The 57,782-nt window shown below is 38.7% G+C and overlaps 3 protein-coding genes and 3 pseudogenes across 3 annotated transcripts; 4 read left to right on the forward strand and 2 right to left on the reverse strand.

The window, feature by feature from the left end:
* Positions 1–15,055: 15,055 nt before the first annotated feature.
* Positions 15,056–15,561, reverse strand: Gm29706 (annotated as a pseudogene).
* Positions 15,579–16,162, forward strand: Gm18411 (predicted gene, 18411; annotated as a pseudogene).
* Olfr657 (olfactory receptor 657) lies at positions 16,619–17,578 on the forward strand. Its single transcript, NM_146312.2, has one exon. The coding sequence runs from the start codon at positions 16,619–16,621 to the stop codon at positions 17,576–17,578; it is 960 nt and encodes a 319-aa protein (NP_666424.2).
* Positions 17,579–23,822: 6,244 nt separating this feature from the next.
* Positions 23,823–28,248, reverse strand: Olfr658 (olfactory receptor 658). The gene is made up of 2 exons (NM_147049.4): positions 27,872–28,248; positions 23,823–26,357 (listed from the first exon to the last, which is right to left on the reverse strand). Exon 2 carries the CDS (start codon positions 26,311–26,313, stop codon positions 25,342–25,344), a length of 972 nt encoding a protein of 323 aa, NP_667260.1. The 5' UTR covers positions 26,314–26,357; positions 27,872–28,248; the 3' UTR covers positions 23,823–25,341.
* Usp17le-ps (ubiquitin specific peptidase 17-like E, pseudogene) lies at positions 28,192–34,097 on the forward strand (annotated as a pseudogene).
* Olfr659 (olfactory receptor 659) lies at positions 51,647–52,615 on the forward strand. The gene has a single exon (NM_147050.1). It carries the CDS (start codon positions 51,647–51,649, stop codon positions 52,613–52,615), a length of 969 nt encoding a protein of 322 aa, NP_667261.1.
* The last annotated feature ends 5,167 nt before the right edge of the window (positions 52,616–57,782 follow it).

Here is a 57,782-nt window from a genome sequence, read left to right on the forward strand (position 1 = left end):
CAAGGAAATTCTTAAGTTTTTTTTTTTCCACAAATCCTGTCATTGCTGGTTAGTTCCTCAAGAGTGTAAGGGAGATGTGAATTGCCAATAAATACAATATGAGTGAGCAGCTGTACAGAACTCAAAATGAGAATACTTTAACATAAAACCTTTAGAACCTGTACCGACAGGGGTACTGGAGAGGCCAGGATGGAACTTCATTTCTTTTTTTTTTAATATTTTTTATTGGGTATTTATTTCATTTACATTTCCAATGCTATCCAAAAAGTCCCCCACATGCTCCCCCACCCACTCCCCTACCCACCCACTCCTACTTCTTGGCCCTGGCGTTCCCCTGTACTGAGGCATATAAAGTATGCCAATGGGCCTCTCTTTCCACTGATGGCCGACTAGGCCATCTTCTGATTCATATGCAGCTAGAGACACGAGCTTCGGGGCGCGGGGGCGGGGGTATTGGTTAGTTCATATTGTTGTTCCACCTATAGGATTGCAGATCCCTTCAGCTCCTTGGGTACTTTCTCTAGCTCCTCCATTGGGAGCCCTGTGATCCATCCAATAACTGACTGTGAGCATCCACTTCTGTGTTTGCCAGGCCCCGGCATAGTCTCACAAGAGACATTCATATCTGGGTCCTTTTAGCAAAATCTTGCTAGTATATGCAATGGTGTCAGCGTTTGGAAGCTGATTATGGGATGGATCCCCGGATATGGCAGTTTCTAGGTGGTCCATTCTTTCGTCTCAGCTCCAAACTTTGTCTCTGTAACTCCTTCCATGGGTGTTTTGTTCCCAATTCTAAGAAGGGGCAAAGAACTTCATTTCTAATGTCATTACCTATCTCACACATAGCTCCCTCTCGCCAGCTTCTAGGGAACCAATAAAAAACCAAATGCCCTTAGAGATTACTCATGATAATATGTACTTATATTTCAGATTATTTACATATTATCACTAGGAGTAATTTTGCAAAGTGATTGACTCTATCTTCTGAACTTGGAAAAAATTAGCCACATACCCAAACAAACCAAACCCAGTTTGCTATTTTTTTATTAATCAATTTCTCTTTTATAAGGAAACATGGACAAGTTCAATCTTAGCTAACTGTATGTAGTAAGAGGTTCTTTTAAAAAAAGTTTCTTTTGTGTTATTTTTATGTGTATGGGAGTTGAATCTGCATGTATTTTCGTGCATCCCCTATGTGCATTGTTTGTGGATGCTAGAATTGGGCATCAGATTCCCTGCAAATGGAGTTAGAGATGATTATAAGCACACTATATGGGTGTTAGGGACTGAGCCCAGGTTCTGTGCAAGAGCATAAAGCTCTTAAAAGCCAAGCCACCTCGCCAGACCCTGGTAAAAGGTTCTTAAGTGCATCAGTGGAACTAGGATTAGAAACAGGTCACTAGATACACAAAGACTTTGGGTCTCCAAGAAGAGTAAATTCAAGTGGTTGGTGTGTTACATGCCACTAAGAATAATCACCTTTAAACTGAGTCCTTTTGATGGGAGATATTTTCTGCCTGTCATCCTGTTGTCCTATGTAGATGGCACACAAGACTCCTTGACGTTTATAGATTCCCATGTCCTCAGAAACCATCAGTCATGAGAGATAGACAAAAAGGTCTATTTATTGAAAAATCACATGTTTGAGAAAATAAATATTGATATTTTGGTTCTTCAGGCCAGCAGAGAAAATTGTTTGCACATATTTTAATTTAATAGCCATTTTAAGGGAAAGAGAAACATTATACTAGTCAATGGTAGGGCCAGGCAATACATGGACTGTCATAGATTTTTGTTTTGCATTTAGTCCTCAAATTGAGATAACCTTAATATATTTTTTAGGAATTGGGTCCTGTTCCAGCTTGGTATGATGGTATAGGCCTCTAATCCCATCACTTGAGAAATGGAGGCAGTAAAATCATAAGTTCAAGACCAGCTTGTGCTATATAGCAATACTCTGTCTCAATCCCTGCAAATAGACAATTCAAAATGTGGTACTTCTTCAACTGAGTAAGCTTTTTATTCTCCAAATTGGCATTTTTCTGGTGCTGAAGTCCCCAACCCCACTTCTCTAACCCTGAGGCTACCCTGTGTTCTGTGTCTCAGGTTCTGGACCTAGGGGCTTGCAACATTTCTGAATAAACTCCCGAAAGTGCACAAATCAGCAGTCCCACTTGCTCATGACTTCTCATTATAACAGGATTCTCAGCACTCTGTGTTTATGGTTTTACTACTGGTATGTTTTATAATGATGCTTTTTTTTTTTTATCACACTCATCTACCTTCTACATACCCTTCTCCATTCTTAAGATCCATACCAATTTCTGTCCCAAGAGTTAAGTAAAATGATTCCAAAACTCCAGCTATATATGTTGCAGAGGATTGCCTGATTTGCATCAGTAGGAGGGCAGGCTCTTGGTTCTGTGGAGGCTTGATGCCCCAGTGTAGGAAGATGCTAGAGGAATAAGGCAGGAGTAGGTGGGTGGGGGAGCACTCTCTTAGAGGCAAAGGGGAGGAGGGATGGGATGGGGGGTTTGTGGAGTGGGATTTGGGAAGGGGGACATTTGAAATGTCAATAAATAAAATAAATAATAAAAAGTTCCAATTTTTATACAAACTCTTGACATCTATAGCCTTTACTCCTTCCCCTTTTTCTGTATTCACATCTTATGTCCTTTTATGTTCAAGAAAGCCTAGAAAACACTGGTGGAAGCACATCCTGTCATCTACTGCTATTCCTTTGGTTAATAATTTGAGGTCACTAGTACTTTTTCTTTATAACTCATTCTTCAAACTTGCCTTTGCTTTAGTCTCTCTGTCTCTGTCTCTGTCTCTGTCTCTCTCTGTTGATAGAGATCAAGCTTAGTATTCAACTTTTCCCTAACCAAGCAAGAATTTTGCCACTGAGTTATCACCAGTCTTCTTAAAATTGAACATAGACTCTTCTCTCATAATTCCAATTACAGTTTCCCTTGCCTTCACTCCTCACAGTTGCCCTCATTCCACCCCTCTCCATTTCCTCTTTAGAAAAGAACAGACTCCCCACCTCTCCTTTTCTGAGGAGGTAGTTAGGGAAGATGGAGAAAGGGATGCTGAGAGGGAGGGTCTGAGTGAAAAGAAGGGAAGGAAAGCTGCAATAAAGCTGTAATGTAAATTAATAAATAAATAAATAAAAAATCCAATTATTACTCAAAACAAGAATAAAAGAGATAACTGAACAAAACAGGTCTCCAGGAGACAACAGTCAAACAGGACAAAGTAACATACAGTATGACAGGGCAAAAGCTCCCCAAATCAAAGCTGAACAAGGTAATCTAAAGGAAGAGAAAAAAATCTCAAGAGTAGGCAAAAGAGTGACCCATCCATTTCCACTGCTAGAAGTTCTACAAAAGCACGAAGCTAATAGTCCCACAAAACCAAGCCAACAGCCATAACATATATGCAGAGGCCTGGTGCATACTCATGGAGGACCCATGCTTGCCACTTCAGTATGTGATCCTATGTGAATTTGGTTTGTTGATTTGGTGGGCCATGTTCTCCTGGTATCCTACATCTCCTCTGACCCCTACAATCTTTCCTTCCCTTTCTCCCAGGGGTTCTCTGATCTCCAAAAGGAAGGATCTGATGGAGATCCTCTCTCTCTCTCTCTCTCTCTCTCTCTCTCTCTCTCTCTCTCTCTCTCTCTCTCTCTCTCTGCAATGTCTGACTGTGAGTCTCTGCACCTGCTCCCATTTATTGTTGAGGAAGCCTCTCTGATGACAGCTGGACAAAGCGCCCACCCATACACTCAAGGAAGAGTGGGGCCCCTTGAGCTTTTCCCCACTCTATGAAGGAAGGTTGACAGGCCCAATCTTGTACAGTTTATCATAGTCAATAGGAGCTCCAGGTACAAGGGCATGTCCTGAACAGAAGACAACATTCTACAATATTTCACCTTTTCTCCATCTGTTAAACTGTTTTGGGCCCCTTCTTCTGAGATTCTTGTATGAAATGTCATAGATATCACGTTCATGGCTGAACACTCAATAGTCATTTATTCTCAGCACCTTATCTAGATAATGAACTTCCCTAGTAACCACTGTCCACCTCAAAAAGAAGCCTCTCTAGCCAGAACCTACATAGGCACTAATCCATGAGCATAAACATAAATATTTAGAAGACAATTTGACAGCCCTAACATGTCAATGTAGCAATACAATTGCAGTAGCTTCTCTACCAAGGGTATGTCCTCTTTAGTCACAGGCCTTTGACTAGTCTTTAGTACCAGATATAAGTTTGCTCCTGTGGAGACAGCCTTGAAGTCAATCAAAAAATGGCTGGTTTGCCCCCAAACAGCCATGCCACTATTGCATTTGTGAGTTCATGCTGCTTGACAGGTTTGTAAAAGAGCATTCAGAGTGCACAGTTAAACAAGATAGTTGGTGACAACTATCTCTCAGCAGCCTTTGCAACACCTTTTGTCATTGTGAATACCAACCTTCAGGGAGGAAGCTTCTAGTTCATTTCAGCTTTGTTTTGCTATGTCCTGCAGCCAATGCATTATTACCATTCATTTTTACCTGAGTATACTAAAATATTTTTGATGCTAATTACCTTTAAATTCTTGACTCTTGCTTCTTCTGTTACAAACTAGTTTCAACCAGAAGTGGACATTTGTAGTAAAACTACTGTCACCAGTAACCATTTCTACCTACGTCCTTGCAGTGTAATATAGGTCTCAGTTTTTAATTGTTGGCCTCATTTCCTGAGCAGCTGGAATATTATGGAGAAAGTTCTTGCCTATGTTTATACCTTGAAGTGTTTTTGTCCGTTTTCTTCTAGAAATTTCAGAGGCTTAGGTCTTTCAACCAAGTCTTTAATCCATTTTGAATTTTTTAAATAAGGTAAGAAGTATGGATTTGTGTAATTCCTCTGCAAGTAGATCTTTAATTTTCTCAGAACCATTTATTGAAGAGGCTGTATTTTGTCCAATATATATTCATGACACAAGTGGCTGTAGCTATGTGGAGCTTAGTTTTGGATTTTTCTTCTATTGTTCTTGTCTATGTGTCTATTTTGTGTTTCATTGAGTAATTTTACATTAAGACATTTATACAAGTTGACATTTCTGTATTTTATTTCTTTTACATTTAATGTTATGTTCCCTTGCCCTCACTAGAAAACAATTTTTAGGAGAATGGAATTCATGTATTTAGTGATCACTTTATGCATGTCACATTTTGCAAACACATTAGAAACTTTGTTTTTGAATAAATTCTTTCTTTTAAAAACTATTTATTTATCATTTATTTATTATTATTTATTTATTATTTATTATTATTTATTTATTTTTATTTATTGAGCTAAATACCTAATAAAAAATGGAAAAAAAACTATTTAAAGAAGCTTTCTAATCACATATTTTATAGTCCGTTAAATCTTTATGTTTAATGTAAATGAAGAAAATATCTAATAAAAATTGGAAAAAAAGAATGATTAAGAAGTTCCTACCTACTGTAGGATTATTTCAGTTCCCTGAAGAAAAATGTTATTCCTATTTATATAAGGTTTCAAGTTACATTAATAGAAAACACATTGCTGAATTAATCTCCTTTTACACTTTAGGGATTTAACACCATAGGAATTCAGCTTTCCCTACTGGCCATTCTTCTTCATGCCTCTAATGGGGACCTATTATCTTTAGGTTATTGAGGTGGTAATATTTCCCATAAATTCTACAAGTCTGTGATTCCATGATTTCCATCCCACACTCAGATGAGAATTCATCCTTCTCTCATGTAAAAAAAAAAATCAAAATGCTTTGTTTCTCAATGGGAAACTATTTCCATTGCTAATACTCCAGGCTGTGGCTGTGAAGTTCTGCTCATAACAACAGTAAGTTATCACACCACGTTGTTCAGTCTTATTGGTTAATTCTTCCAGCATATGGTTTTTGTTCCAAATTTAATGTTGTTCTGCAACTTCTGGCAAAAAGCAAGCAATATTTTTGCTACTCTAGTAGGAGACAGAGGTTTGTAAAGCTTTTGAGAAAAGGTCTAAGTGCAAATTTAGAAAATACCAGGCTGGTATGGAACAGCAGAAGTTATTTTCAGAAAAAAAAAAAAAAACAACCTCCATGTTATTTTCAATATTTACATTATCAAACATTTTTGATGGAAGAAACATATTTTATGTTATTTAGAATTTCATTGTTAAAAAGTTAAGAAATGTTTTTTTTCCTTATAAGTTCAAACTCACTTCTAGTCTTAATTGAATAACAGAAATACCAACTAGGAGAGCATTTTAAATGAAAATGGTGAAAATAGTATTATTCAGTTTGTGACAACACAATTCGAATCAGAGACAATTATGTTAAATGAAATAACTCCTACATAGGAAGCTGATACCAAATGATATCTCTCAGGTGTAGTACAAAATAATCTTTTACAGAGAAGAGGATGGCAGTTGCCATAGTCTGCACTGGAAGGAGGAAGGATGGTGGACAAGGAAGGAAGCTCTCAGGTTGGCAGTAGGAAGATTCTTGTCTTTTTAGATCAATTGCATAGAATCCTGACTAGAGCTGGACATGAAGATCTGTACATTTCAATATTGCTAACAAAATAATCTCTATAAAATATATGCATAGATACATATGCATATATAAAAATATGCAGAAAATATTTTGGAAGAAGGAAACATTAATCAGTTTGATTTAATAATTCCATATAATATTAAAAATTAAAATATCACAAATAAAAATAAGTAAGTAAATAAAATGTATATCTTTAAAAATAAATAAATGAGAATCTATCAAATGAGAGGCTGTGTGATTTGAGGTGGAAAGAATGAACGAGGGTCTTAGAGAAATGCCAGCTTTAGTGCAAACACGTCTTACAGTTTCAAACTCTCAAGATGTGTGGATACTATGCTGAGCATAAATACCTAATTAAAAAAAAAAGAAAAAAGAAGAAAAACAAAAGAAATACTCATCTAAGATCTCATTAAAACTAGCCTATCTCTAAGCTTCTTTGCGATTTTCATTCATTAAATTATGGTGTGGTTACACTGAGATTATCCAACTGGTCATGTTGGATTTATCATAAAGAGTCACTGGTAACTATATGCTTATTGAAACACAGGAGCTTTGAGAAATATGTGAAGAAAAACTATCTTGTTGTTAATAATTGTTTCTTAGAGCTAATGAGATGGATCTATAGGTAAAGGTGTTGGCAAGTAGTCTGATGACCCCAAGTTGATTTCCAGAAACCAAAAATGAAGGATTGACTCCTGAAGGCTGTATTCTAACCTCCATACATGAACAGTGTCAGTTGTGTGCCCCAACCACACATACATATACACACACATAAGTGCAAAAATATTCACAACAAATAATTGTTTCTTGTTGGTAATACTATAGGAAAACTATTTTCTTCAATCTCTTTATTCTGTCTTTAAAATTACTGTATCAAGAATGAATCTATACTTAGTATAACTAAATTGCTAACATCCCACTTTAAAGTACCAAAGTTTTAAAACTTTAGTACAATGTGTGTGTGTGTGTGTGTGTGTGTGTGTGTGTGTGTGTGTCTGGTTTTTCCACTCGTGTGATGGGCCAAGAAAATAAAGGCTATGACAAACAATAGAATTTGAAGGTGCATGAGTCTAATTTTACCAGGATTCTGAACATATTCCATAGATTCTTCAGAATGATAGATGTGATCATGATGTAGGGTATGATTTTTGTTCCACAGTTATGAAGATTCCATTTTATAGGGAAAGCCTCTGAAATCAACAATGTATATAATATGCACTGTGCACTTGAAGATCTGAGGATATATTTCATATTAAGTGTGCCTGATACGATAAAAAACATCATTATGTGTGCCTAAATTCTGTCTTTATAGATCCACTAAGACTCAAGTAACTAAAATTTATAAGATCACTAGATGGCTAGTTAAGATAAAAATGTAGCCATGGTCATTGAGCATTGCTTAATTCTTTTGCAGTCCCTTCAAGTGTGCTTGTATACTATATATAATATATGTGTATATATTATAATAATATAGTAATATATTAATATAATATGGTATAATATATTACTATATAAAGTATATACTAAATACAATGTTTAGTATTTAAAGTATACTATAAAATAAAATATATTCATTCCCTAAATTTCAGCATAGTTTATTTCTTGAACTTTTATATGTTTTTTTTTATTACGTATTTTCCTCAATTACATTTCCAATGCTATCCCAAAAGTCCCCCACCCCCCCACTCCCCTACCCACCCATTCCCATTTTTTGGCCCTGGCGTTCCCCTGTACTGGGGCATATAAAGTTTGCCTGACCAATAGGCCTCTCTTTCCAGTGATGGCCGACTAGGCCATCTTTTGATATATGTGCAGCTAGAGTCAAGAACTCTGGGGTACTGGTTAGTTCATAATGTTGTTCCACCGATAGGGTTGCAGATCTCTTTAGATCCTTGGATACTTTCTCTAGCTCCTCCATTGGGGGCCCTGTGATCCATCCAATAGTTGACTGTGAGCATCCACTTGTGTGTTTGCTAGGCCCCGGCCTAGTCTCACAAGGGACAGCTATATCATGGTCCTTGCAACATAAGGCTTGCTAGTGTATGCAATGGTGTCATCATTTGGAGGCTAATTATGGGATGGATCCTGGATATGGCAGTCTCTAGATGGTCCATCCTTTTGTCTCAGCTCCAAACTTTGTCTCTGTAACTCCTTCCATGGGTGATTATTTCCAATCCTAAGAAGGAGCAAAGTGTCCACACTTTGGTCTTTGTTCTTCTTCAGTTTCATGTGTTTTGCATCTTGTACCTTATATCTCGCTATACTAAGTTTCTGGGCTAATATCCACTTATCAGTGAGCACATTTCATTTGAGTTCTTTTGTGATTGGGTTACCTCACTCAGGATGATGCCCTCCAGGTCCAACCATTTGCCTAGGAATTTCATAAATTCATTCATTTTAATAGCTGAGCAGTACTCCATTGTATAAATGTACCACATTTTTTGTATCCATTCCTCTGTTGAGGGGCATCTGGGTTCTTTCCAGCTTCTGGCTATTATAAATAAGGCTGCTATGAACATAGTGGAGCATGTGTCCTTCTTACCGGTTGGGACATCTTCTGGATATATGCCCAGGAGAGGTATTGCTGGATCCTCCGGTAGCACTATGTCCAATTTTCTGAGGAACCGCCAGACTGATTTCCAGAATGGTTGTACAAGCTTCCAATCCCACAAACAATGGAGGAATGTTCTTCTTTCTCCACATCCTCGCCAGCATCTGCTGTCACCTGAATTTTTGATCTTAGCCATTCTGACTGGTGTGAGATGGAATCTCAGGGTTGTTTTGATTTACATTTCTCTGATGATTAAGGATGTTGAACATTTTTTCAGGTGTTTCTCAGCCTTTCAGTATTCCTCGGGTGAGAATTCTTTGTTCAGCTCTGAGCCCCATCTTTTAAGGGGGTTATTTGATTTTTTGGAGTGCACCCTCTTGAGTCTTTATATATATTGGATATTAGTCCCCTATCTGATTTAAGATAGGTAAAGATCCTTTCCCAATCTGTTGGTGGTCTTTTTATCTTATTGATGGTGTCTTTTGCCTTGCAGAAGCTTTGCAGTTTCATGAGGTCCCATTTGTCAATCCTTGATCTTACAGCACAAGCCATTGCTGTTCTATTCAGGAATTTTTTCCCTGTGCCCATATCTTCCAGACTTTTCCCCACTTTCTCCTCTATAAGTTTCAGTGTCTCTGGTTTTATGTGAAGTTCCTTGATCCACTTAGATTTGACCTTAGTACAAGGAGATAGGAATGGGTCAATTCACATTCTTCTACATGATAACGACCAGTTGAGCCAGGACCATTTGTTGAAAATGCTGTCTTTCTTCCACTGGATGGTTTTAGCTTCCTTGTCAAAGATCAAGGGACCATAGGTGTTTGGGTTCATTTCTGGGTCTTCAATTCTATTACATTGGTCTACTTGTCTGTCAGTATACCAGTACCATGCAGTTTTTATAACAATTGCTCTGTAGTAAAGCTTTAGGTCAGGCATGGTGATTCCACCAAATGTACTTTTATCCTTGAGAAGAGCTTTTGCTATCCTAGGTTTTTTGTTATTCCAGATGATTTGCAGATTGCTCTTTCTAATATGTTGAAGAATTGAGTTGGAATTTTGATGGGGATTGCATTGAATCTGTAGATTGCTTTTGGCAAGATAGCCATTTTTACAATGTTGATCCTGCCAGTCCATGAGCATGGGGGATCTTTCCATCTTCTGAGATCTTCTTTAATTTCTTTCTTCAGAGACTTAAAGTTTTTATCATAAAGATCTTTCACTTCCTTAGTTAGAGTCACGCCAAGATATTTTATATTATTTGTGACTATTGAGAAGGGTGTTGTTTCCCTAATTTCTTTCTCAGCCTGTTTATTCTTTGTGTAGAGAAAGGCCATTGACTTGTTTGAGTTAATTTTATATCCAGCTACTTCACCGAACCTGTTTATCAGGTTTAGGAGTTCTCTGGTGGAATTTTTAGGGTCACTTATATATACTATCATATCATCTGCAAAAAGTGATATTTTGACTTCATCTTTTCCAATTTGTATCCCCTTGATCTCCTTTTGTTGTCGAATTGCTCTGGCTAATACTTCAAGTACTATGTTGAAGAGGTAGGGAGAAAGTGGGCAGCCTTGTCTAGTCCCTGATTTTAGTGGGATTGCTTCAAGCTTCTCACCATTTACTTTGATGTTGGCTACTGGTTTGCTGTAGATTGCTTTTACCATGTTTAGGTATGGGCCTTGAATTCCTCATCTTTCCAAGACTTTTGCAGGAATGGGTGTTGGATCTTGTCAAATGCTTTTTCTGCATCTAAGGAGATGATCATGTGGTTTTTGTCTTTGAGTTTGTTTATATAATGGATTACATTGATGGATTTTCGTATATTAAACCATCCCTGCATCCCTGGAATAAAACCTACTTGGTCAGGATGGATGATTGCTTTAATGTGTTCTTGGATTCGGTTAGCGAGAATTTTATTAAGGATTTTTGCATCTATATTCATAAGGGAAATTGGTCTGAAGTTCTCTATCTTTGTTGGATCTTTCTGTGGTTTAGGTATCAGAGTTATTGTGGCTTCATAGAATGAGTTGGGTAGAGTTCCCTCTACTTCTATTTTGTGGAATAGTTTGTGCAGAACTGGAATTAGATCTTCTTTGAAGGTCTGGTAGAACTCTGCACTAAACCCATCTGGTCCTGGGCGTTTTTTTTTTTTTTTTTTTTTTTTTGGCTGGGAGACTATTAATGACTGCTTCTATTTCTTTAGGGGATATGGGACTGTTTAGATCATTAACTTGATCCTGATTTAAATTTGGTACCTGGTATCTGTCTAGAAATTTGTCCATTTTGTCCAGGTTTTCCAGTTTTGTTGAGTATAGCCTTTTGTAGAAGGATCTGATGTTGTTTTGGATTTCTTCAGGATCTGTTGTTCTGTCTCCCTTTTCATTTCTGATTTTGTTAATTAGGATGTTGTCCCTTTGCCCTCGACTGAGTCTAGCTAAGGGTTTATCTATCTTGTTGATTTTCTCAAAGAACCAACTCCTTGTTTGGTTAATTCTTTGAATAGTTCTTCTTGTTTCCACTTGGTTGATTTCACCCCTGAGTTTGATTATTTCCTGCCGTCTACTCTTCTTGGGTGAATTTGCTTCCTTTTTTTCTAGAGCTTTTAGATGTGTTGTTAAGCTGCTAGTATGTGCTCTCTCCCGTTTCTTCTTGGAGGCACTCAGAGCTATGAGTTTCCGTCTTAGAAATGCTTTCATTGTGTCCCATAGGTTTGGGTATGTTGTGGCTTCATTTTCATTAAACTCTAAAAAGTCTTAAATTTCTTTCTTTATTCCTTCCTTGACCAAGGTATCATTGAGAAGAGTGTTGTTCACTTTCCACGTGAATGTTGGCCTTCCATTATTTATGTTGTTATTGAAGATCAGTCTTAGGCCATGGTGGTCTGATAGGATACATGGGACAATTTCAATATTTTTGTATCTGTTGAGGCCTGTTTTGTGATCAATTATGTGGTCCATTTTTGAGAAGGTACCATGAGGTGCTGAGAAGAAGGTATATCCTTTTGTTTTAGGATAAAATGTTCTGTAGATATCTGTCAGATCCATTTGTTTCATAACTTCTGTTAGTTTCACTGTGTCCCTGTTTAGTTTCTGTTTCCATGTTCTGTCCATTGATGAAAGTGGTGTGTTGAAGTCTCCCACTATTATTGTGTGAGGTGCAATGTGTGCTTTGAGCTTTACTAAAGTGTCTTTAATGAATGTGGCTGCCCTTGTATTTGAAGGATAGATATTTAGAATTGAGAGTTCCTCTTGGAAGATTTTACCTTTGATGAGTATGAAGTGTCCCTCCTTGTCTTTTTGATAACTTTGGGTTGGAAGTCGATTTTATCTGATATTAGAATGGCTACTCCAGCTTGTTTCTTCAGACCATTTGCTTGGAAAATTGTTTTCCAGCCTTTCACTCTGAGGTAGTGTCTGTCTTTTTCCCTGAGATGGGTTTCTTGTAAGCAGCAGAATGTTGGGTCCTGTTTGTGTAGCCAGTCTGTTAGTCTATGTCTTTTTATTGGGGAATTGAGTCCATCGATATTAAGAGATATTAAGGAAAAGTAATTTTTGCTTCCTTTTATTTTTTCTTGTTACAGTTGGCATTCTGTTCTTGTGGCTGTCTTCTTTTTGGTTTGTTGAGAGATTACTGTCTTGTTTGTTCTAGGGCGTGATTTCCATCATTGTATTGCTTCTTTTCTGTTATTATCCTTTGAAGGGCTGGATTCATGGAAAGATAATGTGTGAATTTGGTTTTCTTGTGGAATACTTTGGTTTCTCCATCTATGGTAATTGAGAGTTTGGCCGGGTATAGTAGCCTGGGCTGGCATTTGTGTTCTCTTAGTGTCTGTATAGCATCTGTCCAGGCTCTTCTGGCTTTCATAGTCTCTGGTGAAAAGTCTGGTGTATTTCTGATAGGCCTGTCTTTATATGTTACTTGACCTTTCTCCCTTACTGCTCTTAATATTCTCTGTTTATTTAGTGCATTTGTTGTTCTGATTATTACGTGTCGGGAGGAATTTCTTTTCTGGTCCAGTCTATTTGGAGTTCTGTAGGCTTCTTGTATGTTCATGGGCATGTCATTCTTTAGGTTTGGGAAGTTTTCTTCTATAATTTTGTTGAAGATATTTGCTGGCCCCTTAAGTTGAAACTCTTCATTCTCATCCACTCCTATTATCTGTAGGTTTGGTCTTCTCATTGTGTCCTGGATTTCCTGGATGTTTTGAGTTAGGATCTTTTTGTGTTTTGTATTATCTTTGATTGTTGTGCCGATGTTCTCTATGGAATCTTCTGCACCTGAGATTCTCTCTTCCATCTCTTGTATTCTGTTGCTGATGCTCGCGTCTATGGTTCCAGATTTCTTTCCTAGGATTTCTATCTCCAGCCTTGCCTCGCTTTGGGTTTTCTTTATTGTGTCTACTTTCCTTTTTAGGTCTAGTATGGTTTTGTTCATTTACATCACCTGTTTGGATGTGTTTTCCTGTTTTTCTATAAGGACTTCTATCTTTTGGTTGTGTTTTCATGTTTTTCTTAAGGACTTGTAACTCTTTAGCAGTGTTCTCCTGTATTTCTTTAAGTGAGTTATTAAAGTCCTTCTTGATGTCCTCTACCATCATCATGAGATATGCTTTTAAATCTGGGTCTAGCTTTTCGGTTGTGTTGGGGTGCCCAGGACTAGGTGGTGTGGGAGTGCTGTGTTCTGATGATGGTGAGCGGTCTTGATTTCTGTTAGTATGATTCTTACATTTGCCTTTTGCCATCTTGTATTCTCTGGAACTAGTTGTTATAATTGTCTCTGGTTAGAGCTTGTTCCTCAGGTGATTATGTTAGCCTCTATCAGCAGACCTGGGAGACTAGATCTATCCTTAGTTTCAGTGGTCAGAGTACTCTCTGCATGCAAGCTCTCCTCTTGCAGGGATGGTGCCCAGATATCTGGTGTTTGAACCTGTCTCCTGGCAGAAGTTGTGTTCCACTCACCAGAGGACTTAGGATCCTGTGGCGGATCCTGTGTGGGTCCTTGTGGGTGTCCGGTGACTCCCCCGGGCCAGGGACCACGGTGCTGCAGTGGGCCGGCTGGAAGGGACTTGAGCCCTGTGTCAGGCCGGGTTACCTGCTTCTTTAATTAATGCAGTCTCGGGTCCTGTGCGATTGGATTGATGCAGACACTGTGTTCCACTCACCAGAGGTCTTAGGATCCCGTGGCGGATCCTGTGTGGGTCTTTGTTTCTTGAACCTTTATATGTTTATGATAGTACTTTTGATAAAAGGATATATAAAATTTGAATGTATATATATATATATACATATATATATATATATATATGTAATGGATATATATATTATATGTATATATTCGTGCATTGTTTATTTGCAAAATTAAATATCCCACAATTTATAGACTAAAATTCTAGTGGTTGTTATCAGTGAATAACATTGTCAAGCATTGATAAGAAAGACTATGGAAACAAGGCACTCACTCAATTCTATGTTTCTGAAGAGGTGACAAAATGCTTACATAAACTCTAGTTGCATCTGTGTGATAACACTGCCTGGAATAACAAAGGATCTTGCAAAAACAGATTTCTTATTTATTCTTGAATTTCCCTGGAAAGCCAAATGGTTAACTATAATAATTAACCTTTTGGAAGTGGCAAGAATCAAACCTTGAGACATGTATGATTGCAAATCGTTCTATCATTGATTCACTCCCACAACCCATGTAAGTGTGACCTGTAAGTTACTTCTTTTGCTAAGCCTCTTGAACTCCCTGATGCTTTATTAACATAAAGTCCTGCATAATAGACTGTCTACAACATCCATTCTTTGACAGCTCTGAGCTGTGCCTCGTGTTGATGGCTTTGAGACACCATTGAAAAATTCAAGTTGTAGAGCTTGTTCTTCTGCAATAGATGGTACTATTTGCCTTTTTGTGGCCCAATTTTGAGACCATTTTTATTCTGTCTTTATCAGTTCCAGCTCTTGCTCCAAATCATGGGTCTTCAAATCACTTCTCACCTTTTCTACCTCCTGGTTTGATGAAGGTGGATCCAAATTTCCCATCACTTGCTGAGTCTCCACCTTTGTTCTTAGCTGGACAAGTTCTACTTTAGATTGTAGCTATGCATTTAATAATTTCAAAGACTCAGAATTGTTTTTGTTTATTTTATCCAATTGTTCCAAAAATCTCTACCAATGCAAATTTCTTTGTAGGTATTATGGGTCTTATTCATTGCTTCTTGTACTACTGTATAAGCTCCCCACTCCCAAGATTTTATTTTTTCCTTTTAGAGTTTTCTTCAACATAAAGCTGCTTCTTGATGTCTTCATACACAGTGACAAAGCAAAATGTGAAACAACAGTCCCATTTTCCAAATGTATTGGAAATGATGTTTTGCCTCTCTTTTATGTGCTTTTTCATGGTTTAGAATGAAGACAGCATCTTGCCCTAGTGCATGCATGATAGCTTGATTCCAGGCTACAGAACAGAGGTCTTTCAAGATCGAGCTTGCCACATGATAATATGCAGTGTGCACACTGGTAACTAAAGGCAGAGATTCTCAGTTACATCAGTGATCCAAGTATGAACAAAAATACTAAGAAGACTAAGAAGTCCAACTGCAACCAAGAAAGCCTGCATCCCAGTTGGATTTGCTGAAAACCTTGGGAAAAGCAGGAAATTGCATTTGATGAATTTCATTGCAACTTACAAATGATATCTCTTTGTCACCAAATGGCAAAGCTGTTTGTCACCTTGCATCTTCTATTTTACCAGGAGTTATGAAACTTTTCATTGGAAAAACAAAACAAACAGCCTTTAAGTCATGGAGAGTTAAAGATAAATGAAATCCTAACACTAGTAAAGACTTCCAGGAAGGTAGCTCTTAGCCTAAAAATCCTCTGGAAGGTGATTTTTGGGTATTCCCAAGCAGGGGTAAATCTACTAAGTCAACATTTAGGGTCACAAGGTTTTCTAAAAAAAAAAAAGAAAAAATTTCTTTACCCAGTCTGCCACCATTGCATTGCTAAAATCAGTACAGTCAGAGCTGTGCTTATAAGAATTCATTCTGAAGTTCATCATGATTTGATCATGAGGTCACAATACCTCCTAGTAACCTTCCCCAGGGAGTATTAAAACATGAACTTCACTTTGAGCAAAATGTTGCTGACATTTTGTACAAAGTATGTACCTTTTTACACACTGAACATTACGTAGTTGACTTTCCAGTATGAACTACAACCCCAGCTCCATTTTAAAGAAACAGACTTAGGACATCAAATTAATAATATTAACTAACACCCTTAAGTGTTTCAATATGAGAACTGTGCCTTTAATAATAATTATGTGGTTTTGCTTTTTGAATAAAGATGTGGTTTTATAAAGTATGTGAAATTCTTAAATGTCTATTTATTAAATAAAAAGAAATCTTTAACATAAGAGATAAACACCATTTAATGATGCTTATGCCTAGAGAAAGAAACATTAAAGACCTCGTCTTTTCTTTTCCTCACAGGAAAATGTCTGCGTCTCTCAAAGCCTTCAATAGTTCCAAGTCCCAGGTGTCTGAGTTCATCCTGCTAGGATTCCCAGGCATTCACAGCTGGCAGCATTGGCTCTCCCTACCATTTACTTTGCTCTACCTTTCAGCAATAGGGACAAACGTGCTCATTCTCATCATCATCTGTCAGGATCCTTCTCTGAAGCAGCCCATGTACCTTTTCTTAGGTATCCTCTCTGTGGTGGACATGGGCCTTGCCACCACCATCATGCCTAAGATCCTGGCCATCTTCTGGTTTGATGCCAAGGTCATTAGCCTTCCTGAGTGTTTTGCTCAGATCTATGCCATTCACTGCTTTGTAGGCATGGAGTCCGGTATCTTCCTCTGCATGGCTTTTGACAGATATGTAGCTATTTGCTATCCTCTCCGCTATTCATCAATTATTACCAACTCCTTGATCTTAAAAGCCACACTGTTTATGGTGCTGAGAAATGGCTTGTGTGTCATTCCAGTGCCTGTGCTTGCAGCCCAGCGGAATTATTGTTCAAGAAATGAAATCGATCATTGCCTGTGCTCAAACCTTGGAGTCACAAGCCTGGCATGTGATGATAGGAGGCCAAATAGCATTTGCCAGTTAATCCTGGCATGGGTTGGAATGGGGAGTGACCTGGGTCTCATAATATTGTCATATACTTTGATTCTGCGCTCTGTACTCAGACTCAATTCGGCTGAAGCTGTTTCTAAGGCTCTGAACACTTGTAGCTCCCACCTCATCCTCATCCTCTTCTTCTACACTGTTGTTGTAGTGATTTCAGTAACTCACTTGGCAGAGACCAAGGCCACCTTGATCCCAGTTTTGCTCAATGTGATGCACAATATCATTCCTCCTTCACTCAACCCTATTGTGTATGCACTTAGGACCAGAGAACTCAGGCGGGGCTTCCAAAAGGTGTTTTGTCGGAGCTTACAAGAAAAATAAAAACCTCTTCTTCATGATGTACATGGACTTCAGCATCTCCTAAATGTATGGCAGCATTCTAGATATGATGGAGGGAAATTGAAGTGCCTTCGAAGTGTCCCTTTTTCATGATTTTTTTTACATAAATGATCATAAAAAATTTTTTAAAATTCCTTTCACATTCATTCCAAAATTAACAAAAGCTAAATGACTATATTTAAGAATATGGAAAGACTGTTCACTAGACCATCGAAAGAGTATTACAAACCAAACTTGTGATTTATATGTATAACTTAAAGAAAAACCCAATATATTAACAAATGTGTGAATGATAGGACATAATTACACTTTGTTAGCTGTATGTTAGGAGCAAAGTCAGCCTGCCTAATTAGCGTCACATTAGTAATGTATGCTGCAGAGGCAGACATAGAAAACACAATGGGCAAAGCCTTACCCAGCTGCGAGAGAGTGCTAGGTGGTTCATAACTTTGTTACCCACCACGGACAAGTAAATCCACTTATACAGTTGCTGTCCACTTGTCTCACTAGATTTGCTCTCTATCTTTCTATGAATTTCACTATCTAGAGAGTTGACTTTCATGTACTGTAAGTCAAGCTTTTCTGTCTTGGGGCAATTAGAAGAACTGAAACAATGGCAATGAAAAAGAAAAGAGATTTTGATTTATTTTAGATCCTTGATTCTTCCACTTCCATCCTCCATCAACATCACTACCGATAGGATGTCTTACGACCCTTCTTAGGTGGTTCACTGCTATAGTACATATGTCTATCCAGTGACTCTTTTTTCACTTACCTTCCCATCGAGACAAAGAAAATAATAAAAATTTCTGTTATTAGTAAGAAACATGTGCTGTTTGTTAAGCTTCATGGTCGTTTTTCTTTGTGTGTATGTCTAGGGAAATTCATGTACTTGCATGTGAAAGAGAGGGCTGGGAGGAGGGGAGCTGCTTCATTTTCCCCCAATATAGAATATTACTCTCTGCCTTTGCACATGCATCCATATTTAGATCTAGTGCCTTTCCTTAAAATACTGAAATAGGGAGACCAGTCCACACAGGAGAGCACGCGGCTCACAGAAGCAACAGACCTTCTTGGACAGGGTCCCTTCAGGACTTCATCCTCAGCAAGGACGCCGAGCTGAGACCCAGACCTCTGTGCACCTTCCCTGCAAGAGGAGAGCTTGCCTGTAGAGAGTGCTTTCACCATTGGGACTCAAGAGAGTTGGACTCCCAGGAGTGCTGAAAGAGGCTAACAGAATCTCAGGAGGAACAAACTCCAGCCAGAGACAGCTAGAACATCTAACACCAGAGATTATAAGATGGTGAAAACCAAACGTAAGAATCTTACAAACAGAAACCAAGACCACTTGGCATCATCAGAACCCATTATGCCCACCAGAGCGAGTCCTGGATATCCCAACACACCCAAAAATCAAGATTGGGATTTAAAATCACATCTCATCATGCTGGTAGAGGATTTTAAGAAGGGCATTAATAACTCGCTTAAAGAAATAGAGGAAAACACTGCTAAATAGGTAGAAGTCATTAAAGAGGAAACACAAAAACCCCTTAAAGAATTACAGGAAAACACAACCAAACAGATGATGGAATTGAACAAAACAATCCAAAATCTAGAAATGGAAGTAGAAACAATAAAGAAAACCAAAAGGGAGACAACTTTGGAGATAGAAATCCTAGGAAAGAAATCAGGACCCATAGATGCAAGCATCAGCAACAGAATACAAGAGATGGAAGAGAGAATCTCAGGTGCACAAGATTCTATAGAAAACATGGACACAACAATCAAAGAAAATGCAAAATGAGAAAATATCCTAACTCAAAACATCCAGGAAATCCAGGACACAATGAGAAGACCAAACCTAAGAATAATAGGTATAGATGAGAATGAAGATTTTTCAACTTAAAGGGCCAGTAAATATTTTCAACAAAATTATAGAAGAAAACTTCCCCAACCTAAAGAAAGAGATGCCCATGAACATACAAGAAGCCCACAGAACTCCATATAGTCTGGACTATAAAAGAAATTCCTCCTGACACATAATAATCAGAACGAAAATGCACTAAATAAAGATAAAATATTAAAAGCAGTAAGGGGAAAAAGTCAGGTAACATATAAAGGTAGGCCTATTAGAATTACACCAGACTTCTCACCAGAGACTATGAAAACCAGAAGATCCTGGACAGAGGTTATACAGATTTTAAGAGAACACAAATGTCAGCCCAGGCTACAATACCCAGCCAAACTCTCAATTACCATAGATGGAGAAACCAATGTATTTCATAACAAAACCAAATTCACACAATATCTTTCCACCAGTCCAGCCCTTCAAAGGATAATAAAGGGACAACTCCAACACAAGGAGGGAAATTAACCACTAGAAAAAGCAAGAAAGTACCTTCAACAAACCTAAAAGAAGATAGCCTCAAGAACAGAATCCCAACTCTAACAACAACAACAACAACAACAACAACAACAACCGGAAAGCAACAATCATTTTTCCTTAATAACTCTTAAAATCAATGGACTCAATTCCCCAATAAAAAGACATAGACTAGCAGACTGGCTATGTAAACAGGACCCAACATTTTGCTGCATACAGGAAACCCACCTCAGGGACAAAGAAAGACACTACCTCAGAGTAAAAGACTGGAAAACAGTTTTCCAAGGAAATGGTCTGAAGAAACAAGCTGGAGTAGCCATTCTTATACCGAATAAAATTGACTTCCAACCCAAAGTTATCAAAAAAGACAAGGAGGGGCACTTCACATTCATCAAAAGTAAAATCTTCCAAGATGAACTCTCAATTCTGAATATCTATGCTTCAAATGCAAGGGCATCCACATTCATTAAAGAAACTATAGTAAAGCTCAAAGCACACATTGCACCCCACACAGTAATAATGGGAGACTTCAACACCCCATTCTCATCAATGGACAGATCCTAGAAACAGAAACTAAACAGAGACACACTGAAACTAACAGAAGTTATGAAAGAAATAGATTTAACAGATATCTACAGAACATTTTATCATAAAATATAAGGATATACCTTCTTCTCAGCACCTCACGGGACCTTCTCCAAAACTGACCATGTAATTGGTCACAAAACAGGCCTCAACAGATACAAAAATATTGAAATTATCCCATGAATCCTATCAGATCACCACGAACTAAGGTTGATATTTAATAACAATATAAATAATAGAAAGCCAACAATCACATGGAAGCTGAATAACACTCTACTCAATGATACCTTGGTCAAGGAAGAAATAAAGAAAGAAATTAACGACTATTTAGAGTTTAATGAAAATGAAGCCACAACATATGCAATCTTTTTTTTTTTTTTTCTGACAGGAGCCTGATATAGCTTTCTCCTGAGAGGCTCTGCCAGTGCCTGGCAAATACAGAAGTGGATGCTCACAGTCATCCATTGGATGGAGCACAGGATCCCTTATGAAGGAGCTAGAGAAAGTACCCAAGGAGGTGAAGGGGTTTGCAGTCCTATAGGAGAAGCAACAATATGAAGTAACCAGTAACCCCAGAGCTCCCAGGGATCTAAACTACCAATCAAAGGAAACACATGGTGGGACTCATGGTTCTAGCTACATATGTAACAGAGGATGGCCTAGTCGGTCATCAATGGGAGGAGAGGCCCTTGGTCTTGTGAAAGTTCTATGTCCCAGTATAGGGGAATGCCAGGGCCAGGAATAGGGAGTGGGTGGGTTTGGGAACAGGGGGACAGGGGATTTACAGAGAGGAAACTAGGAAAGGGGATAACATTTGAAATGTAAATAAAGAAAATATCCAATAAAAAACAATTGTATATCTATATATTGAGAATTATGGTTTTATTCAATTCCATCACCTATTTGGTTGTGTTGAGTCCAAAAAAGCAAAATAAGTCAATAATTTCCTGTGTAGCAGTATGAAAAGCCTATGTTGTAAAGATAGTGCAAGGCCCCAGCAAAGCTAAGCACATCCTTTCCCACTGTGGCCCAACCAGGCAGTCCAGGTAGGAGATGGGGATCCAGTTGCAGGCAGAGTCAGAGACAGCTCTCTCTTGAACTGTTAGAGAATCCACATGAAGACCAAGCACACACTGCAAATGTGTAGGGAGCATAGGTTCAAATCCTGCATGTTGTCTGGTTGCTTGTTCAGTTGTTAGTATTCAGTTTTAATTCACAATGGTTTGATAAGATTTAGGAGGTAATTTCAATTTTCTTTCATCTAGTGATTTTTTTAACCTGGGAAAACTTTTAATCACAAATAGATAACATTGCTAAAAACAACTAAAATGAGAAGTACCAAGTGAACACATAAAGCAACTGGCATGATGGATGACATTATGAAATCATATTGATCTAACTCACTTTTTTTTAGGTGTTTTCTTCATTTACATTTCCAATGCTATCCCCAACGTCCCCCCATACTCTCCCCTCCCACTCCCCTACTCCCCCACTTCTTGGCCCTGGCGTTCCCCTGTACTGAGGCATATAAAGTTTGCAAGACCGATGGGCCTCTCTTTCCAATGATGGCCGACTAGGCCATCTTCTGATACATATGCAGCTAGAAACATGAGCTCTGGGGGGAGGAGGGGTACTGGTTAGTTCATATTGTTGTTCCACCTATAGGGTTGCAGACCACTTCAGCTCCTTCGGTACTTTCTCTAGCTCCTCCATTGGGAGCCCTGTGATCCATCCAATAGCTGACTGTGAGCATCCACTTCTGTGTTTGCTAGGCCCTGGCATTGTCTCACAAGAGACACCTGTATCTGGGTCATTTCAGCAAAATCTTGCTAGTGTATGCAATGGTGTCAGCGTTTGGAGGCTGATTATGGGATGGATCCCTGGGTATGGCAGTCTCTAGATGGTCCATTCTTTCCTCTCAGCTCCAAACTTTGTCTCTGTAACTCCTTCCATGGGTGTTTTGTTCCCAATTCTAAGAAGGGGCAAAGTGTTCACACTTTGGTCTTCGTTCTTCTTGAGTTTCATGTGTTTTGCAGATTATATCTTGTATCTTGGGTATTCTAAGTTTCTACGCTAATATTCACTTATCAATGAGTACATATCATTTGAGTTCTTTTGTGATTGGGTTACCTCACTCAGGATGATGCCCTCCAGGTCTATCCATTTGCCTAGGAATTTCATAAATTCATTCTTTTTAATAGCTGAGTAGTACTCCATTAATGGTCTTTAATTTTGATAATATTCAACTTTTTCCTCAAAGGATCTCAGATCTACTCCCTCCACCTTCAACTCCCTTCCCACCCAACTTTGTTATTCTCTCTCTCTCTCTCTCTCTCTCTCTCTCTCTCTCTCTCTCTCTCTCTCTCTCCATACAAAAGTATTCATGCTGCCCAACTACTTTTGGGAATGTGGCCTTCCCTGATGTTGAAGTGTAGTGGACCTATCAATTTAAAGAATCTGACTCTCTTGGAGCTGGAGAGATGGCTCAGAAGTAAAGAGCACTGACTGCTCTTCTGATGGTTCTGAGTTCAAATCCCAACAATCACCACATGGTGGCTCACAACCATCCATAATGAGATCTGATGCCCTCTTCTGGGGTATCTGAAGACAGTTACAGTGTACTTACATATAATAAATAAATAAATCTTTTAAAAGTAAAGGAATAATCTGACTCTCCCACAAGCCCACAAATAGCTCCTCAGCTTGTGGTGTGATTCTCTGCCCATCTCCCCCATTCATGCTGGTATTTTGTCTGATTTGAGTTTGCATAAGTGTTATCTGTGGTGTCGCAATTCCCATGAATTCTTATGTATATCTGCCCTGCAGCATGTCTAAAACAGTTTTGTTGGACTTATCCACCGTATCTCCCAATCTTTCTGTACAATCATCCATGAAAATCCCTGAGCCTTGTGAGTGAACATAAGCATGTATAGATACTTTCCATTTATTGGAAATTAGGCTGAGCACTCCACAGTTTCTATTTCCCCATTTAGTGACCAGTTAAACACCTGTGTTAGTTTCCATCTACAGCAACAAGCTTATTTGATGAGAGTTGAGAGATGTGGTGATCTATGGGTGTAGCAATTAGACTAGGCTAGCTGGCCAGTAAGTCACAGGGATCCTCTTGTTTCCAGCTTCTGAATGGTGGGATTACAGGTTCATGCCACCACTCCTGACTATTTTACATTAGTCCCAAGGATCATAGGATTCTTATGATTGCATGATAAGCATTTTCCCAAATAAGCCACGTTCCAACTACAGTTTTAAGTAACATTTACTCATTTAAGAATTTCATACATTATACTCTATTTACATCATTTTTACTCCTTTCCATATCCTTCCATGTCTCATTTCATCTCAAGTTCACAAAATCTTCTTTAGTTATTGCTACATACAAATACATATGTGTACATACATACATACATACATACATACATACCTGTTTTAGGCAATCATACTCTTAGGGTTTCATATGTTCAGCTTCCTTGTGTCTACAAAGTACTATTTAACAGAAGGTGTCCTGGCCCTCTGGTTCTTACAATCTTCCCACCCAATTTTCCATTATTTTTCCTGAGCCTTAGGGATATAAGTTGCAATTTAGTTGCATCACAGGGGTTGGACACCCTGTAGTGACATATCCAGTGTCTTTTGAACAGTTTTGGATCTTGGTAATAGTCTCCAGCACCTATTTTTAAGATGGTGTCACCTAATAGGTTATTAAATGTGATACTGTACAAAAGGTTTTTGAAGTAGATGAGTGGAATTTGGTGACTATAATTCATCATTATGATCTCTCAAATTATGATTTGAAAGAATGTGTTTTCTTGCCTCCTGGACAGGGAAAAGTAAGAATAAAAATATGTTTACTCTGCATTCCTTATAAGTTAACTCAGCTAACAAAACATTAAATATACAAATACTGTTTCTTTGAACTATTTTTATTTAATATACTCTGAAAAATTAGAGGAATATTTGATTTTATTATACTTGCAATTGGAGAAAACTTTAAAAAATTTGATAGTTTTTATATGATTTTTTTCTAGGGAAATATATGAATTTTCTTAAATGTGTTTCAGGGAATTAGCTCTCATTCTGGACTGCATGATCTTTAAGCCTGCCTTGAAGGAAATGGGACAGTTAATTGTTCTGCTGTGAAATAATTATAACAGTGTCTTGGATAGAGAAGCCTAGGTAGCCTAATAAGATTCTATTAAGAACCCTATATGATAAAAGTTCATTATATTCATGACTTTATGAGAAATATCTCTATCCTTTCAGGAAGAAAGAAGTATTTGAAAAACAGGGGCTTTGTATTCCATACATACATACATACATACATACATACATACATACATACATATATCCCTATGTATATTAATATATATACAAATATCTATATCAGTATACACACATTTACATATACATACATATGTACTCAATTAAAAGCAATAACTGACATATATTCTAAGTATTACAGTTGATATATTGACTTAAAACTTAAAACTGCAGTCGATAAATTGAGTTAAAATCCTCAAGCTTTATCCATTTTTCATTGTGTTCTGTCAGTGAAACCTGGCCATCCCATAGATTAGTGCTTCGAAAGAGAAGCTATAGTCAGGGGAAGCTGGGTGAGCTTTCCAGAAATGTTGAAGAATACATTTAACACAGTCTAGATTTTAGTGCCTTGTTAAGGTAGTGTATGTGCAAGGATTTTACTAGGACTCACCTAAGCAAGCAATTAGATGTACTTCTTCTCTGTTGCCCTGCCAAAGCTCATTTATATACCGTGAGCTTTGGAATCCTTAGACCCTGAAAGAATCCTTATGACACAGTCTCGTATCTGTTTGGTTTTCACTCCATAGACAACAGGGTTCATAGTGGGAGGCAAAAGCAGATAAATATTAGCCACAATGATGTGGCAAGATGGAGGTATTGTGTGCCCCCCAAAGCGGTGGGAAAAGAAGGAAAAGAAGGCTGGGCTATAGGAGAAAACAATGGCACAGATGTGGGCAGTGCAGGTGCTGAAGGCCTTCTGCCTAGCATCTGCTGATGATAAGCTGACCACTGCCCTCAGAATCATGGTATAGGAGATTGTGATGCACAGGATGTCAAAGCCCCCAATCAAGAGAGCAACCATCAGACCATAAATGGCATTCACCTTGACATTGCCACAGGACAACTTGGCTACAGACATGTGGTCACAGTAGGTATGGTTTATTATATTGCCTCGACAGTAGGGTAGGCGCTTGGTGAGAAATGTGAATGGAATAATTAGCAGAACGCCCCTCAGGAAGGTGGCTAACCCAATCTTGGCAATGATAGGATTGGTGAGAATGGTGGAGTAACGCAGAGGGTAGCAGATGGCTACATAGCGGTCCAGAGCCATGAGCATGAGCACTCCAGACTCCATCCCCGTGAAGGTATGGATGAAGAACATCTGTACAAGACAGTCATCAAATCCAATTTCTTTGAGATGAAACCAGAAGATGCACAGGGTTTTGGGGATTGTACTAGAGCACATGACAAGGTCTGTTAGAGAAAGCATTGCTAAAAAGTAGTACATGGGTCTGTGTAAGGAATCCTCAAAGAAGATGAGATAGAGGAGTCCACAGTTCCCCATCATAGCCACTGCATACATGGAACAGAAAGGGAAGGAGATCCAGATGTGCATGTCTTCCAGGCCTGGGATCCCATTCAGAACAAAGGAAGCTGGGGTCAGATCTGTGCTATTCTGCACTGACATGACCATGCTAATCCCACCATAGAATTGCTTAAAGTTATGTAGGTTTTTTTCTAAAGAAAAGACAAAAGAAAATACAGGTTGTAATTGTTATTTATAGCTCTATTCTCCTTTTTAAAACCATACAATACAATTTTTATGTTCAATCAAACAAAGGAATAGTTATATTTGTATTGTTACTTATTGTTAATTCATTGATTCATTCAGGGAACTGTTACTGGTCAGATCCTGACTGAATTTTTGAAAGATTTTCATCTTTGTAAAATAATAATCCACTGTATTCTATTATGATTCTTCCAAATGTGGCCTTTTTAAGAATGTTTTTTCTCAACAGTTAGTTCACATTTTACTATAGATATGGTCTTAGAAAGTATTTAGTCTGTGCATGTTGACTGTGTGACTAAATACCAGCTCTGGGGAGACTGAGGCAGGAGAGCTCAAGTCCAGCTTGGAATATATTGCAAATCTCATAGATAGATATATCTATCTATGATATCTATATATATATATATAGATAGATAGATAGATGATTTATCCTCTCAATAATTATTAATAACTTAAGACAGACTTTTAAAATTCTTAATCAGTGATTGAAGTTTATTGTTAGTTACTGATGCTCTAGTCAAAGGATTCTGAAAACAGTCTAATGATTTGTTCTTTAGTAAATCCTAGGATCTCACAAGTCAGTGAAATTGTTTATTAAGTTCCCTTATTCTTCATGATCTCTCATTATTGTCTTTTAACATACTGAACTATAATACTTTTCCCCCCAAAATTGAATGCACGTTCATAGGTCAAGAGCAACTAATAATACCAAGATCTTCAGTTTATTTTTTCTACAAAATAAGCAATAACATCCATTGTTTTACTTTCTACAAATCCCCCTGATATTCCTTCCTTGTCCTCTGAGATTTTCTATTGCCTGTGCTATACTATATATATATATATATATATATATATATATATATATATATATATATCTTTACAAATATATTATATATATATATATATGTATATACCCTTAATATTACTATGTCTTAGTAAAGGCTATATCGTCTTTGCCTCCACTATACTAATTCTCCATTTAATATGTGTTTTCTCAATAACATGTTATCACCTATATTTGTTTTCTCATTTATACTTTCTACTCTTTCAGATTTATGTTTTTATAATCATAAAAACAGAACTCATTTTAATTAGCTTTTTTTTTTGAATGGGGAACCATATAAATAAAAGTTATATTTTGGTAAAGCCTTCCAGGCTGCCCACATGAGTTATCTGGCAGTTCCTGGTGAACCCCACCTGCGTTCCCTCCTCAGTCCCTAACCAAGGAACTGACTGAACCCATCCTGACTTTCTTCTCCATCTCTGCCATCCAGTTGCAGGAGCTCAGCCTCCAGGAGCATTGGCCATGCTGAGCTCCAGGCCGGCCGCACCAATGAGGACCCAATAGGTTCATCCCGTCAATAAGGCTGTGCACTGAGCCCTTTTCTTTTCACCATGCCAATCTTTCCGCCCTGCCACCACGCTGTGCCCCCCCCCCCCCCCTTCCTGCCCCTGGACTTACCTGAGATCAGAGCTGCCAGAGGTGGACCTCTGAGTCAATGGTGGCTGGAGGTTGACAACTGTGTACTTGCAGGTTCCCTGTGGCCAATCCCGGAGGCCCAGATGAGACAGTTCTGCGCGTCCCACTTCCTGCGTCCTCTCAGTGACACCGAATCCTGCCCCCTACCTGCATCCAGTCGCCTGGGACCACGCAACGTTAGAGGTCTTCTCACCTAACCTGAGAACACGCTGGAGCTGTTGGAGGTGAGAGCAAACTACTCATACCAGCAACGCGGGACCCTCAGCAGGAGCACAAACACAGGCGTGACCTGCTCCAACACTATGGCCATGGGACTGCTCAGATCGGTCCAGCGCCATCTGCACTGCCGCGGGCTCCTTGCTGCACATGTATCCGGGTGTCCTTGCTGCCCTCGTGCGGCTGGAACAGGTCCCACACACTGGGCACAGCTCATTTCCAAACTCTAGTGGTACTTATTAAACTCCGAGGACTGGGCTTGGCAGTGTGGCCACTAAGGAGCTTTCTCCACATTCACAAGACAAGGAGGCCTCTACCTCTCCAGCCCCCAAGGCTGAAGGTCCTACGGGAGGAAGACCGGGGACCTCTTAAACAAGTTTTGTTTGCAAAATGGTACAGTAATTGTGTCCTTATTCCCTCGAGTCCACTAGAGGATTGAGTATAGATGCCTTGGGAGAAGTTGCCTTCTAGTGTAGAGTCTGTGGTGTTTTAAATAAAATTGTGTGTAAAGAATCTTGAAAAATATCGCATTACCACAGATAAATGACACAATGGGTATTTCCACTGCTTCCTTTGATTTTATAAAAATTGCTTGCGTTTGTTGTTGTTGTTGTTGGTGGTGGTGGTGGTTTCTAAGTTTTGCATCTTTGTAGAAAAAAGTATTTCTAATCTTATCTCCTATTTGTTTCTCATACTAGAAGAAAATTACCAAATTCTAAATTCTCTTTGCTTCCAAACTCCATTTGCAACTTAAATAAGTGTTTGGAATGGGGTCCCACACTTTCTCTGTTTCTTTTGGAAACACTGACCATCAGCCAGGGAACAATGTGAATCCACACAGGCCTATCCAGCTGGAAGCTCAGAGCTCCATGGAGAGAGGCTACAAATACCTCAGCAATGGTGGCAGAACTAAAATCCAGGGCCCAGGATCCCAAAGAAACATTGGGCACTCTCTGTCTCTCTGTCTCTTTGTCTCTTTGTCTCTTTGTCTCTTTGTCTCTTTGTCTCTCTCTCTCTCTCTCTCTCTCTCTCTCTCTCTCTCTGTGTGTGTGTGTGTGTATGTGTGTGTGTGCTGGAGGGCATGTGTGTGTGAGTGTGTGTGTCTGAGTGTATATGTTTGTGTATAATGTGTATGTGTGGCTCTTTGTCTCTTTGTCTCTCTCTCTCTCTCTCTCTCTCTCTCTCTCTCTCTGTGTGTGTATATGTGTGTGTGTGCTGGAGGGCATGTGTGTGTGAGTGTGTGTGTCTGAGTGTATATGTTTGTGTATAATGTGTATGTGTGGTACATGGTGTGTATGTATGTTGTATGTGTGTGTGTGAATGTGTATGTGTGAGGGAGTATGTGTGTTTATGGTGTCTGTGTGTGTTTATATTGTGTGTAAGTGTGTGTCTATGGTGTGTCTGTGTATGTTTATGTTGTGTATGTATGAATATATGTATATGTGAGTGTGTGTTTGTGTGCGTGTGTACGAATTGTTGATGTTGAGGGTTTGGGAGAGGAATTGGTATTTTCAGAATGGATTCCTTAAAGAGAAGCTGTTTGCCACACACGTCTAGTAATACTTAGAAGAAAAACGACACACATACACAACACAAAAATCCAAGTGATGGAGTCTGTAGGACTATGCTTACCACACAAGCCTGTGAAGGGCAGGTCAAGACAATGAGCTTTAGGCATGAGCTAGAACAGCTGTAACTTTAATATACCAGAGAACAGCAACTGTCTGGCAATTAAATGATAAGGAATTCACGAGAATTCTAAGAGCTATGAGTTGGTTCTACAGTCCTTGGGCAACCTACCAGGAAGTGCTTCCCTTTCTCAAAAAAAAAAAAAAAAAAAACCCTTCTCCCTGCAGTCAAAGCTGGGGCTCTGGGCTGGAGTTGTGTGGGGAGGGACAGAGGGAGGCTTTTAGCTATTGTATAGTCTTTGCCCAACAGGCACTCAAACCCTCAATCCATAGGGCCCAGAGTTGAGGCTGCTTGCAGTTGGATAGTGTCCTTTACTGCGCAGACTCCAAAGCAAAGAAGGAAATCTACCTGGCCTTGTGACAGAAACTCTGACCAGGTATCCAGAGCAGCCCAGCTAGCTCCCATTTCCCTCACTCCCCAACAGCATAATAATTACTTCAAAGACAAATGATTTCCCGTAGAACTATTGTCAACCAAGTTCATGTAAATTCCATTAATTTATTAGAAATTTTGTCAACTCCCATTGGTCTTTGTCACTTGTCATTGCCAAGGATGGGGAATCAGACGTGCCATGCACTTCTGACAGGAGCTTAGACATAAACAGCTCTTTCTGTGTATCTTGTATATAATTTGAGGGGCAGTTTTAATCCCTTAATTCCTGTGAGATTACATCATTACACCCATAGCACTGTCACAGTGGTTTGTAGATTGTGATCTAATCCTTCCAATTCCAAAGACATGTATGTGATCACTTTATGTATCCTCCTAAATTACAGGTCATCCTCCCTAATAATTGCAGAGATTATTAGAGTACAGAGTCAGGATACCAAATCTCAAAATGCACATTAAGTGACCTAATTTAGACTTTAGCTTGTTCAATGACAATAATTATGTTTTCACTGTTGAATGTTGCTACATCAATGAGATATGTAGTAGAAAAAGCAAACCTTCTTTCTTCTTAAATTCCTTTGGCCAAAGGTAAATTTCAGGAAAACATTAGAACTAAATATGTAAAGAAAAACAAAACATGTATCTTCTTTGTGATTTGTAGGTAAGGTTTTAAAACCAAGCCACAAAAATGTTATCCACATAATTACAGTCTGAAGTAAATAAAATTTTAGTATTTTAGTGAAAAGGTGATAAAACATGAAAACATCAGGCACGAAGAAGATGATATTCACTGTGTGCATATTACAGGGCGTGTAAATCATCCCTTCAAGGTTAGCAAGAAAAAGAAAAAGGCAATGAGGAACAAATGTATCAGCAAACAGGCAAATGGGTGTGGACCTTCTAGTTACAATGAGAATAAATTCAGATTGAATATCTCATGGTATAGTATACATACCAGCATGTGTAGGTAATGAACCAGCCTAAAACTATCAGACACTGAAAGCAGTAAGGAGGTCGAGCAGCCATGAACTACCGAGAGGAATGTGAGTGGTTCTGAATCTGCCTAATCCTGGGACCCTTTAGTACAGCTCCTTAGGTTATGGTGAACCTCAAAACCATAAAGCTATTTGTTGCTACTTCATAATTGTAATTTTGCTGGTGTTATAAATCTTAATGTAAATATATGCTATGTAGGATATCTTATGTGACCACAAAGGGGTCCCGACTCATAGGTTGAGAACCACTGATATAAATGGAACCAATTGGTTTTTTTTGTATCTCATAATGGCAAATACACATAACTGCCAGTTCTCTCTCCAAGAAAATGTGTACATACATTCACAAGAGTACATCAACTCGAATGCTGATTGCAGCGTCCTTTGCAAAGTATCTGTAACCTAACCTAACCCTGAGGAATAAATTTCTATCAGCATCAATATGGACACATTTTTATACAATCTCATAGTAAAATTCTATACAATACTGATAATAAGAACCTGGAAGTTCATACAATGTAAACAAATTTTGTATACTGTGTTGATGTTTAAAGACATTAAGCAGTGTATTTGCTTAGCGACTTCATTATAAAATAGAAAACAGACTCAGTTTCATGTGTTCTATCAGAAATAAGAAGTATCTGGGAGGCTGAGATAGGAAAAAGTTCAAGTTTGAGGCTAACCTGCACGACATAGTGAGGTTGTCTCAAAAAATAGCCACTTTTGATGTCAAAGAGCTGTGCAGAACCTCTTTCCCAGAAAATGTGTAGTACACACTGTAGAGATGGTCTTGTTCTTTGTGTGTGATCAGCAGTTCTTTGACCAAATAAATTCTGTTACTTCACAATCCTTGTCTGCTTCTTTATTGTTCTGTTTTCTTTTCTTTTGTACAGTTTGTTTTGTTTTGTTTTGTTTTGATGATGAACGTAAAGCAGTATGGTATAACCTTGGAAGAGTGTAATGAACCTCGTTGTAACATTGGTCTCATAGGTGTAGACAGGAATTTAAAACTCACAGATTTTTAAATGAGGATTCTTTTCTCCCAGAGAGTTACCACCTATCCTGTCTGTGGTGTGAGATCATGGGCACCACTGAACTCCTGGCTTCTAGACTCAGGCTGTGAGATTGAAAGAGGATCAGCACCTGTGTGGCATCAGGTGTTCATCAAAGACTAATGGAAAAGGCTGAGGTGGGACTTGCAGAGTCTGTGACTGACAAATTGCCTGGCCTCCATGTCTCTGCCAAAGACTCCATCAGCCACAGTGTGCCTTCTGGTCACACGGGCCCCAAGTACTTCTTAAGCCTGTTATGAAGCTGAAAGAAGACAAATTCTGCTATTGGAATAAAAAGGTTGCCTCATTGTAGGAGAGGAAGCACAACTCTGAACAATATACAGAGTTGGTAATCAGTGCAATGAAAAATGCTTACTAAACACAACTTCACTACTGGTTACACAAGCTTAGTATGGTGTTCTTAACCTGTAGGTCTCAATCTCTCTGGGGGTGAATGGCTCTTTCAAAATGGTTGCATATCAGATATCCTGCCTATCAGATTCACCTGGCAATTCAACAACAGTGGCAAAGTCACAGTATGAATGTAGCATGGAAAACAATGTTATACTTGGGGGTGTGTGTCACAACATGAAGAAGTATTGAATCTTCAGACAGCATTAGAGGAAGGTTGAGAATCACTGTTCTAGGACCGTGTAGGAAAGACTTTGAAGTTGAGAAGTCCATTTCAAACCCAACAACCATTACATAGCAGTGTTTAGAACATCCATATGGAACCGATTAGATATGATATGGGAAGAGGACAAGTAGGTAGAATCCCACCCAATGTAAGGGCATTTGGGTGGCTGTGTTTAAACCAGACCCATCATAAGAGGCTCCAATAGGAAGGACACAGGCTTGGCTTTCTTCTCACACTGTGTGTATTGCTAGAAAGTGCATTCTGCAGAACTAGCCACAGACACCAGGACTCTCACACTTATCTCCCATCTGCTTCACACCACACCCTGGGATACAGGGAAGTCAGAAGAGCTACTTGGAGAGAATGCCTACTACTGTGGTAGGTGTAGACAGAAGATGCCAGCTTCTAAGACCCTGCATGTTCATATTGCTCCAAAGGTACTCCTGCTAGTGTTAAAGCGCTTCTCAGCCTTCACGGATAACAAGTTAGACAGAAAAGTAAGCTACCCGGAGTTCCTTGACCTGAAGCCATACCTGTCCCAGCCTACTGCAGGACCTTTGCCTTATGCCCTCTATGCCGTCCTGGTCCATGATGGTGCGACTTGTCACAGTGGACATTACTTCTGTTGTGTCAAAGCTGGTCATGGGAAGTGGTACAAGATGGATGATATTAAGGTCACCAGGTGTGATGTGACTTCTGTCCTGAATGAGAATGCCTATGTGCTCTTCTATGTGCAGCAGAACGACCTCAAACAGGTCAGTATTGACATGCCAGAGGGCAGAGTCCATGAGGTTCTCGACCCCGATTACCAGCTGAAGACATCATGGGAAAAAAAGCATAAGAAGAAACACCTTTGCACAGAAGATGTGGGAGAGTCCTGTGGAAACAGAGAGAAGACAACAACCAAAGAAACCTCCTTAGGGGAGGGGAAAGTTCTTCAGGAACAGGACCACCAGAAAGCTAGGCAGAAACAGGAGAATACCAAACTCATGTCTCAGGAACAGAACCACAAGAAAGCTGGGCAGAGCCTCAGGAACACGGAAGGTTCCTGAGAACTTGATCTGCCTGCTGATGCAATTGTGATTCACCAGCCCAGATCCACTGCAAACTGGGGCAGGGATGCTCCAGACAAGGAGAATCAACCCTGGCAAAATGCTGACAGGCTCCTCACTTCTCAGGGCCTCATGAGCCCTAGGCAGCTCTGTAGTCAGGGTGGGAGACGAAGATAAAAGAAGGGGAAGAACAAGAACAAACAAGGGCAGAGGCTTCTGCTTGTTTGCTAGTGCTCACCCACCCACCCACACTGGCTCCTGTGGACACACTGTTGACCCTGGGACCTCTGTCCCAGGCAGGGACAATGCCTCATCCTTCACGTGGCGTCCACCTTTCCTCTGGGACCTTGCCTGTCTTTGCTGAGTGACTCTCTGAGAATGATCCCTTGGATGTGGATAAAATTGCCCAGGGTGTTGGTACAGGTTAAAGACAAGAAAGCTGGAAACCTGGGGGAGGTCTGCATAGCCTCTCCTGCAACTTCTTGAATCTGAGCAGGGTAGAGACTAAATCACCACACGGGAGCTCTTGATGTTTAGAGTTTTCTCTCAGCCAACAAGTTGCTGGACAACTGCCGTTTCTAACCTCTTTCCCAGAAAATGTGTAGTACACACTGTAGAGATAGATGTTCTTATTCTTTGTGTGTGATCAACAGTTCTTTGACCAAATAAATTTTGTTACTTTACAATCCTTGTCTCCTTGTTTATTGTTCCATTCATCCAATTCATAAACCTTTTGTACAGTATCACATTTAATAACCTATTAGGTGACACCATCTTTAAAACAGTTGCTAGAGACTATTACCAAGATCCAAAACTGGTCAAAAGACAATGGATATGTCACTATAGTATGTCCAACCCCTGTAATGCAACTAAATTGCAAAGTATATCCCTAAGGCTCAGGAAAAATAATGGAAAATTGGGTGGGAAGATTGTAAGAACCAGAGGGCCAGGACACGTTCTGCTAAATAGTACTTTGTAGACACAAGGAAGCTGAACATATGAAACCCTAATAGTATGGTTGCCTAAAACAGGTATGTATTCCCCCACCCTGCTCCCAACACATGCACACCTCCTTCCTGGCCCTAGCATTTCCCTGTATTGGGGCATATGTTCTTCGCAATACCAAGGTCCTCTCCTCCCACTGATGGCCAACTAGGCCATCCTCTGCTACATATGCAACTAGAGACACAGCTCTGGGGGAACTGATTAATTCATATTGTTCCTCCTCCTATAGGGTTGCAGACCCCTTTAGCTCCTTGGGTACTTTCTCTAACTCCTCCATTAGGGGCCCTGTGTTCCAATCAATGACTGTGAGCATCCACTTCTGTATTATCCAGGCATTGGCATAAATTCACAAGAGAGAGGTACGTCAGGGTCCTGTCAGAAAATCTTTCTGGCATATACAATAGTGTCTGGGTTTGGTGGTCGTATATGGGATGGATCCCCGTGTGGGACAGTCTCTGGATGGTCTTTCCTTCTGTCTTAGCTCTGAAGTTTGTCTCTGTGACTCCTTTCATAGGTATTTTGTTCCCCATTCTAAGAAGGAACAAAGTATCCACACTTTGGTCTTCCTTATTCTTGAGTTTCATGTGTTTTGCAAATTGTACCTTGAATATTCTAAGTTTCTGAGCTGATACCCACTTATCAGTGAGTACATATCATGTGAGTTCTTTTGTGATTGGGTTACCTCACTAAGGATGATATCCTCCAGATACATCCATTTGCCTAAGAATTTCTTGAATTCATTGTTTTTAATTGCTGAGTAGTACTCCATTGTGTAAATGTACCACATTTTCTGTATCAATTCCTCTGTTGCGGGGCATCTGGGTTCTTTCAAGCTGCTGGCTATTATAAATAAGGCTGCTATGAACATAGTAGAGCATGTGTCATTATTACAACTTGGAGCATCTTCTGGGTATATGTCTAGGAGAGGTATTGCTGGATCTTCCAGTAGTACTATGTCCAATTTTCTGAGGAACTGCCAGACTGATTTCCAGAATATTTGTACCACCTTACAATCACACCAAAAATGGAGGGGTGTCCCTCTTTCCCCACATCCTTGCCAGAATCTGTTGTCACCTGAATTTTTTTTAAAGCTCCAATTTCACCATTATTAAGTGCTGAGAAATACTTAGATAAGGGAACCACTTTATTACAAACGGGCTAAGAAATTGAGATGCTGTACTAATCAAAATATTTGGTGAACACATTGTTTCATCTGATTCTAATTCTACTTTTTAAAAAAAGTTTGAAACATTATAATTTTTTTCACTTTGGGTTCACATTTATACTTAGTACATTTTATAGTCTCTATAATAATTTAGATGGCAATTATATTATGTATATACATGAATGTACAGTAAATATCACAGAACATGGCACATGGATTTGAGCTCTTGAGGCATTCTGGTCTCTTCCCCTCCTTTCTGAACAAACAATGTTGATATTTCCCTTGACAATTACAAGGCTAAGTTTCTTTACACAATTAAAAATCTCAGTTTATATTTTCTTCTTTTATTAGATATTTTCTTTATTTACATTTCAAATGCTATCCCGAAAGTCCCCTATACCCTTCCCACGCCCTGCTCCCCTACACACCCACTCCCACTTCTTGGCCCTGGCATTTCCCTGTACTGGAGCATATAAAGTTTGCAAGGCTAAGGGGCCTCTCTTCCCAATGATGGCCAACTAGGCAATTCTTACACGCGTTCGCTACCGGCCAGGAAAGACGCAACAAACCGGAATCTTCTGCAGCAAAGCTTTATTGCTTACATCTTCAGGAGCCAGAGAGCAAGAGAGCAAGAGCTCTATTGCTTACATCTTTAGGAGCCAGAGCGCAAGAGCGCAAGAGCAAGAGAGAGAAAGCAAGAGCAAGAGCAAGAGAGAGCAAGAAAGCAAGAAAAAGAACAAGAACAAGAAAGCAAGAGAGAGAATGGCAAAACCCCGTCCCTTTTAAGGAGAATTATCCTCCGCCTAGGATGTATTACTCCCTGATTGGCTGCAGCCCATCGGCCCAGTTGTCATCACGGGAAAGGCAGAACACATGGCGGGAAAACTGCCCCTGCACGTGTGCAGATTATGTTTACCACTTAGAACACAGCAGTCAGCGCCATCTTATAATGGCAAATGTGAGGGCGGCTCCTCACAGGCAATCTTCTGCTTCATATGCAGCTAGAGACATGAGCTCTGGGGTTACTGGTTAGTTCATATTGTTGTTCCACCTATAGGGTTGCAGACCCCTTCAACTCCTTGGGTACTTTTTCTAGCTCCTCAATTGGGGGCCCTGTTTTCCATCCAATAGATGACTGTCAGCATCCACTTCTGTATTATCCAGGCACTGGCAGAGCTTCTCAGGAGACAGCTATATCAGGGTCCTTTCAGCAAAATCTTGCTGGCATATGCAATAGTGTCTGGGTGACTTCTTTTGTGACTGGGTTACCTCACTCAGGATCATATCCTCTAGATACATCCATTTGCCCAAGAATTTCATGAATTCATTGTTTTTAATATCTGAGTAGTACTCCATTGTGTAAATGTACCACCTTTTCTGTATCCATTCCTCTGTTGAGGGACATCTGCATTCTTTCCAGCTGCTGGCTATTATAAATAAGGCTGCTATGAACATAGTTGAGCATGTGTCTTTATTACCAGTTGGAACTTCTTCTGCGTATATGCCCAGGAGAGGTATTGCTGGATCTTCCAGTAGTAGTATGTCCAATTTTCTGAGGAACTGCCAGACTGACTTCCAGAGTGGTTATACAACCTTGCAATTCCACCAGCAATGGAGGAGTGTTCCTCTTTCTCCACATTTTCACCAGCATCTACTGTCACATAAATTTTTGATCTTAGCCATTCTGACTGGTGTGAGGTGGAATCTCAAGGTTGTTTTGATTTGCATTTCCCTGATGATTAAGGATGTTGAACTTTTTTTTAGGTACTTCTCAGACATTCAGTATTCCTCAGTTGAGAATTCTTTGTTTAGCTCTATACCCCATTTTTAATAGGGTTATTTGATTTTCTGGAGTCCATCTTCCTGAGTTCTTTATATATATTGGATATTAGTCCCCTATCTGATTTAGGATTGGTAAGGATCCTTTCCCAATTTGTTGGTGGCCTTTTTGTCTTATTGACAGTGTCTTTTGCCTTATAGAAGCTTTGCAATTTTATGAGGTCCCATTTGTCAAATCTCAATCTTACAGCACAAGCCACTGCTGTTCTGTTCAGGAATTTTTCCCCTGTGCCCATATATTTGAAGCTTTCCCCCACTTTCTACTCTATAAATTTCAGTGTCTCTGTTTTCTTTTTTTTTAATTTTTTATTAGGTATTTTCCTCATTTACATTTGCAATGCTATCCCAAAAGTCCCCCATACCCTCCCACCCACTCTCCTACCCACCACTCCCACTTTTTGGCCCTGGTGTTCCCCTGTACTGGGCCATATAAATTTTGCAAGTCCAATGGGCCTCTCTTTCCAGTGATGGCCGACTAGGCCATCTTTTGATACATATGCAACTAGAGTCAAGAGCTCTGGGGTACTGGTTAGTTCATATTGTTGTTCTACCTATAGGGTTGCAGATCCCTTTAGCTCCTTGGTTACTTTCTCTAGCTCCTACATTGGGGGCCCTGTGATCCATCCAATAGCTGACTGTGAGCATCCACTTCTGTGTTTGCTAGGCCCCAGCATAGTCTCACAAGAGACAGCTATATCTGGGTCCTTTCAGCAAAATCTTGCTAGTGTGTGCAATGGTGTCAGCGTTTGGAAGCTGATTGTGGGGTGGATCCCTGGATATGGCAGTCTATAGATGGTCCATCCTTTCGTCACAGCTCCTAACTTTGTCTCTGTAACTCCTTCCATGGGTGTTTTGTTCCCAATTCTAAGAAGGGGCACAGTGTACACACTTTGGTCTTCATTCTTCTTGAGTTTCATGGGTTTAGCAAATTGCATCTTATATCTTGGGTATCCTAAGTTTTGGGCTAATATCCACTTATCAGTGAGTACATATTGTGTGAGTTCCTTTGAAATTGTGTTACCTCACTGAGGATGATGCCCTCCAGGTCCAACCATTTGCCTAGGAATTTCATAAATTCATTCGTTTTAATAGCTGAGTAGTACTCCATTGTGTAGATGTACCACATTTTCTGTATCCATTCCTCTGTTGAGGGGCATCTGGGTTCTTTCCAGCTTCTGGCTATTATAAATAAGGCTGCTATGAACAAAGGGGAGCATGTGTCCTTCTTACCGCTTGGGACATCTTCTGGATATATGCCCAGGAGAGGTATTGCGGGGTCCTCCAGTAGTACTATGTCCAATTTTCTAAGGAACAGCCAGACTGACTTCCAGAGTGGTTGTACAAGCTTGTAATCCTACCAACAATGGAGGAGTGTTCCTCTTTCTCCACATCCTCGCCAGCAACTTCTGTCACCTGAATTTTTGATCTTAGCCATTCTGACTGGTGTGAGGTGGAATCTCAGGGTTGTTTTGATTTGCATTTCCCTGATGATTAAGGATGTTGAGCATTTTTTCAGGTGCTTCTCTGCCATTCGGTATTCCTCAGTTGAGAATTCTTTGTTTAGTTCTGAGCCCCATTTTTTAATGGTGTTATTTGATTTTCTGGAGTCCACCATCTTGTGTTCTTTATATATATTGGATAATAGTCCCCTATCTGATTTAGGATAGGTAAAGATCCTTTCCCAATCTGTTGGTGGTCTTTTTGTCTCAGATCTTCTTTAATTTCTTTCTTCAGAGACTTGAAGTTCTTATCATACATATCTTTACTTCCTTAGTTAGAGTCACGCCAAGATATTTTATATTATTTGTGACTATTGAGAAGGGTGTTGTTTCCCTAATTTCTTTCTCAGACTGTTTAGTCTTTGTGTAGAGAAAGACCATTGACTTGTTTGAGTTAATTTTATATCCAGCTATTTCACTGAAGCTTTTATCAGGTTTAGGAGATCTCTGGTGGAATTTTTAGGGTCACTTATATATACTATCATATCATCTGCAAAAAGTGATATTTTGATTTCATCTTTTCCAATTTGTATCCCCTAGATCTCCTTTTGTTGTCTAATTGCTCTGGCTAGGACTTCAAGTACAATGTTGAATAGGTATGGAGAGAGTGGGCAGCCTTGTCTAGTCCCTGATTTTAGTGGGATTGCTTCCAGCTTCTCACCATTTACTTTGATGTTGGCTACTGGTTTGCTGTAGATTGCTTTTATCATGTTTAGGTATGGGCCTTGAAATCCTGATCTTTCCAAGACTTTTATCATGAATGGGTGTTGGATCTTGTCGAATGATTTTTACGCATCTAACGATATGATCATGTGGTTTTTGGTCTTTGAATTTGTTTAATGGATTACATTGATGGATTTCCATATATCAAACCATCCCTGCATCCCTGGAATAAAACCTACTTGGTTAGGCTGGATGATTGCTTTAATGTGTTCTTGGATTCGGTTAGCGAGAATTTTATTGAGGATTTTTGCATCTATATTCATAAGAGAAATTGGTCTGAAGTTCTCTCTCTTTGTTGGATCTTTCTGTGGTTTAGGTATCAGAGTAATTGTGGCTTCATAGAGGAGTTGGGTAGAGTTTCTTCTACTTCTATTTTGTGGAATAGTTTGTGCAGAACTGGAATTAGATCTTCTTTGAAGGTATGGTAGAACTCTGCACTAAACCCATCTGGTCCTTGGCTTTTTTTGGCTAGGAGACTATTAATGACTGCTTCTATTTCTTTGGGGGATATGGGACTGTTTAGATTGTTAACTTGCTCCTGATTTAACTTTTGTACCTCGTATCTGTCTAGAAATTTGTCCATTTCGTCCAGGTTTTCCAGTTTTGTTGAGTATAGACTTTTGTAGAAGGATCTGATTGTGTTTTGGGTTTCTACAGGAAAGAGTGTGGACTACAGAAACTAACAACTTCTGGGACAGGAGAGAGCCACAGAGCTTCTGAGTCAGCGCCAATTTCGGGCCACCTTCCTGGCCAGAGGACAGGTGGACAGGTGTCTTCCAGGCCCGGGAGGCATTTACCTCAGGATCTGAGGGAGCCATCTTGGTTCCGGGACTCAGCAGAAAGTAGTCTGCACAGGTGAGAGTGTGGACTACTGAATCAACAGCTTCTGTGACAGGCCAAAGCAACACAGCTTCTGGGAAAGGTCCTGTTTTGGGCCTTCATCTTCGGCCAGGACGAGATGTAAGAGGAGAGCTTGCCTGTAGAGACTGCTCTGACCACTGAAACTCAGAGGAGAGAGCTAGTCTCCCAGGTCTACTGATAGAGGGAAACAAAATCACCAGAGGAACAATCTCTAAACAGAGACAACTATAACAGCTAACTCCAGAGATTACCAGATGGAGAAAGGTAAATGTAAGAATCTTACTAACAGAAACCAAGACCACTCACCATCATCAGAACCCAGCACTCCTACTTTGCCCAGTCCAGAGCACCCCAACACACCTGAAAAGCTACACCTGGATTTAAAAGCATATCTCATGATGATGGTAGAGGACATCAAGAAGGACTTAAATGACTCACTTAAAGAAATACAGGAGAACACTGCTAAACAGGTAGAAGACATTAAAGAAGAAGCACAAAAATCCCTTAAAGAATTGCATGAAAACACAACCAAACAGGTGATAGAATTGAATAAAACCATCCAAGACCTAAAAAGGGAAGTAGACACAATAAAGAAAACCCAAAGTGAGGCAATGCTGGAGATAGAAACCCTAGGAAAGAAATCTGGAACCATAGATGCGAGCATCAGCAACAGAATACAAGAGATGGAAGAGAGAATCTCAGGTGCAGAAGATTCCATAGAGAACATCGGCACAACAATCAAAGAAAATGGAAAATGCAAAAAGATCCTAACTCAAAACATCCAGGAAATCCAGGACACATTGAGACAACCAAACCTATGGATAATAGGAGTGAATGAGAATGATGATTTTCAACTCAAAGGAGCGGCAAATATCTTCAAAAAAATTATAGAAGAAAACTTCTAAAACCTAAAGAAAGAGATGCCCATGAATATACAAGAAGCCTACAGGACTCCAAATAGACTGGACCAGAAAAGAAATTCCTCCCGACACATAATCAGAACAACAAATACACTAAATAAAGATAGAATACTAAAAGCAGTAAGGCAAAAGGTCAAGTAAAATATAAAGGCAAGCCCATCAGAATTACACCAGATTTTTCACCAGAGACTATGAAAGTCAGAAGAGCCTGGACAGATGTTATACAGACACTAAGAGAACACAAATTCCAGCCCGGGCTACTATACCCAGCCAAACTCTCAATTACCATAGATGGAGAAAACAAAGTATTCCACGACAAAACCAAATTCACACATTATCTTTCCACTCTCTTAGTTAGAGTACCACCAAGGTATTTTATATTATTTGTGACTATTGTGAAGTGTGTTGTTTCCCTAATTTTTTTCTCAGCCTGTTTAACATTTGTGTAGAGAAAGGCCACTGATTTGTTTGATATTTTAAACATAATAGAAGCAATATACAGCAAACCAGTAGCCAACATCAAACTAAATGGAGAGAAACTTGAAGCAATCCCACCAAAATCAGTTACTAGACAAGGCTGCCCACTCTCTCCCTACCTAATCAATATAGTACTATAGTCCTAGCCAGAGCAATTCGACAACAAAAAGAAGATTAAGGGGATACAATGGGAAAGGAAGAATTCAAAATATCACTATTTGCAGATGATATGATAGTATATATAAATGACCCTAAAAATTCCACCAGAGAACACCTAAATCTGATAAACAACTTCAGTGCAGTTTCTGGATATAAAATCAACTCAAACAAATCAATGGCCTTACTCTACACAAAGGATAAATGGACTGAGAAAGAAATTAGGAAACAACACCCTTCACAATAGTCACAAATAATATAAATTATCTTGGTGTGACTCTAAATAAAGAAGTGAAAGATCTGTATGTTAAGAACTTCAAGTCTCTGAAGAAAGAAATTGAAGAAGATCTCAGAAGGTGGAAATATCTCCCATGCTCATGGAATGGCAGGATTAATATAGTCCTAAATAGGATAATATTAATTAATATTAATATTAATATAATAAATGGCTATCCTGCTGAAAGCAATCTACAGATTCAATGCAATCCCCATCAAAATTCCAACTCAATTCTTTACTGAGATAAAAAGGGCAATTTTCAAATTCATCTGGAATAACAAAAAAAAAAAAAAACAAAAACAAAAACAAAACCAAAAACCAAAAACACAAAAAACAAAAAACAAAAAAAAAAAACCTAGGACATCAAAAACTATTCTCAACAATAAAAGAACCTCTGGTGGAATCACCATTCCTGACATAAGCTGTACTACAGAGCAATTGTCATAAAAACTGCATGGTACGGGTAAAATGACACACAGGTAGATAAATGGAATAGAATTGAAGACCCAGATATCAACCCACACACCTTGTGGATATCCCTGATGCTAATTATATTTAGTGTTAATTCCATTCCCCTGTGAGTGGTTCTGAACAAGGAAAGAGTCAGCACCCAGGTGATTTCTTATAAACCAGTTTCCCACCTTAATTTGTAAAATAAAGGAGAGCTGATGATTGAGCAGATAAAAGGGAAGGTGGAAAGGAAGTGGGAGAGAGAGAAGGAGAAAATGGAAGAGGGAGAAAATTGGAGCAGAAGCACATGGCCTGGAGAAACTGCAAGTTAAAGGGGTCTCATAAACTGTGGAAGATGGTAGTATAGCAGTATAACTGCCCAATCTAGGTTCACAGCAAATATTTATAAAAATTGTGTTATGTTTTCATTGCTGGTGCATATTTGGGTTGGAGAAATTTACTGTAACATATGGTCACTTGATCTTTGACAAGGGAGTTAAATCCATCCAGTGGAAAAAAGACAGCATTTTCAACAAATGGTGCTTGCACAACTGGTGGTTATCATGTGGAAGAATGCAAATTGATCCATTCTTATCTCCTTCAACAAACTAAAGTCTAAATGGATCAAAGAACTCCACATAAAAACAGAGACACTGAAACTTATAGAGTAGAAAGTGGGGGAAAGCCTCAAAGATATGGGCACAGGGGGAAAATTCCTGAACTGAACAGCGATGGCTTGTGCTGTTAAGATCTAGAATTGACAAGTGGGACCTCATAAAATTGCAAAGCTTCTATAAGGCAAAAGACACTGTCAATAAGACAAAAAGTACACCAACAAATTGGGAAAGGATCCTTACCAATCCTAAATCAGATAGGGGACTAATATCCAATATATATAAAGAACTCAGGAAGATGGACTCCAGAAAATCAAATAACCCTATTAAAAATGGGGTATAGAGCTAAACAAAGAATTCTCAACTGAGGAATACTGAATGTCTGAGAAGTACCTAAAAAAAAGTTCAACATCCTTAATCATCAGGGAAATGCAAATCAAAACAACCCTGAGATTCCACCTCACACCAGTCAGAATGGCTAAGATCAAAAATTCAGGTGACAGCAGATGCTGGCAAGAATGTTGGGAAAGAGGGACACTCCTCCATTTCTGGTGGGATTGCAAGCTGGTACAAATACTCTGGAAATCAGTCTGGCGGTTCCACAGAAAATTGGACATAGTACTACTGGAAGAGCCAGCAATACCACTCCTGGACATATACCCAGAAGATGCTCCAACTTGTAGTAAGGACACATGTTCCACTCTGTTCACAGCAGCCTTATTTATAATAGCCAGAAGCTTGAAAGAACCCAGATGCCCCTCAACAGAGGAATGGATACAGAAAATGTGGTACATTTACACAATGGAGTACTACTCAGCTATTAAAAACAATGAATTTATAAAATTCTTAGGCAAATGGATGGATCTGGAGGATATCATCCTGAGTGAAGTAATACAATTACAAAAGAACACACATGATATGCACTCAATGATAAGTGGACATTAGCCCAGAAACTTAGAATACCCAAGATACAATTTGAAAACACATGAAACTCAAGAAGAAGGAAGACCAAAGTGTGGTTACTTTGTTCCTTCCTAGAATTCAGGACAAAATACCCATGGAAGGAGTTACAGAGACAAAGTTTGGAGCAGAGCCTGAAGGAATGATATACAGAGACTGCCCTACTTGGGGATCCATCCTATAAACAACCACCAAACCCAGACACTAGGCACATGCCAACAAGAGCTTGCTCACAGGAGCCTAATATAGCTGTCTCCTGAGAGGCTCTGCCAGTTCCTGGCAAATACAGAGGTGGATGCTAGCAGTCATCCATTGGACAGAACACAAGGTCCCCAATGAAGGAGCCAGAGAAATTCCCAGGGAGTTGAAGGGGTCTGAAGTCCCACAGGAGGAACATCTATATGAACTAACCAGTACCCTGAGCTCCTTGGAACTATACCACCAACCAAACAAAACACATGGTAGAACTTGTGGCTCTAGCTATATATGTAGCAGAGGATGCCCTAGTTGGTCATCAATTGGAGGAGAGGCTCTTGGTCCTTTGAAGGCTTTGTGCAACAGTATAGGGGAATGCCAGGATCAGGAATAGAAGTGGATGGGTTAGGAGAGCAGTGGGGGAGGGAAAGGATAGGAGATTTTTTGGAGTGGAAACTAGGAAAGGGCATAACTTTTGAAATGTAAATAAAGAAAAGATCTAATAAATAATGAAAGCCAGGTATCCCCCCAAAAAGATATTTTCACTTAAAAACTATTTATTAAGAAAAAACCCAAATGCTCATACAATGATGAGGTATAACAAAAAAATGGAAATCATCAGAGCCAGAAGTTACTCAGTCATACAGAAATGGAAGACTGGTATTTGCAACAATGTGCTAGACATAAAACAAAATACTGTATACTACCATGCATAATAAGTGTCTTAAATAAATATATCCATAAACAGAATGCAAACTAACACTTTCTGAAATAAAGACAGTGAGTAATAAAATGACCATTTAAGTATTGAATTTTCATTTGCGATAATGGAAATAATTTTGGCCTATGGTGGTGTTTGCCCAGCACAGGGAATGCACTAAAATTCACTGGGTGATTTACATCAAAAAGCTAAGATGCTTAACACAGTTCTTTGTGAATATCATTTAAAATAAAACAATGAGTTGTAAAAATGTTTTAAAATATGGAGGCTGGAGAGATGGTTCAATGATCAAGAGCACTGGCTGTTTAAAAAGAGCACCCACATGGTAATTTACTATGTTCTGCTTCACACTCCACTTCCAAGGGATCTAGACCCCTCTTCTGACCCTCTTGAGTTACCAGGCACAAACACAATACACTTATATATTTATATAAGCTTGCATATACACGTATATACAAGCAAAACAGCCATACACATAAAATAAAACAAATACATTTTATTTGAAAATTTCTCTACCTGAAAAATTTAATTTTCTTGCAATAAAAGAGGCTAAACAAGATAATAGAAACATTCATGTTTTAATATTGTATCATCTAGGCTTCTATTGAAACCTATAGTATATATTTATTAAGAAATTGGATAGTAGAGTATGGCACATGACAGATGGATCATAGATGTGTATTGACCAAAAAATATAATTTATTTTCATACCATATAACTTAAGGTTGCTTCTTATCTTCTTCCAAATGCATTTATATTTTTCCAGATTTATAGAAAATACATTTTTATATTCCTCAAGGGAATATAAAATTAAAACCAACTATTGATATTATATTTCTACTGTTGCCATTGCCATTATTACCATATTGTTTGGTATCTGATTACTTATAATTTAATATGAGTGTATGCTGTTGAATGTTTGACACATTTTGACAATGCTGTTATATAATCCCCAGCCTCACTATACAGCAGTCTCTACTAAAGCCAGAGCTTAAGTAGTCTGGTTTTTTTGATATGTTTCCTTCTCTGACTTTGGAAATACTGAAAAATCGGTAGTATAAATGTAAATATAGACATGTAAAAATGAATAAATAAGATACCACATGGGTGTGTATATTAGTTATATTAGTTGTGGAAACATTCCATACTAATTGCTTTCAGCACCTTCTTTTCTATTTGTATCCTTTCTCCTTCACTTGTTGCTCTAGCTGAAACTTCAAGTATCATATTGACTAAGAAGAGGAAGAGTGATAGATATCTTTGTCTTGTTCTGGGTTTTAGTGGTTTTAGCTTTGAGTTTTTCTCCATTTAGCAAGATGGTCCTCGTGGGTAAGATATATGTCGCCTTTATGATATCGAGGTATGCGCCCATATCCCTATATTCTCTAGGAATTTTAGCAGGAAGGGATGATGGATTTTGTCAAAGTCTTTTTCAGGATGTAATAAAAAGACTATGTGGTTTCTGTACTTCAGCTTATTTACAGGGAAAATTCCATTTACTGCCTTATGTATATCAAAACATCCCTGATTCTCTAAGATGCAGGTGACTTAATCTTGGTGGATGATCTCTTTGATCATTTTAAATTCAGATTGCAAGTGTTTTACAGACAGCTCCATGTTTATTAGGGATATTGTAGACCAGGATGTGTAACAAGGAAATAATCATAACTTTGTAGTCAAGGCTACAGTTCATGATTTTTATAAAAATGGCTTCTGTTTATTTTTTCCTCTTATTTTTACATGTCCACAAACTAATGTGTCCTTACTTATAATCCATCCACGCTTTCATGTCCTCCCTTGGTATTGCACTTCACTGATTAGTGCCTTCAGTTCCAATGTTCCCTTGGGATATGGAACACAGATTTTCTTTTAAAGACTGAGTGCAGTAGTGGTTGTCAAGATATGTAGAAGCCCGGGGATATTCAGATGCTTGTACCAGAGGATGATGACTTTTCCTTTCGATCAAGACCCTAAGTATTTGACCACACTGTCTTAATCTCAGTGTTTGACTGCACAGAAACTAGGTATTGAGGGGGCACACAAGGGTAGTAGAAGGGTGGTGGCAGGATAGTTTTAAGGCAGCATGACATAGTGAAGAAAGGCTTTGGCTGTTTGTGACTGTTATTTTCTCAGAAATACAATTTTGATTCTACTCACCATTTTGATAGCAGAAGAGTTAGGGAGCATTTGGACTGTTATTTTCAGATCCATAATTGAGTTAAATTTCCCTGATGATTATGAGTATTTTTTATGTTTACTATACTAACATAGAATTGATTTTCCCTTTTGTGATGGAAATCAGGTACAAATCACCCCAAGAAGAAATGGAGAAGAACTAGATTATTGTGTTTGATAGTCAGAATGCTGCTGTCTCTGACCTGGCTTCCTCTTATTTCTCAAATGAGCCCAGCTTTCCATTTGTTTGACAGAAGACTCATCTATGATTTTAATCCTTTTTGGTGACACTCTAGGAACATGCTATCACATGAAGTTAAAACTAGTTATTAAAGATGCCTTATTGAGGAAGAGCCACCATTGTCTATGGTATCTGTAACAAAGAATAGACATCCTGTGATATCTGAATTACAGACTTTCTTTTATGTAACTGAGGCTGGCCTGGAGCTCACTATGTAGCTCAGACTTCATGGTAATCCTTCTGCTTCAGCATCCTGTGTACTAATATTACAGGTGTGAGCCACCATACCTGGATAGAACAATATTCTGTAAGTAATTATAACTATATGTTAAATGATACTACTTCAATACATCTATCTGCACACAAAATAACATGAGCTAATTCTTTACATGTGTGTTTAAATTATGACATATTGAAATTGATTTTGGCAAAATGTGTTTTGTGATTATTAGGTCTTACTTTGACATAAGTGTTGGTCACTTGATGAGTTTGCCATATGTATTCAGAACAAGATTTAAATAGTTTCAACCTAGTTTTAATAATTAAAGCTGTAGAACAAATATGAATTGCTTAATAGAAGGTATGAGAATACAGAGTACAGCACATATACCAGAAATACTTTTTCTACCTTTGAGTCATAGATCCCCATGCTTTCTGCACAGCCACTACATAAAGTCCTGCTTGCTAGTCAAGGACATTAAGAGACGATGAGTGATGAGATTCTTCCCTTTGCAATAACTTGTGATACTTTAGGACACACTGGACAAGTGTTCATAAAAATGAATTTAATCTTTATTTATACCTTCTGGTAGTCAGTTATATGTGTGTATATCCTAGGCGCCTGTACATGTAAGTACATATATGCACATAGATGACTTAGAGCTCTTTTGTTTCAATAAGATCTGCGAAAATAATCTGAAATATATGATATATGCAAAGTATAAAGCATACATTTACAATACTGACAAAAGAGATGAAGGAGCATTTTAGTATTCATGGGAACACACATTTTATATAGGCTGATATTGTTCTTTTGATAAAAATGCATCTTCAAGGTTCTTTTAGCCTTCTTGGTGTTTGTTGAAGACCAATTAATAATGGGAAAATAGAAATTTCAGATGCATCAAGAACCTGATTATGTGATTTATGTAACAGCCTTTTTTAAAAGTCTGTGTATTGTCCAAATTAGGCAGAAAATTATTAAGAAAATTAACCTAGAGACAAATCAAAGCAGTATAACACCTGACATTGTGCTCCACTAATCATTTTCTCCTCTTCTTTACTAGAGAAATATTTTCATTATTTTATTTTGTTTATTACTCACCCATAATTTAAGGATAATTTTAATTATTATGTATATTTTTTATATTGTCTTTTAAAACTAAATGAATTATGATGTTTGTAGTACTAGTCAAATTATTTATTTTTAAAAGAAACAATTGAATTTCTTTAAATCATTTTTCTTTCCATTTTGGGAGGAATTTTTCTTTTTTGTTTAGTTGTTATGAGCTTTGGAGAAATTCATGTTTCTGCTTATTTATAAAGTACATATTATGGCAGACAGGCATGATGGAGCATAGCAATACTCCTACTCATTTGGAGACAAAGAGCAGGAAGATCAGGAGTTTAAGGCCATTCACAGCATCATAGTGAAATGGAAACCAGCCTGGGCTACATCATTTCTTATGTTAATAAAAAAGAAAGGAAGGAAGAAAGGAAGGAAGGAAGCTCACAAAATCAAAAGGAAACAAAATAACCAAATGGCAGTGAGTCTAGTTAGAAACAATTACATAAGATACAGCAATAACACTGAAAAATAACAAAGCACAATACTGTCTTTGTTCATTGTTACTCCTGAACTTGATGGTAAGATTGGATTGTGTCTTTATATGCCCCAGTACAGGGGAATGCCAGGGCCAAGAAGTGGGAGTGGGTAGGTAGGGGAATAGGGCAGGGGGAGGGTATAGGGAACTTTTGGGATAGCATTTGAAATGTAAATAAGAAAATATCTAATTAAAAAAGTTTCTATTGCTGAAGCCATCTCACATGTGGGCTATAGAACATGGAGAAGTAACGCTGGTTGTGACCTGGAACTTCTCCCCTAACAGAATGTGCTGCACAGGTTGATAGGGGAGAAAAGTCATCAAATGCTCTGAGCCAGCTGTGACTCCTGCCAGCACAGTCAAGACTGACTTGGCAAAATACTCCCATTAGGTCTCTTGGATGTTACTAGGATAATCAATGGATTTTTAAAATTGGATTTAGGTCTCATTCCATGGGATATAAGTCATGCTTGGTACCGTAAAAGTGGGCATGAGCCTATAATATGGGTACATCATAGGCACTAGTGGAGATCTTACTACTGTTTTCTTTTGGGAAACAGATACAATATTAAACTGTCTTCTAAGTACTTATCTGTATGCCCATAGATTAGCATAGCTCCCAATCCTTACCTAGAAAGTCTGTTTTAGCAGTGAACAACAATTAATACAAAGACAATTGGCCATGGTGTAGAGCATTTTCTGTAACTGTGGGTTGTTCAGTATTAAAGGGGCCATGTGTATTATACCCACTCCTCTCATGGCTCAGAGAATATTGTGGATGACTGACCAGAAATATTCTAACGGCTGTGTTGTAGGAAGGGCTGTTGTGAAACAATGTGTTCTAGAAATGACAGGGCCATTGCTCTCATGAACCCAAAGCATGTTGCACAAGACCTACCAAGCCAATATTTCATCTTGAATGAGGGAAGGGTTCATGTAGACTCACCTCTAGATAAGAAGCATTCCCAGGTAAAAGGCTACCAGAGTGGGGAGACTTAGTGTTCTTTAGGAAAGTGGCACTTTGCATCTTGACCATACTGCAGTGGACAATGCTGTAAACATTCATACACAGTAATTATGATTGGACTCAGTGGGAAAAAGGTTCACCTTAAGGCAGGGCTTGACAAGTGATTTCTTGGAGGACGTATGAAGGGAGTAGAAGAGATATATAGGAAAATACATAGTATATGTTTGGAATTCTCAACAAATTAAAAGTACATAAAATAGAAAAACTGTAAACTTGTTATTTCTCCCTCCTATTTGTTTTAAAATACTATTCGAAAAACAAAGCACTTAGTACTTGTTAGAAATGTGAGTGTGGAAGTAATGGACAAAATAATAACTCAACAAGGTTAAGTTATTTCTTAGAATCTAAAATTTTGTGTGGTAATTTATTCCAAAGCCTTGAACATGCTAAGCAAATATTCCATCAATGAGCCCTATTAATGGCTTTAATTTTTAATTAATTAATTAGTTGTATGGTAGTGAAATGACTACTTAACAAATGAAAAAGAGCGATGAGGATTTATCTTTCTCATTTATCCTAATTAATCTTGGAAGGTTGGACAGTCATGCAAATATAAGCCCAAACTTCATTAGCCACTTTAGATGATGCCAGCCTCATCATGCTCCTGCTGAATCAAACAGAGGTGACCCCAGTCTCATTTATTCTGAATGGAATCCCAGGCCTGGAAGAAATGCACATCTGGATTTCCTTCCCATTCTGTTCTATGTATGTAATAGCTGTGGTAGGCAATTGTGGACTCCTCTACCTCATCTTCTTTGAAGACAGCCTTCACAGGTCAATGTACTACTTCTTGGCTATGCTTTCCCTTACAGACCTTGTCATGTGCAGTGCTTCAATACCCAAAACTCTCTGTATCTTCTGGTTCTACATTAAGGAAATTAGCTTTACTGATTGTCTGGTCCAGATGTTCTTCATCCATACTTTCACAGCGATGGAGTCTGGGGTGCTCATGCTCATGGCTCTGGACCGCTATGTAGCAATCTGCTACCCTCTGCACTACTCCACTATCCTCACCAATCCTGTCATTGCAAAAGCTGGCCTTGCTACATTCTTGAGAGCTGTGGTGCTCATCATTCCTTTGATTTTCATCACAAAGCATCTGCCCTTCTGCAGAAGCAATATATTAATACACCATACCTACTGTGACCAGTTGTCTGTAGCCAAGGTCTCCTGTGGAAATATCAAGGTCAACATTGTCTATGGTCTGATGATTGCTCTCTTTATTGGGGGCTTTGATATCTTGTGCATCACAGTCTCCTACACCATGATCCTGAAAGCAGTGGTCAGCTTATCTTCAGCAGATGCTAGGCAGAAAGCTTTCAGCACCTGCACTGCCCACATCTGTGCCATTGTTTTCTCCTATAGCCCAGCCTTCTTTTGTTTCTTTTCCCACCGCTTTGGGGGGCACATCATCCCTCCATCTTGCCTCATCATTGTGGCTAACCTTTATCTGCTTTTGCCTCCCACTATGAACCCTGTGGTCTATGGAGTGAAAACCAAGCAGATACGAGACTGTGTCATAAGGATCTTTTCAGGTTCTAAGGACATCAAATCCCACAGCATATGAAAAATACATTTATCAGGAAAGGGATGAAAAGGGAAGAAATGTTAAGAGAACACAGGATAATATGGTTTTAAAACAAAACCCATGTGCTCATGTGTTTTATTCTTGGTCCGCAAATGGTCATACACTTTGAGAAAGTTCTGAAAATCTATCAAAGTAGGGTCTCAGTAGAGAAATTAGGTTACTGGAATCTCATCTTTAAAAGTCATACTGCGTTCAACTCTCTATGTACATTCTGTTATGATGTGAAGACTTTAGTCTCTCATATTCCCCTGCAGACATTATGTTTTCCTAAATACTGGGACCTAGGAACCAAAAACAGAATCTTCTGAAATCATGAGAATAAATAACATGTCCATCACTTCAGCTTTCTCACAGGGGTTTTGGTCATAACAACAAATAAAATACCCTGAGAGGATCCAGGAGAATGAACAGGAAGAAAGAGTATTGTTTCCTGTGTAGTGAGGGTCTAGAGATGTCTTTCTAAGAAACTAAGTTTGACCATGACATGGAGGATGTTGAGTAATGCATTCTAACTAAATTGATTTTCAAACGTCAATGTCACAGCCATGTCCTCCAAGTTTTTACTCCCTTCCTCCCTGCTTTTATCATCAGTACAAATTTCCATGAACAAATATGTGGAGGAGAGTAAGAAGAAATCAATGAAAACCTAAAGTAATTTATTAGAAGAGAAGAATAAGGCAGAGGGAGATCAGGCAAACACATGGTTTGTCCTGATGTTGTTTAGAAGTCAGAATGATATTGCAAAGGCAGTTGATGCACTCTACTGAGAAATGTGTGTAATGAGAAATAAGTTCCTCTCATTACACCGCATTGTCTAACTGAATCTGAGGATGGAAGACAGCCAGATCATCAGTGCAAAACTTGAGCCTTTGTTGCCAGTTGTAAGGCATAGTTTAGAAAGGTGTGTTGTGAACATTAGAATCAATTAAAATATATATGTGTACTGATAAGTTTGGAATATAGAATATATGTATATATAGAAAAATATTCTGAGAAAAAGAAACAATAGTCATATAGTCTATAAAGGCCAGAAGCAGACTGGAATAAAACAACCAAGATACCTAAGTGCAAATTAAAAAAAAGAAGAAGAAAAAAAGATGGCAGAAGAGAACACAGTGCAGTCCGCCTGATGCTGCAGGGAATAAGGTGGACAAGGGAGATAGCAGCTGCCAATGAGATGCCCTGAAATCTCTAGTCAAACACCTACACAAATTAGGAAGCCTTAAAAATACAGTGGAAAAATGCACACTCCAGTTACAGGGAGTGACGACAGCCACACTGAAGATCAAACAGGAAGTTGGTATTGTAAGTATCTGTAACTGATGTATTGAAAGGTAGGAAAAAGTGGAAGACAGGTAGAATGTTGCATACAGTGGCAGCAGAATGAGAAGAGAGACTTGAAACACTCCATTTTGTTTTCTATTAGAACAGTGAGTTACCACTTTAAACAGAACCTTTCTGAATTCAGCAGCTCAGTACCCCAGACCCTTGGTGAACTGCAGTCAGGAAGTCATATCAGGTGTCCAAGAGTTATGTCCTGAAATTTGCCCAGCAGGTTACTTGTAGGATGCAATGAAGAAGTTTCTTTGCAAACCTCTAAGTATTGAGAAACAGAACTCTTGTTAGAAATAACTTTGTCAGAGGGAAAATAGAAACAGGGTCCAAAAGCCTTTACAGTATTAGAAAGGGTAGGCAAGAGGTGGAACTAGCATTGTAAGCAGGCCTCTGCAGGGATTCACAGAGCCTTGACCTTATGACAAAAAGAATCACCCATTGGTGGGACCAGTATTTTGACTTAACTTCAGCCTTGCAAATGACCACTCAGGCATAGAAGCATATGTCCTGGGAAGGACAAGAGAGTCTTCACTGAACAGTCTGACAAGACTGCGTCCAGACTCAATACCACCCAGCTTCTGCCCTTTGCATTTGTTTTGATCAGAAGGCCAGATCTCACCTGCTCTGTTCATGCCCTATCTTTACCCTCAGTTTCCTCCTTTTCTCTTTTTGTTTTCATAGACTTTACATGAACACAGTCCAGGCTGGCTTATGGATTCCCTATGTCTTAGCCATCTGAAATGGACTTAGATTATTTGGCTGTTTTTCTTTGCTTACCTCTGCATTCTACCTTTAACCCAAACTTTTTAATGCCCTTTCTCCCTGACCCCTATATATCTATGATTCTGCCTTCTATTCATTTTTCGTCCTCTACTTTTTCTCTATCAAAACATTATTAGCCACTAGTCTTACTCTATCTTATTTCCTCCCCTTTCTCCTCCTGCTCCTCCTCCTCCTCTTCCTTCTACCATTCATCCTCCTAATCTTGCTTTCCACTCATAGCCACAGTAACAAATACCTAAATGTAAGCTATACTATGAGTGTTACTTTAGTAAATAGCCTAAATAGATTGGGGCTTAAAGAGTGATTACTTGTTATTTCTTAGTCACTATATATTTCTAGTGGACATGAATTTTGATACTGATCATTATTATAGGCAGTATTCTACTTTCAGGAGACTAATTCTACTGCCATGAATTCCTGCTTAGTATGAAAATGACATCTTAAGCCCAGTACAACTTACACCCTCTTGATGTGGCAAGCTCTTTCTTTGATTGAATATGCTTTAAAAATGCAATCAATATCCTACACACTGCCCAATACAACAACATAAGAAACATGAAAATAAATGAAGACATAAACTACTGGTTTCACAATGATGTCTTCCAACAAGAGTGAATTAAATGAAACCAACACAATTCTAAAGAATAATTAATGAATACATTTAAAGAACTCATACAGAAGAAAAAATCCCTTGGTTGAATTCCAAGAGAATACACACAAACAGCTGAATGAAATAAGGAAGTCAGTACAGCATGTAGAAGTGGAATTCAATAAACAGAAATACTTGGAAAATAAGCCAGTGAATAGTTCAGTGGAAACCTTTACAAAGTAGAATGTGGTGCTTAATATTATCATCATCTGACAGAATCACTGAAAGAAAGTCTCTGAATCTGCCTGTGTGGGACTGTCTAGAAAAAGTTGACTGAGGTGGAAGGATACATCACAATGTCGGTGGGACCACTCCATTGCCTAACATCCTGAACCTAATTAAAAACAAACTTAGCAGGGAGCGAGTAGTCACCTCTCTTTGCTTCCTGATTGTGAGTGTCCATATAACTAGCTGCCTCATACTGTGGACATTATTTCTTCGATGCCTGGACGAACTATAATTTTAAATAAATTCTCCCTTCCTCAAACTAATAGTGTCAAGATCTTTTCTTCTACAGATTTAAGGAATTTATATCCACAAGCCATTTGTACATAGGATACCAGAAGAAATATTGTACAAAGAGTTAAAAAAATTTCCAAGAGAGCACAAAGGATATAGAGTCGCAGAATGGTTAAGTGAAGTCTAAGAAAACAACACTGCCAGAAGCCATGAGCTTCTGGCCCCAGAAGAGCAACAGAGAGTTGAATGGCAAAAAGTCATCAGAACTTGGAGACTTTCTCAGTTACCTGGATGCTGAGTGGCCCTTGGCACCCAGGAGCCACAAACTAGCAGGGATTAATAAAAACCATTCAATAAAAACTCACAACACTAACAGTTTAAATTTGCCCAAAAATATATAGAAACCACAAAAGATATGAAATGGGATCCACTTTTTTTCTGTCACTGAAAAACACACCTCATCATCACTCATCATCAATGAGAAACACCATTTTGGGGTAAAAGATATTTTAAGGAAATGGGGAAAAAATAAAAAAAAACCATAAAAACAAAATCAAACAAGCCACAAACCAAACCAAACCAAACCAACAAGCAAAAATAGTGCATGTAACTATTCTATCATCTGACAAATAGACGTTAAATCAAAACTATCCAGAAGAGACAGGGAAGGACACTTCTTTCTTATTAAAGAAAATTCCACCTGGATCATATTACAATTGTAAACACTTATATATCAAATAGGGACACTTCATTTAACTATGGAAACACTATTAGGTCTTAAAGCACAGGAAAAGCCTAACACGGCGATAGCTGGTGACTTCAATACTGCAATCTCACCAATAGGTCATCCAGATAATGACTCAACAGAGAAACTGTGGAGCCCAAAGCATCATAAGCTAAATGCATATAACAGATTCTTAGGGAACATAGTCCCCAAACACTAAAGAATGTACTTTCTTCTCAGAAGCCCATGGAACTTTCTGAAAACTGACCAGATCCTTCAGTTCTTCCCTGGTAATATTTGCAATGATAGGTAGGACTGTGCCAGATTAGCACACATGTTTTCATGTTACTGTTCATCTGAGTAATGACTGGGTGGCACCTTCCATAAATTGATCAGGCAAGTCATCTGCAGGGTTCATGAAGAGTTCTACCTCCAGGCTCTGGTGCCATGTTTACACCACAGCCTCTCACAGCCCGCACTATTCTGACCTTGTCCTGAGCTCATGCTCACTCCTCTGCAGTCTATTCACTCTCCATATTATCATCCCTTCTCATCTTCATGTGGGTAAGGACAAGCCTGCTTCCTCTCCTAGCTGCTCCTTCTGTAGAGCAATATCTGTTTTTAAAGAATACTTAGTATATAATGCAATTACAAATGTCAAAATTTTGTTTTAAGAACTTACTAATTTTTTAACCTTCTTTCTACAAATATGTCTCAGAATATATTAATTACAAGTTAAGAGATATTTACTAGGTACTCTCACATTATATCTTTTCTCAAATACATATTTTATTTATTTTAAAACTTATAAATAGTAAACAATATACTATAGACATTAATATGCAACCAGTTTAAACAAATAGAAAATTAGAGTCTTTAATTTCCCTGTCATCACCATCTCTAACTCAAATATTGATTGTCCAGTCAAATATTACTTACTAACCTTTCCTGAATTTCTCAATGTGATAATGGCTATTCTCAATCTCATTTTCAAATAAATAAACTTTATGAAAATCAGAACCACTGTTACCTAGGGATCATTTTCAAGTTTCTAGTCTTGTTGTAGAGTTCTCAGTGATTGCTATTATTTCATCAGATATAATGATATAATGTGAACTAAAAGTGAGTCTCTGTATGTGAAGGATTCAATTGTTTACTATTTCAAATTGCAACTCAAAGTCCTTCCACAGAAGTAA

This window comes from Mus musculus, chromosome 7, assembly GCF_000001635.26.
Source record: "Mus musculus strain C57BL/6J chromosome 7, GRCm38.p6 C57BL/6J".
Classification (NCBI taxonomy): domain Eukaryota; kingdom Metazoa; phylum Chordata; class Mammalia; order Rodentia; family Muridae; genus Mus; species Mus musculus.

Coding starts and splice junctions, on each gene's coding strand:
- Olfr657 (NM_146312.2), top strand. CDS start 16,619: ATGTCTGCGTCTCTCAAAGCCTTCAATAGTTCCAAGTCCCAGGTGTCT.
- Olfr658 (NM_147049.4), bottom strand. CDS start 26,313: ATGGTCATGTCAGTGCAGAATAGCACAGATCTGACCCCAGCTTCCTTT.
- Olfr659 (NM_147050.1), top strand. CDS start 51,647: ATGCTCCTGCTGAATCAAACAGAGGTGACCCCAGTCTCATTTATTCTG.